Genomic DNA, 72,089 nt, shown 5'->3' with positions numbered 1-72,089 from the left:
CTCAGAAGTTCATATTCATGCAGGACACTGCCAGACTCACTGCCTCACTCCCAGCCACTCCTGAGTCCCTCACTCTAGAAGGGCACTTTCCATCGGCAATGAGAAGAGGGCCACAGAGGTCAAGAAATGTAACTAGAAATGTAAGCAAAAACAAAACAAACAAGTAGATGAAACTAATTTTATTATGTACATTATCTTCTAAATATATCCAAGTATTATTTTGACCTTCAATCAATATAATAAATTATTAAAGGAAGAGTTGATTTTTTTATCTTGTGATGAGTCTCCTGGACCTGGTGTTTCCTTTATAATTATAGCAGTTCTCAGTTCAAAATTGTGAATGAACCTGTGGGACATTTGGTGAGGCAAAATAAGCCAGAAACAACAGCAACATGGGGCCAGAGGCTTCCATATTGCAAAAGCAATATAGAGTACAGGGAGGCAAACTTTTTGGGTATAGGAGCATTTTGCAAATATTTATTGCATTTCAGGCACAGTGATCTCAGTAGTGACTGCTCAAATTGTCCAATGCAGAGGGAAAGCAACTTCAGAAAACAAATAATGGAATTGACATGAGTGCATTTCAATAAAACCTCATTTAAAAAATCAGGCAGGGGTCCGGACTTGACCATTGCATCTTATTTGCTCAATGTTGGTCTAGATTTCCATGTAACAGATTCTCTTTCCTGCCTCAATGGCCACTTTAACCCAGGTGTAGGTCCAGGAGTCCATTCTGCTGGATTCCCTCCTCTGCCTCCACTCCTCTGCTCCCCCGGTCTCCCCATCCTAGTTCTGGACCCTCTTACCTTGACCTCTCTCAGCACTGAGTCTGATCTCACACTGAGGAGACCCTCCTTGGCTTAGGGGGTGCTGTGTGGTTCCTCATGATCCTCAGAGTGGAGCAGCCCCAGGACGAGCTGAGCTCTCTCTCCCTCACACTGGCTGCCTCCCCTCCCAGCCCTCCCTGGGCTGTTTTCCCCTTAGGGGTGAAGGAGGGGAGGAGCCAGGAGTGTTAAGGGAGCCTCCTACCTGCCCCCAAGGGAATGGGACACCAGAGAGAGGACAGGCAGGATTCTAGGCTTCACAGCTACCAGGACTTGTCTGGTTTGTTACTGTCCTTTGTCCTTCTGGTTACTGAATCCAGAGCAAACCCCTCAGTGAGCTACTCAGCTGAAAATGGTCTGTTATTTCCTGCAGGGGAGGCCCCTCACTGAGCTCCTGACTTAGCTTAGGGAGGGCCTATGTTCTGTGCCCTCTGGGGCAAAGCAGCCAAGAGTTCTTGTCCCCTGAGGAAGCTCAGGCCAAACCCTGCCCAGCCCCAAGCAGACAGGACTGAGGGGAGCTCAAGGTGGGAGGCCCTCCTGGTTGGGTGATGATTTGCATGTGGGATCCTCCCTTCCCCGAGTGGATCAACTGGGTAAAAGAGATGTTGGGCAGCTCTGGTGCAGCTGTGGGACTTCGGGAACAGAGCTCTTGGGGCATCTCCGCCATGGCCTGGACCCCCTTCCTCCTCACCCTCCTCACTCTCTGCCCAGGTGACCTGCTGTCAGGGGGTCAGGAGAAGGGACAAGGAAAGGACACTCAGTAGCTGCCATATTCCTCTAGTCCTGGGGAAGTGACACAGTAATGACCTCAGACTCACCATCCCTGTGTGTTTCTTTCTTTATTCCAGGGTCCTGGGCACAGTCTGGGCTGATGCAGGAAGCCTCAGTGTCAGGGTCACTTGGAGAGACCATCACCATGACTTGCACAGGGAGCACATTTCTTGGAGTATTTGGTGCAGCCTGGTACCAACAGCTCCCGGGGGGCGCCCCCAAGGCTGTGATGCTTGGAACTTCTCAGCCCTCAGGGATCCCAGACCGGTTCTCTGGCTCCAAATCAGGCAGTGCAGCCTCCCTGACCATCTCAGGGATCCAGCCTGAGGACGAGGCTGTCTATTACTGCTCAACACTTGATGCCAGCACCAGTACACCCACAGTGCTCCAGACTCATGGGGAAGTGAGACATAAACCTCTTCTACCTCTGTCTGGCCCCTTGCTTCTTCACCCTGCATTAGTTTCCTGTAAAACTACAAATTCAATAATAAAAGATTTAAAATGAAATGCCAATTTACAGCTATTGAAATTGCTAAAATTATAAACTCTAACATGAAATATTGGTAGGATATAAATCAAGTAGAACCTTCAAGATTGCTGGTTGACCTATAAAATGTTATGGCTTCTCTGAAAACCATCTTCTGAGTTTCTTCTGAAATTAATCATGCACTTTATCTGTGACTAAGAAATTCTAACTTCATGTAAATACAGGCACATACACACATGTGAAAATTATGTGTAGTGGTTTACTTATAAGAGTCAAATGAGGAAAACAAGCATTTGGCATGTCAGCAGGAGAAAGTATAAACACATTCATGTATAGGAATGTGAAGGGCTGCTCGTGAAGCCATAACAGCCACTCAACTACTGAGCCATGTGAGCAGTATTGGTTTCACTCTCATTTCTGATCAATGTCTGCATTGGAAAAATGCTACCCCCAAACCAGGTGAAGGGTGGGGGCTTGGAGCAGCCCTGGGGTCTCCTCTCACATCTCTGCATCTTCTCTGAATCCACACCTGAATGTTTGTGCAGGGAGGAATAACAGGACAATGATATTTATTGCACATATCCTGTCCTCTCTTCTTTGAGTGGACTATGCCCCTGCAGTGGTGGTGAGTAGCTGTCCCCTTCTTATCAGCTTTCACTGACACTCACTCTGGTGTGGAGAGGGAGACCCACAGACACTGCTGATGAGAAGCTCAGGCCCAAGCAGGCTGCAGGCACTTTCAGGTTTCTCCTTAGCTGCATCTTCCAAGTGCTTCATAGTCTTTTCTGCTGGACCAATCTTTGGAAGGTCTGCAGCATCCATTCTCCTTGGCTACCTTGACTCCAATTCTGGTTGAGATACTGTGTAAAATCCACCTTTTACCTCTTAGAACAGGGAATGTGACGGATCAATCCTTTCTTCTCTCTTCTGTTCTTATTGCCATCTCATTTCTCTCTAGTTGCTATTTCCCAAATTCTCTAGCAGGGAATGTGGCATCACTAGAGCCAAACAAAATGTCCTAAAAACTTAGGAGTAATTCTATGGCAGCTGTCATTTCTTCAACTTGGGGCACACAAAGCAGTCATGTATCCCTCTACTCTTTCCCTTAGGGAGAAGGAAGTTCCTTTTCAGAGCTTTCTGCTCCCTTGGTCCCTGTTTTATGGTAAGCAGAACATAGGAGAATTATATTGAAATAACATCAGTCAAAATGCCTAATTTCTGAGCTGACTCCATGGATGTCAATTCTAAGAAAACAGAAATGAGCGTGTCATAGCCCACTTGCCACCATATAACACAAGGGCAGAAATTCTAGGAGCTAGTCTGGCTGCAAATTGCTATTCAATTCAGGCAGGCATGGGGTAGACATACAAAGTGCAAGAGAGTCTACAAAGGGCATCCCAAATGGCCTAGGTCCTGCCATCTTTGGCCTCCCTGTCCAAGGGGCACATGGGTTTTGGTAGCATAGTGGCTGCTTCCAAGAAGCCCTCTTGACTCCACCTTCTGAGATACAGACTCCTTTAGAAGTCAATCGTGCACTATGCCTGAGGGCATTTAGTGAAGGGATTGTGGCCCCTATTAAAGTTAAGAGCTCAAAGACACTGGTTTCTGTCAAGGTAGCTCCATTGCCCTCTCTGTCTCTTTCCCTCTTAGAAGTTCTTCCCAGTGCTCACTGACCACCCACTCTGAGGAAATCCAGCAGCCAGATGGGGCATCCTCCTCATGGGGGGGGATCTGAAGCTTTCTGTCATAGGATCTGTCCATGATCTCCCGAGTGGGCCCTGCAGTCCCTGCCACATCCTCAGAGGACTGCTGACCTGTACAACAACTTCACAGCAAATTAAGTGGGACCCTGAGCCAGAACCACACAGCAAAGCTGCCTCAGAATTTCTGCCCCACAAAAATGTGGTTGAGAATCAGTGGATTTTGTTTTAAATTGCAAAATTTGAGGTTAATTTGTCACTTCACAATAGGTCTTTAGTAAGTCTGTTTTTAAGATATCAGTATAGAGATCTGTAACTTCCATATATTAGCCTTCCCTTGCATGTTTTGCCTGAGGTCTTCTGCACTCAGGTTTGTCATGACACCCTCACTCCTGGAGCAAACTGAGTCTTAAACCAGAACCCACAGTAGACACAGCCCAGACCTGCAGCCCCAGGAAAGTGTCTATGGTGAAATCTCTGCAGTTACCTGAACATCCACAGGCTTCTTGTTGAGAACCACCTGTGATCACAAGGTCTTTTCAATAACATCTTAATGAGGAGTCTGCATCTTGGAGGAACTAAATTGATGTACAATTTTGATATAACCTTGAATTGAGGGTGGAATAAACAGTTCCCAGTTCTTTTGGCAATGGTGATGTCCTGCCCTCTGAAAACCAGGTGGCACTGTGGCGCTGCTCTGTGCCTCCAACACTGAGGATCAGTAGGGACCAGTGACTCAAGGAGGGCTGGGTCTGTGCTCAATGCTGTGGACTCAGCAGCTGTGTCCTCTCTGGCCTCGCAGAGTCCCCTAAGGAAGGAACTTTTGATCATCTCAGCAGTTGCTTCCTCCCAGGGCTCTATCAAGGGGCAAACCCAACATTCATATCTTCAGTCCACAGAGTGAGTTGAGCTCCAGCATCAGCATTCAGGGAGGTCCTGGGCAGGCAGTGGGTGGGTGCACATTGGCATGAACATCCCCTTCTCTGGCAGGGGGTTGGAGAGAAAAGGAGGCCTGGGGCAGTCAGCTTCACTGTGGGTTCAAGAGGGTTGTGTCCACCATGGCCTGGACTAATCACCTCCTCATACACCTCTCTCACTACACAGGAAATGACAGTCTTCAGAGACCACTAGGAAATCTTCCAGCTTTTGTCAGATTCTCTAACTCAGACCTCAAGCAGCTTTCCCAGTCCATACTCCAGCTCCCATGTGTGTCTGTGTGTGCAGGTTCCCTCTCCAGCCTATGCTGACTCAGCCACTCTCCTTCTCAGCATCTCAGGGAACAACAGTCAGACTCATCTGTACCCTGAGCATTGGTGTCAGTGTTGGTGGCTCCAGCATATACTGGCATGAGCAGAAGGCAGGGAGAACCCCTGGGTTCTTCCTGTACTACTCCTCAGACTCAGACAAGCAGCAGGGACCTGCAACCCCAGTTGAGTCTGTTTCCAAAGGTACCTCAAGCAATACTGCATAATTGCATTTCTTGAGGCTGCAGCCCAAGGACAAGACTAACTATTTCTATGTGATTGAGGGCAGCAGTGCTGCTCACAGTGGCAAAGGTAGATGGGTAATTGGAACAAAACCTTGGCCTCACAGTCTATAACCATGTCTCTCTTCTCTTATGAAAATAAATTCCATATGCAATGATTATACATGGATATAGTTTCTGGCTCCTAATGTCTTACCCCATTTTCTCATTCAATGTCTGAATTATCAGGGAAGGAAAAACAGGGCATAAAAAGCAAACATACAAACAGAAAAAAAGGTCTATTATCATGACAACTTTATGAGTTCTACCCCTGGATGGCCATATGGGTAAATAAGAGCCTGTGGAGCTGGGATATCCCTCTTGGAGGAAAGTATCTCTGCCTTTGGTCCTATTCTCCTTGGGTCAGAGGCCAGGGGATGCTCCAGTGGATGGACAGTCCTCAAGAACCTGAACACAGCACATTATGGTCAGAGCATAGATGTCCCCTACTCTTATATCACCTGGGACCAGGGCTGGCTGAGGTGTCCTGTGGCCCAGTACAAGGTATGAAGATGTGAGGTGCTGCCTGAGGATATGGGTTCTGGAAGAAGTCTATGCACAGGGCTGACCAGGCTCACTTTCTGGTGCCTATGTCTTCAGTTATAATATCAGGGAGAGGGGTTAGACATGTGAGAATTAGGGCCCTGAGACCTGCAAAGGGAATGGATGGCCCATAATTGCTGTGGAATCCTGATCCTACTGCAGGGAAGGGTGTAGTAGCTCCAACTGATGTGAATTTCCCACAGCTGATGCCTCTCAGGAGCCCTTGTGACTCATGTGTGTGGTTCATGCTGAGCCTGCAGGAATTGAGGCATGTCCTCCACTCCTTCCACACTCCTTTGGAGATTTGCCACCCTCAGGGTGTAGGGGTGGGTACATGGACCACCAGAAGCAGGAACTCCCAAATGTAGCAAAAAATAACTCCAGCCCAGGAAACTCCTGAGCAGGCCTCAGATCCTGTGGTCAGTATCTCCTGTATGCAGAAGTGTGGAAACGTTATGGGTTACCATGGTGATTGATGCCCAGGGCTCCCAGGCACAGCCCCTGCAGTAGGGACCTCCTTCAGGAGTTCTGGGCAGCCCCCTGGGTCTAGGAAGAGTGGTCATCACTGCAGGAAAGCTGAGTGCATCACCCATGCCCCAAGAGCTCCCTCCATGTGCCCATCAGTCCCATCATGCCCCATTGAATCTGCCTGGGACAAACACCACATCAGATTTTGTCTTCTACTGTCACTTGTGCAAACAAACCAAGGTGTAATGCTCTAAACTTGGTCTATCTTTATGGGGTCGATGAAACAAACCCTTTTTCTTCTTACTTTCTCAATGACCAAAGAATCATTGTGGGTCCAGAAGAAAATTGCCTCAATACATACTAGGTAGGGAATGACAAGAAGTTCAGAGGTCAAGAATCTGTGACCTGGGAGACATTAGTTATCCTGCTGCTTTGAACTCAAAATGCCCCCTGCTCCTGGCTGACATTTTAAGACCATTTCCTAAGCTCTGAAGCCTTTAGCCGGGCTTGGCTTCTTTGTTTTTCTCCTTAGATTTCAACCTTAAGAGCTGCTGAGTTCACAGGTACAGCCCAACCTTTCCACAAAGGAGATAACACTCAGTGCCCCCCACTGCTAAGATGAGGTTGGGGAGGTGGTGCTCCCCAATAAGTTGATACGGATGGCATTGTGTATTCTCTTCAACTGGGCAGGGCTGAACCATCGTCAGGAAGAGGACCATATGCTCCTCCTGTCCTTGCTGTCCTGAAGCCCATACAGGCTGTCCATCACTTCTTGAAGGCTTCCACAATGTTATCGATGTCTGAGTGTCTGAGCTGCCAATTCACACCTGGTTTGGGGCTGAGTGTGCTGTCACTGCATCAAGCATGATGATGGCCCCCACTATTGAGGTTGATCCTGTAGTAATCCTTGTGCACCCAGACACAAGGGAAATTGGCAAACTATGCTGTTCTGCACTTTTTCACATTCTTGTCACTTCAGAAGTGTGTGGGCTGGTAGCGAATCAGCTTGGTGCATGCCCACTCACCCCTCTGACCCCAGACTAAGTTTTCTTCCTTGTTCCAGACTTCCTCCACCATGCCCAAGTTCTGTGCATGAATCTCTCCTTTGTGCACAGGAACAGAAGAATTTTGGTCCATGAGGCATTTGATGAGGGCAGTGTCACGTGAGATGGAGCCCAGAAGGATGCTGGTACTGATGTATCTTAGACATATTTGTAGATTAAAGTTTTCAGCAGCAAGCCAATGGACAGAATTATGAGAAGCACCTGGAGACTGCAAGTTTTGACTGGTTTCATGTCCTTCTCTTCCAGCACAGACAGTCATTTGGCCCTGCTCTCTAGAATGGTGATGCCTACCCATCAATCAAGCCCTAGGGCACACTATATGTGGGAACCATGGGGGAGCCATCATACAAGACCAAGGATGTGCCTGTGGCCAGCACAGTCACCAGCCAATCCCACCCCATACAGCCAATTGCAGCGTACTGCAGGATGATGTCATGTAGGTCATGTTGTCATGAAGCACATGCTCCTTCAGGTACTTGAAGAGGGTGCCCTGGTTTAATGTGCCAGGCACTTGGGAACACCCATTTTGCACAATGAAATACATTCAAGAGAGAATGGTTGAGAAGCAGCTCCTCAAACTCTGGGAGGGGGACTTACTATCCTGTACTGCTTTCAAAAAAGGAAGTCAGAAAGTGATCTTTAGAATCTTGGAAATGTCTATGTTCTCTCTTTTGGTGATATAAGGTATCACTACCTCCATTTTCAAGTCCAACAATCCTTTCTTGATCTTCTACAGCTTTTCCTTGTAGTTTTGTACATTGCATTGTTTACCATGGCCTCCACAGTGATGATAAGCTTCATCTGGTTTGTGAAAACTCATCCAGAACATGGTTCTCACCAAAGCCTGGGGAGGATGAGGTCCAAATGGCAATGCTGGTGGCAGATAGCACATTCTCCACAGCATGTGCACATTTGGGCAAATAACAAACTACCCAATTTCATATCTTCATGCCCATTTTCCTCACTGTTGCAGCAAAGAAGGAGACTCATTGCCTCAACTCTTCAAGAGTCACCTTTATGATTTCCTCTTTGTCTTCCTTTGCAACATAAAAGGAGACCTGACCATTCTCCTTGTGTTGCAATAGGTTTCCAGGATAATTTAGGTGTCTGTCTTTAAAACAGTCAGGCACATCCATGATCCCTTTTGATGTGTCCACAACTTCAGCATACATGCATGAGAAGACAATGCTGCTGAATTTCTAGAACTCTGCCCAGTAGTCTGAATAGGACTCCAGTGACCAATGGCACAAGTCAGTATAATTTCTCAGTGCCTGGTTTCTGGCAGTACTGACAACTGCTAGGAAGCAGTTTTTCTGTGTATGCTTCCTGCTGCCAGGTACCCACATCACCTGGCTTCCATGACCTCCTTGTACCTGGCCCATGGTTCTTTGGACTTTGCTGTGGTGCACACAGTGTGAGCAGGGGTGGTTGAGCAGGGAGCATGGAATAAGCATGGCATGTTGCCCTGGCAGGACATTATTTGCACCCTGACCTGAGCCCCAGCTTAATATCAGTTTGATTGTAAGTAATAATTCAATATTGTAGCTTTTCTCAGATCCCAATTATTGTAGAAATAAAGATCCAATGATCTTATTATTATTATGAATATCCTTCAGCCATTTTCATGGATTTTCTGATGCCAGGGATTAATGATTATAATTTTCCATAGGAAGCCCCAAGTTCACTTCTATTCCCTTGAAGTGAAAGCATGGAACACAAGGCAGTGGGCCTGTGGGTTGGAAGCCAGCTAGGCTGACATGTTATAAACAATCCACAACCAGCCCCACAGGGTGTATTAGAGCAGGCTCCTCTATCTCTAGTGATCACACAGGTCCTGTGGGGTGGGGTTACAATGTGGATTCCAACTCAGGGGATCTGGAGTTGGACCTGAGACTCTGAATTTCTAATTAGAAACTCCATTGCCAAAATTTGTGGTTATTTTTGATAATAATAACCCATGAGAATCACATAAAAAAAGGGAAAGTTCTCAGCAGAAATGAAACAGTGTAATCCTGAACTGAGGAAACGAATGACTTAGATTAAAAAAGAAGTGCCCAGTGCAGGCAGAAAGCAAGTAAGAAAGGACTATGGCAAGAGGGCAGAAAGTGGGAGGGGCTCCTCTTTCTTTAGCAACAAGAAAACCAAAATGGCACTCATCTCTGCCTGAACTTCCTTCAGCCTCTTGTCCCATCTCCCATTGGCTTCTCCTCTACATCCTTAAACACTGACTGTCCACACCCTCTCACCATCCCAGATCTTACTGTTGATGCCCTTTTAAATCCTCAGTCCACTCTCTTTCTACCCTTCTTCTTCCCCCAGGCCTCCTCAGTTTAAGTACCATGTCTCAATATCAGGAAAGCCACAGACATTACTCCAGATCCTGCTTTGGAGGTTGACACTCACAACCACTTCCCCAAGTAGAACCTCTAATCTCTTAGCTTGTCAGGGACAGGTTGGCTGATTCTCCTTTATCACCCACACTGCAACCTTCTATTTCCTGGGTTGTCCTCATTTTTCATTGAATTTAGGGAACCATGTGATGTGCTCATTTATTCTTCTAAACCCTCCCATCTGCCCCTTCATCTGATCATGTGAGGGATAAGATAAGAAGAGGCCCCTGGCCTTGTGAGCACCCTGGAAGTGAGTTCCTGACTAGACTGTCCCAGTTCTCAGGCAATGTATGTCTCTAAGCCACATAGTGTGTGTGAGACAAGCTGTCCCCTGAGGACTCCTTCAGAAGTGGGAAGAATTTCTAATTCTTATTGAAATGGCCCAAATAGAAAAGTAGAGGTGGAGTCTGGGTAGTTGGCAGGGATGGGCAGAGGTCAGGCTCCAGAAGGGGGGCAAAAGTCTCTGTCAGGGTCACAGTCATCTGGCCCTACACAATAGAGCTGGGCCTGGGCAGTGGGGGGCACTGTGGGCCTGCTGCTGAGGGTCTGCAAGCCCTCAACTGGGACACCTGACCCATGCCTTACCTCTGTTCAGGTTTACTGGGTCCCACAGTTGGGTCCTCTATGGGCCCTGGGAACCTCAGCCAAGCCCAGCCCAGGCCCTGCACTCCTAGCAATGACACTAGCCACTGAGGTCTCCCTGAGGCCCAAGGAGGGAGAGGTAGCCAGGGGGAGAGGAGATCATTTGCCTGTAGGCCCCTGTCCCCTGGGAACTGATGGAATAAGAGAGGCATGGGCCATGTCTGCTCTATTACAGCTCTGGTGTCTTTACCATGGCCTGCATGCCACTCAGCCTCCTCACCATCCTTGTCCACTGTACAAGTCAGTACTGTCCTCAGCATCTTGATGCCAAGAGTATGGGAGATACTCACAAGTCACAAATGTCCTTCACTTCCATCCTTCCCCCAGGCCCTAATGGGTGTCTGTGTTTGCTAGGTCCCTGTCCTATCCTGTGTTGGTGCAGCTGCCCTCAGCATCTGCCTCCCTGGGGGCCTCAGTCAAGCTCACCTTCACCCTGAGCAGTGAGCACAACACCTACTATGGTGTTGTACATGGTACAAGCAGAAGCCAGAGAAGAGGCCCCAGTTCATGATGGAAATATGAAGTAGTAGGATGTCTGGATCCAATGGGGACAGGATCCCCAATCACTTCTTGGGCTCTAGCTCTGGGGCTGACCACTACTTACCCATCAAAGACTTCCATCCTGAGGACAAGGCTGCCTATTTCTGTGAGGCAGACCATGGCAGTGGGAGCAGCTATGTGTAATCCATAGTGACACAGCCAGAGGGAAAGTGAGACAAAAACCTCCCACTGATGTGCTCTGTCCCCTCCTCCCTCCCACTGGTTTGATCAACAGCTTAAAGGAAGACTCCTCACCTGCCTGCAGTCTCCACCTGCCCAGGTGTGTGGGTCATCCACTGCTTGTGTCAGAGAAGAGTCTGTGTCTGTGCTCTCTGATCATGCCTGTTTGTGACTCACAACACAAGATCCTTTGTGTTGCAGAAAATTTTCTCAGGAATTCTTGAAGCATGTGGGATTGTATGTGGACAGATGTGGTTGTCCCAACTCACTAGCCTCATGATGGATGTTTAGTTTCCAGGTTATGTAGAGCCACTCAGAGGTGCACTCAGCAGGACTGTCCATCAGATCCTGTTACTTTCATTCCTACTCAGTATTTGTGATCCATCCAGACAGAGCAGGGCTCTGGCATTTCCATGGAAATCTGAGGCCTTGACCCTGACTCCTCACTGACCCACGTGCACACTGAGCTCCTCCCATCATTCACCACACCCCAATTTCCTCAGTGTCCAAAGGGATCAGATCAACATACCCCTATGAGATGGTAAAAATAAAATGGAAACATTTTTATACTAGAGGATGGGAGTAGCAGAGATGGCTCTGTCCCTGAGGCCTTGGGAGGGCCCACCATTGTCCTCCCCAGAGTGAAGTGGCTCGTGGGCAAGAGAAAGCCATGGTGGAATCACTCCCTCCACTAATAGCCCATGTGGGCATTCAGGACAGGACAGGACCCTCTGCTCTGAATGGCCGTCATTGCTGAGACCTTGGATATTAGCCCAGGATGGCATGATAGCCCAGGAAGGAGCATAGCAAGGAGAGGTCCTCTGGGCCTGGCTCAGTCTCCACTACCCATGGGACCAGACCTTGTGGACCTCCCTCCCCATCCACAGGAGGCCACCTTGTTGTAGAGAAAAAATTCATGTTTATGCAGTGCATGGATCATTGTATGGCAATAAATCCACACACTGCTGATCCATTATTACCATTAAAATAATTGAGGGTCATGTAGAAATCCATGAGCCTTTAGAACTTCCATCTAATTTCATTTATTTGATTTTCTGTAATGACCCAGTGAGTCTGAAGGTTTTACCTAAAATCACCAAATTGGTGGTGGTTATAGAAGGACCAGATTGTCCTTCATCACAGTTCTAATTAAGGGAACATGAGAACTGTTCCCCCAGGCTCTCCAAAGTGTCACATTCTCCAGATTGTCCTGATTAACAATGACTTTGATTCAAATGCTGCAGAATCTCTACTTACCTCCATGTACCCTGAGCACCTGCTCAAGTTAAGGAGGACAGATTTCTCCTACCAAGTGGGAAAGATGTGAGATTTAAAGTAACTTTGAAGTGACATCACAATTTACAATCCCTGCTATGGGAGTCTAAATGGATGTCACAAGTTGTGGAGTGATGTCTCATTCTTGTCTTTTCTCAGTTCCTAACATGAGATTGACTTTCATTTAAAATAGTAATCACCTAGGCATTGAAATTTCACATTTTTCAGAGATTTCATGGGAAAGTTATTCATAGGAGAACATTAATGCCCACCTGATCCCAGTACTCAGCCTTCTCCAGGAGGCCCCTTGTTAACTGGTCCTGGAGGAGGAGGGCAGGGGCTGGGGATAGGAGGATTGAAGGGCTCACAGAGAAGGAGCACTGTGGCCTGAGGTTGAGAATCCCTTTCACAACAATAACCTCCTTGGACTTTTCACTAGTCCACAAGGAGGGGGATCTGAGACATGAGGCTGGGGGTGAAATGAAAGACAAGCCCAGAGACATCTAGAACTTGACCCAAAAGATTTTACTGATGTTGGCAGGTAGACAATCTAAGGCTATATTTAAGCAGAGAGTTGCCTTTTCCCCTGACTATTGAATAAAGAAGAAATAAAGTGATGGCAAAGGTTAGAGAAGACCACACCCAGGGACTCTGGGTGTCACAGGTGAGCAGTAATGGGCATCCACACTCAGGCAGGTGAAGAAGCCTGGGGAAGGTAAACAGGTGGAGGGGAGGCTGTGGATATTGTGGAGAAATTCTGCGTCAACTTCCCATGGGAGAGAAGGTACTCAACAGTCAGCAATGGACTCCAGATTCCCAGTGTGAGGAATTGTCCAGCATATGAGGCCAACTATAAAATCATTGCTCCTTGGATAGTAAATTTCCCCACTGTGGGATTCCAAATTGGAAAAAAATCTTCATGACAACAGGGATTATTTTCTGTTTCATCATCAATGTAGCTATGATGCTGAGAGTATTGCCTGACACTAAGTACAAACAATATGTATTTATTTAATGAACATATGGTCTCACCTAAATTGAAATCACAGAAAGAAATTCAGTGTGAAGCAAACATCATGGTTATTGTTTTCTGAACACTTTCAGATTATGTATTTCAATTCATTGGAGAGGAGATGCCAAGGACAAACCTCGACCCCAGCTCTGAAGGTCAGGAGATGAACATGGACTTGAGCTCTGGGTGGCTTCCTTAACAGCATATGTGAGGCAGTGGTTAGAACCCGGGACAGGTGACCCATATGATGGACTGGACTCCATGAGTTCATGTGGAGAAGGTACAGAAGGTGGAGATGGTCCCCACATCCTGAGTAAGAAATCACAGGTAATCTGTAGATGGCAGAGCAAATTCTGAGCAAAGAAGGCAAAGTCCATGAGTAAATAAACTGCTGTATATGGAGTAGTTTGTGAATGTCTGCTAAGGTTCCACTTATCTAAAATCCTATAAGATAGGTATTCATGAACAAGAACTCAAAATCCATCATGTAATAAAAATTCTGATATTCCACTCCATAAATCAAACTTCCATCTACAAAGGACACTGGTAGGAAATGCCTCAATGTAAAAATGAAGTAGTTTGAATCTCACTGTCCAAGTAAGTGATGTGTCTGCAATGGGAGAAGTGGATGAAGGGAGTCAATGAATGATTGTCTGAGAATGTATGAGCATTCTGTACTTAATTCTAAGAAACATGATCATTTTTACTGTAAATTTTAAGATCTACTTTGATTCCTTCAATTTCTAATCAGTTCGATCATTAGGTATACATTATGGAAACAAAAACACAGTAATTTATGGGACAGGAGTTGGAATCCAATGCTTTTAATGTACAAGATTTTGAGAACATAAAATATGTACATACATGCTCAATCACATATCAATTAAGTGATATGTTTAATATTTGTCTTAAAGTCCTTGAACAAAGGTTTTGTTTGTGGAAGGTGAAGAGTAAAAGATTAAACAGAAGAATCATAGTGATGATGGGTAAAATTGGACAATGGGGAAAATGATTCAGCATAGTATTTTCCATATTTTTAATTTCAAAAATATCCATAATAACAGATATTTGGAAAAAATCTCCCTCCCTATCTGTGTTGATGGACACATGCCCTATTTTAAACAGTTCATCAAGTTGCCAGAATGGATGCTTCCATCATGAGTTCACAGGGGAGCTCATCTAATCCCAACAGGCAGAGAAGGAGCTAGTGTGCTGCATTGGAAGGGAGAAGAGCTCAGTGTTGCAAAGGACAAGGTAGTAAGTGTGGTTGGAAAGTGAGAACAAGGAGAGAGTGCTGTGAGATGGGCTGTGGGAGTAGGCAGAGGCCAGAGAGTAAAGGGCATGTCAGGGACTGCTAAGGGGTTTGGATTGTTCAGGAAACAACCATAAGGAACCACCAAAGAACTTTTAACCTGTGGGCCCTGACTGACTGGAAGGAGAAAGTTCTCTCTGCCGGCTGTGGATAGGGAGTACCCCAGGGAAGATGATGAGTGTGGCCCTGGGCTATTTACTAAAAGAACTTTGCAGCCTAAGCATGGGGGCCATTTGCACAATGAAAACAAGTGTGTGGTAGAGAGAGAGGCACTGCATTTTCTGTCTATTCACTCTCTAAATCTTAGCAAGTCCTTTGGATCTTTTAGTGAATGTCATCTTTTGAACTTGCCAAGAGATATTTTCATTCCTTGAGAAATGCCAATTTTATTCTGTTCCTTTGAAGAGCCTCTACCCACTTTTCAAATCAGGCCACATGACCACACTTCTGTGCCACCTTGGCCTGTTGCCCATGAGGTTACATAGTCTTGGCAGCATGTGTGGATGTATGAACAGGTGATGTTGTAGTTCATGCACAGGTATGCAGCTCCCAGAGGCCTAAGCTCCTTCTGGAGTGAAGCACTGATTTGGAATCCAGAACAGCATCTAGAAGCACAGTATCTTGGAATAAGATACCGATGTCTGGACACTGCATGAAGTTGTGGAAATCAGTTGGTCTCTCAAGTCCTTGGGGTATGCAAATGTTTTGCTTTGCAAAAAGCATGGGATTCTTTGGGTCTGCCTAGGCATTCCTGTACTGAGGTTCAATAGGGACAATTCACTCAAAGGGGCCCTTCTCTGGGAGGCTGGGCCCTTTGCTCACTGTTTGGAATTCAGTAACTTTTTCACCCCTGTCCTGGAAAAGTCCCCCTAGCAAGTAAATTTGTGTTGTCTCCACAGTTGCTTGTTCTCAGGGCTCTCTTAAGGGGCAAGCCTTACCTTCATCCTTCTTAGTCTACAGGGGAGCTGAACTCCATCATCAGGAAATTAATTTGCATAAGAGTCCCAGCTCTGGTAGAGGGAGAGAGAGAAAAGGAGGCCTGGGGTAGTTCAGACACACTGTGCGGCTCAGTGTGCTCTGTGTACCATGGTGTGGACACCTCACCTCCTCATGCTCCTTTCTCTTTGTATAGGCATGTGTGGACAGTCCTGAGACTCAGAGCAACTGCCTATCCTGTATGGGTCCCCTCTTCCTCAGACCTCCCAGCTGGCTCACCCTGGTCCCTGACCCATCATCCATGTGTGTTCAGTGTTTGGAGGTTTCCTTTCCCAGCCTGTGCTCTCTCAGCCATCCTCCCTCTCCAAAGCTCTGAGAAAGTTTGTGGAACTCACCTGCATCCTGAGTAGTGGCTTCAGTATGGGGGGCTTCTGGTTACACTGGCACTGACTGAAGTCTGGGAGTCCACCCCCTTGTCATCTTACATTCCACGTGGACCCAAACAAGCACCAGGGATCTGTGGTCCACCACCAATTTTCTGGATCCAGTAATGCCTTAACCAATTCTGGGATTCTGCTTATTTGTGACATATCCATTGAGGACGTCTGACTATTACTGTTGTACATGGCATGGTATTTATGAATTTTACAAAGAGCTTCAGACCCACAAGGAGTTGATACTAAAACCAACCCTTGATTCCCCCAGCCTAGTGCAATCACCTTCTCTCTGAAGGGGGGTTCTGTTCACACTTCTTCAGTCAGCACTTGATTTTCCTGGTAACACTGGATGTCAAAATGTGTACTTTTCATTACATTCAACCATGTATTTGATCCATTGTTAATATTTTCTATCATGATCATGTCTAGCTTGGAAGAAAATTCCTTCTTAGCAAAAATTCCCCCCTTCAAGGGGCTAGTGAATGAAGAAAGAAACTACCCCACCCCATGCCCTGCCCCAGGCCTGAACATGACTCACACATGTGTTGACTGAGAGCTTATCATTGTCTACCCGAAATCATCATGTCCCAAGTTGTCTCTTTCCCAGATAGGCTGTCTGCCTTGTTTCCACACTTAATAACTAAATAAAGAACAGCTCTGGAAGCTGTTCTTTCCTTCCAGATGTCTCTGGGTATGTTCATCAATAATGCCTTCTTCCAGACTCATGGGTCTCTGTCCTTGACTTCCCAGCAGGCACTGGGAAACCTAGGGTCAGGCCACCTTCACCTACCTGAATTCTGTTTTTTAATCAGCTCCTCAATTAAGATTATTTCTTCTTTATCCAAAGGCACAGATTAGCCAGAGACACTGAGGGATCAAGAAGGGCTTCTGGAAATGTCCCACCAGGAGCACCTTGGCTCTTCCTCTTTCAATTCCCCTTTCATAGGGGTTGCTCTCAGTATTGCTTAACTCAATTACTTCCTAGTGTGGAGAGATCAATGTTTATGTTCTTCATTAATTCTGGAATCTTTCCTGGCTTGATAATAAGAGTCGGGCAAAATCATTTGATGGTGCCTCCAGAGTCACTCATTGTGGCTAGGCTGGAGACAGCTGGGATTGCTCTCTGCTCCTCCCTGACTGAGCACAATTTCCCTGAGTCCTACAGGTACCCTCACAATTCCACTCCTGGTCTGAGATTTCCTCTGAGCTGCTGGACACTCCCTCTTCCCAGTTCTGCCTCTCTGGATAAGTGAAACAACCTCCCTTGTGTTGGCAAGCTCCGTGTTCGGTGATATTATCACTGTGATGATGAGTCTATATAGAAACCCTGCAACACTTGTGTGGTGGGGAACATAGTTGGGCAGATCTTATCTCTGAGCTTCTCCTCCTGAATAAGAAAGTCTTCCTGAGCTCACTGCATGTTGCTATCTTCATGGCTGGAACAGCCTGGCTCTCTTGATCTGAAGCATATCATCATGCAATGTTCTCCTAAGGAGATTTTGTGGGATTATTGGGCTTATACACAACCAAGGAAGGAGATTCTCTGGCATCTAAATGCAAACTGGAGCACACCTCCAAGGAGGTTTATATTTTGAGATTCTATGTCTGTGTTGCATGCTGGTGTTAGTGACCTGTTCTTGAGGGGAAATGTCCCTCCACCTGCAGTATTAACCCTGGGCCAAGTATAGGCAGCTGGGGTGGACACAGGGTGTGTTCCCTGATGGAAGAGGGCAGTAATGCTGTTCCTCAACTGTAGTGGATCTAGACAAATGGGGGAGTTTTTCGAGGTCTCCATATTCCTAGTGCCCTGAAATGTAGTGCAGGTTTTCCTCCCAAGAATGAAACTGTCTTCCAAAAAAGTTCTACATTTTCTAATTTGGGATGATAGAATAACTTCTCTGCAGACAAGTATAATGTAATTGATATCTTACTATTATGACCTGTAAAATACAATTTTTTAAGTATCAAATTAAATTTTGAGAACATCACAAAGCTGCTGTGTAGAAGCCAAGAGTTTAAAGCAAGACCTACAGAATTTGTTGCAAGCTGCTGGCCTCGGGATGGCAGCGGTAAACTGTGGCGATTGTTATGTAGAGCAGTCTGGGAGGAAGAGAATGTTTACCCAAAACAGTTATGTTAAGTATGAAGAACACTGTGAGATAAGAATCTTGCTCCCTCAGGAAATGCCTGCATATCTATTGACATCCTGTGGTATATAACTAAGATCTGGTTGAAAATAAAGTTGTCTGAAGTCTGTCTGAAGTAAACTCAAGCTTCAGACCCCCTGAGCCCGTCTGTGTCTTTCTTTCTTTCTTCCTTTCTTTTTTTCTCATCATTCCTTAATATCCTTCGAGCTCTGTTTCAATAGGAAGCAACATTTGGCGCCCAACGTGGGGCTCGAAGAAGACTCCAAATCAATATTAAGGAACCAAGGAAAAGTCTCATTAGAGGCACATGTGTCCAGCTGATAGAAGAGGACTCAAGTCATATTGGTAAAGTAAGCATTTTCCTTGGATCATCAGGGTAATGGGTAATCATAATAGGCGGCTGGAGGAGTATGTGTGTGTGTTAAAGCTACTGGGGTGCCTGTTAAAACATCTGAATTAGTAAGCTTATTTGAGCTCATTCAAAAACATTGTTGTTGGTTTCAGCCTTAAGGCCATAATGTTTTAAATCTTAAGTAATGGAAATTCGTTATGAAGGCTTTGCAGTGAATATAAGATGGGGAAAATATTCCTGTTTCTATTTGGTTATTGTGTTCAGTCAGGCAATGAGCTACCTGGCTCATGCTTTGTCTTAAACTCTAAGTTGTGTTTCTTCTCGATCTCCCACTACCACTTCTTACCCTGTTTCGACAGTTGCTTGAGCCGGACTCGGCAATTGGAGCCTGAACAGGGATCTAATAAGGGAACTCTTAAAGCATAAAGTGAGGAGATGCTCCAGGGACATCCACTACAAATACTACAGGCGGGCCTTTTTGGGTTGAGCAGTGGCCCTTATCTGTAGAGAGGTTTGAGGCTCTGACTCGGTTGATTTGGGAACAGTTTGGAGAAGGACATTTAGAGGAGTCTCGTGGTTCTTGGAATTCTCCAATATTTATTGCAGGAGGGAGGTCAGGAAATGCCTGCATATCTATTGACATGCTGTGGTATATAACTAAGATCTGGTTGAAAATAAAGTTGTCTGAAGTCTGTCTGAAGTAAACTCAAGCTTCAGACCCCTGAGCCCGTCTGTGTCTTTCTTTCTTTCTTCCTTTCTTTTTTTTCTCATCATTCCTTAATATCCTTCGAGCTCTTTTTCTACAGAAAGCAACACTGCTGAGATAACAAGAACTCAATGAGGCCAAACTCTGGAATGTGAGATTTGGGGGGTATTTTGCTCACCTTGGTAGATTCTTATTCCATGGAGAATTCCTTGAATCAAACTTTGTACTGAAAGAGAAGCACACAGGAGGTGTGTGATATCCTTAGAATGAAGGTCCTGAGCTGGACAGCTGGTAAACCACTCTGGTAGCCCTCGTGTGGTTGGACCAATAGTTTCTTCAGTGATGTCTGATTCCCCTTCAACTTTGATGTCACTCATGACATCATGAGCTCTGTGTCTCTAAGGACACCCAACTGATTCAGATTTGATGCATTTCCTTTTTTTCTATATAGGCTTTGCTCAAATCTGGGCCAAAGTACAGAGGATGTCAATCAGACAGCACCTAGAATATATTTGCATGGATTTTGTCTGATTCCATCAATATCTTGCTATGGAATGAGATAAAGGTTGGGGATAGAGATATGAAAACAGAGGTTCTGTAGAGAGCTTTGATGTGTCTCACTACGTCCAAAAGATGTAGTAAGTTATTTTCTGAGACATATTTTCTGAGTTTAGAATAATGGTGGGAGAGTTTTTATAATTGTAAAGAAACAGTAGCATTTGAAAAATTTGCAGACAGGGAAAGAAACATTAATGGGAGAAGGATGGCGAGGATGATGACACAGCTGCTCCTTGGATGCTCTTGAGGGGAATCTTCATGAAGTTAAAGTGAGAGCAGTCCACATGGTGATGAATTCCATTTACAACTTTATTCAGTGTATTGATTCAGGTGAAGAGCAAACCATAGGTGATTTAGACAGGACAGAGTAAAATGCAGTGAGCCAGAATAAAAGACAAGAGGGAAAAGGACCAGAGTGCTTTCAGGGGACTGATGATTATATTGATGGACCAGCATCTTAAACAAACTAAGGAAATAAATGGGGACATGAGAAGGGCAAGGGAAGGAGAAAATGTTATTCCTTATATATTCACAGATATTCTTCTTTGATAATGTCCATAGATTGAGTTGCCTGGGCACACATACAGGGACTGATGTTCCTGGGCACACAGCCTTCAATATCCTGTCTGGCATCCTGTCTCCCACTTCATCCAAATATCCCCACCCTCATGCCCAGTGGCATTCTCCTGTCTTCACTGTACACCCAACCTCAATTCCAGCACGAGGAAGGGTTATTCCTGCCCAGTTTTGCCTGTACTTTTTCATTTGGACCCCAAAGAAAAAGCAAAAGAAAAAGCAATAAATGTGCTGTGAAAATAATTCTTAAAGGATATATGATGGAAGGGTTTCCCCAAGTTCCCAAGTATGGTGTTACACTCTTAGTTAAATACTGGATTCCTTAGTCCATGAATCATCTAACTTGACATTATCCATCAAGAACTTAACACTCCATCGAGAACTGTCCCTGACTTGCTGCCATTGGTTACAGGCAGCACTTACCAGCTATTGACTTATATTTACCCAAACATTTTCTTTCCCTATGATTCCCTATGTGCCTAACAAGTGACCAACTTATCAGGGTGACCAGTTGTCAGGGAGTCTGGAGAAGGGACAAAGTGAGGGCTCAGGTCTTGCCATGTTCCTCTTGTCCTGAGAATGTGATATGGCAATGACTCCAAACTTACCATCCCTGTGTGTCCCATTTCTTATTTCAGGGTCCTTGGAGAAGTCTGGGTATATTCAAGAAGGCTCCATGTCAGAGTCTCCTGGACAGACCATCACCATGACTTGCAAGGGGAGCAGCTACCTTGGAGTACTTGGTGCTGGCTGGTACCAACAGCTCCCTGAGGGGCCCCAGCCTATGATGCTGGAAAGTTCTCAGCCCTTGGGGACCCCAGCTCAGTTCTCCAGTCCCTGGTTGGGCAGCACAGCCTCCCTGAGCATCTTCAGGGTTCCATCCTGGGAACAAGACTGTCTATTACTGCCTAACAGCTGATGCCAGAATTGGGGCCCCCATAGTGCTCCCGACCAATGGGAGGTGAAACCCAAACATCCGCTGATTGTGCCTGGCCCCTTGCTACCTCCTTCTCCCTGATACCAAGACCAGATACTGAGACATTAGCTGTCTGACTCCAAAGACTGAGCTCAAACCATGCCCAGAATCCTAGGGTGAAGATGGAAACCCATCCTCACCCTCCTTTCCTCTCCCCTGAGGTTCTGAGCATCTTCCAGACTCTACTGCTGACACTGCTGCTCAGAAGTCATTCAAGTGAGTCCCTGCCCTGACAGCAGCTCAGTCTCACATCTTCGCCCTTGCAGGACCTGTGCTCAGGTCCCAGAAAACAAAGGCGGTGGAGGGCCTAGTTCCAGCCACACTCAGCTCAAGCAAAATAAATATTCAAAGACTTCACATGTTGGTGTCTCCCTGGACATGATCCTGTGAGCAGAGTAAGGCTATCAGAGAAGGTCAACATTTGTGCATGACCTCCCAGGCCTCCCCTCCTTCTGTCATGCCCTTTTCCAAATCTGATGCTGGGAGGCTACTTGCCTTATCCTCCCCTGACCCACCTCCCTCACCTGAGCTCACTCAGATCCTTCCCTTCCACTGGCAACAGCCTCCTATTCTTCATGTTTCTGGGTCCAGAATGTTCCTACATCAAGACATACCCTCACATGAGGAAGAGGAGTTTTCTCTAAGACAGCCAGGCCTGCAGGCCTTTCCCAGGACACCACATCTCCCCACCCCAGGACACTCTTCTCAGCTGTCCTCACAGCCCCTTCTGATGCCCACCCCTGGGATTCTTGCAGGAAAGCCAGTCCCCTGCCCTTTCCAGATCTCACAGCAGTAGGATGCCAAGTCAAATTCACAAATACATCAATAGAAATTGGCTCAACTGAAGCAAGTATAATATATATATATATATTATATATTGACTTATATTTACCCAAACATTTTCTTTCCCTATGATTCCCTATGTGCCTAACAAGTGACCAACTTATCAGGGTGACCAGTTGTCAGGGGGTCTGGAGAAGGGACAAAGTGAGGGCTCAGGTCTTGCCATATATATATATTCCTTTAATAAATGTAATAGCAGTATTGTAGGGGGAAGATTAATATAAAAAATAAATAAATAAATTCTCTTGTTACTGACTCCTTCATACACTATTATTGTTTAATATACTTTTTAAAATTTGTATTGTATAACATAACATATATACAAAGCAAAGAAAGAAAAAAACAATACTTTTCAAAGCACTCTTCAGCAAGTAGTTACAGGACTGATCTGTTATGGGCTACCATACCATCATCTCAGACTTTTCCTACTAGCTGCTCTAGGACATTGGATGTTAGGAGGAATATATGCTTTTTTAACATTGCTTTTTTTCTTTTTTGTGAAAAATAACATACACAAAAAAGTAATAAATTTCAAAGCACAGCACAACAATTAGTTGTAGAACAGATTTCAGATTTCAGGGTTACAATTCCACAATTTTTGATTTTTGCTTCTAGCTGTTCTAAGATACTGGAGACTAAAGGAAATGTCAATATAATGATTCAATGATCATACATATTTGCTAGACCCAACCTTCTGTATATAACCCCTCATCACCTTTGATCTTCCTCCCAATTTTCAGAGGTATTTGGGCTATGCCCATTCTAACTTTTTCATCTTGGAAAGAGCTGTCAATAATAGTGTGCAAGTAGCTGGAACTAGCTGATGTTCTGGAGAGGCTTGCATCTCTTCAGACTTATCTGGTCCAGAGACACATCTGGAGGTTGTAAGTTTCCAGGAAGTTACCTTAATGCATAGAACCTTTGTAGTATCTCATATATTGCTCTAGATATTCTTTAGGACTGGTTGGAATGGTTTAGCTTAGGGTTTGGCAAGTTATGATAGGTAGCAATGTCTAACTGAAGCTTTTATAAGACTGGACTCTAGAGCAACCTGTAGACTCTATTTGAACTCTTTCAGCCACTGATACCTTATTTGACACACTTATTTTCCCTCTTTTGGTCAAAATGGCATTGTTGAGCCCATTTTGTCAGGGCCAGACTCATCCCTGGGAGTTATCTCCCACAGCACCACGGAGACTTTCACCCCTGGATGTCATGTCCCTTGAAGGGAGGATGGGCAATGATTTCACCTGCAGCTTTGGTCATAGAGTGAGGCCACCTCTGAGAAACAAAAGAGGTCCTCAGAGGTGACTCTTAGGCATATATAGAGAGGGGGGCTGAGCTTCTCCACTACCTACATAAGCTTCACAAGACTAAGCTTCAAGATCAAGGACTTGACTTATTTATTTGGGTGTCACTAACGTTTGACATAGTATGATGTTTTCCATGGTGGTAAAGCTTAATAGTTCCACATTTTTTCTCCTATCCCTCTCCCTCAAGAAACTTGGCCAGTACTTTTTGATTATCTACTTGATATATTGTGGGATGTATCCAGGCATTCCATTGAGCTACATAGGATTAAAGGCTCCCATTCTTCTGGGCTCCCTGTGTTTCAATTCTTTAAATGAGCTATCCAGACAGGTTGAGTTAGATTATGTGCTACAGAAAATGTAGGTTCTGGACAAATAAACCTTTCTTCCTTTGGTCTCAAAGAGTAGGTGAGACTCTAAAAAAAGACAATATCTTCCTAACCTCTGTGTTGTGAATTACCTTAAATCCAACCTAATTGCCTTCATTCTTATCTCTGGATACCAGGTTATACATTTATAAAACAGCCTCACAAAATTCAGTGTAAGAATTACCACTCCAGACAAAAATGTGACTGCTGCAAGAGCTTACAATCTAGGCCACTGTTTTTTTTAATCTTTTTTTATTAATAAAAAAATTAACAAACAAAACATTAAGATATCATTCCATTCTACATATATAATCAGTAATACTTAATATCATCACATAGTTGCATATTCAGCATTTCTTAGTACATTTGCATTGATTTAGAAAAAGAAATAAAAAGACAACAGAAAAAGAAATAAAATGATAATAGAGAAAAAAAAGATTGTACATACCATACCCCTTACCCCTCGCTTTCATTTACCACTAGCATTTCAAACTGAATTTATTTTAACATTTGTTCCCCCTATTATTTATTTTTATTCCATAAGTTCTACTCTTCTATTGATATAGTAGCTAAAAGGAGCATCAGACACAAGGTTTTCACATTCACAGAGTCTCATTGTGAAAGCTATATCATTGTTCAATCATCATCAAGAAACATGACTACTGGAACACAGCTCTACATTTTCAGGCAGTTCCCTCCAGCCTCTCCACTACATCTTGAAGAACAAGGTGATATATACTTAATGCATAAGAATAACCTCCAGGATAACCTCTCGACTCTGTTTGGAATCTCTCAGCCATCGACACTTAGTCTCATTTCACTCTTCCCCCTTTGGTCGAGAAGGTTCTCTCAATCCCTTGATGTTAATTCTCAACTCCTTCTAGGGTTTTTCTCAGTCCCTTGATGCTGAGTCTCAGCTCATTCCAGGATCTCTGTCCCACGTTGCCAGGAAGGACCACACCCCTGGGAGTCATGTCTCATGCAGAGAGGGGGAGGGTGGTGAGACTGCTCGTCATGTTGGCTGGAGAGAGAGTAAACCACTGTTTTTTTTATAAACATTTTCTAAATGAGACCCTACAATAACTGCTCTTTTGTTCCTGGCTTATTTTGCCTCACCAATTGTCCCACACGTTCGTTCAGAATGTTGAGTACCTCACAACTTTGTTCCTTTTTGTAACAACATAATATTTGAGCATATATATACACCATCATTTGCCAATCGACTTCTCAGTCAGTTCACACTTCACCCATCTACATTCATTAGATATCATGTATAATGTCCAAAGTCCACAGTCCATCAACACTCTCAGTTTTAGATAATTTCATTGTTCCCAAGAGAAAGATAACCAGTAAACACACTCTCATGAAATAGGAGCTCTAAACCTCCTCTTAACTCTTGCCCCTGCAAACATTATTTATCCTTGGTGTTGCTGTAGTATTACTGATGTTTTCCTGTTAAACAATTCCTATAGCATGCAATAGAAGTTTTCCCCCTATACCCTGAACTCTTTGTACATGAATCATACCTTTGGAGAAGTTCATGCAAGAACATATTTATATTTGTAGTGTTAATCAATGGGACACATAATCTATACAACCCCTTTAAATCATGTTTACCTTCAATATGGTAATATTACTTATAGAGTCACTAAGAACCACCCTCACTTCTATCTATTTCCTTACATTTGAGTTCAACCTCATTAGATAACCATTCAGCCACCTATAGCTTCTATGTATCTCCAAATCCCCTATAATCTGTATTATAAGCCTCCAATTTTACCTTTACTATGGTTTTAAAAGTGCAGTCATACTGTATCTATGCTTTTGTCTCTGGCTTGTTTCACTCAGTATTATGTCCTCAAAGCTCATCCATCTTACCATATGCTTGAGGATATTATTTCATCTTACTACTGCATAACATTCCATCATATATATATACCACATTTTGTTAATATATAATATACCACATTTTGTTAATCCACTTGTCTGTTGATGGGCATTCGGTTTCCATCTTTTGGAAATTATGGATAATGCTGCTATGAACATCAGTGTGCATAAGTCTGTTTGTGTTGCTTAATATGCATTTAACATTTTTTTATGAAGGACACCCAATGCTTTAATGTGTACTTTTCTATCCATAGACATCAATATATTTGAACTATTATAATAATTCTCAAGAAAAAACTTTTAAAAATTGTATCAGTTACTATAAAATATGTCCTCAATGATATCTTTATTTTCTTTTTTAATATTTATTTCTTTAGATGTTATTTAATCCAAATAAGGAGAATGCTGGTAGACTATCATTATGAAGAAACAATTACAGATGCAACAGTGGATATAAAATAGTCCTGGTGATTCCTTCATGATGATGGCATCACAAAGCAAACAGTACTGAAAAGAAAAGAAAATCCCAGGATAGTGTGATTTTAAGGCTTTCCAGTAGGAGAGAAAACAGTTGTGCTTTTATTTAAATGAGATATTCCTGGTGTGTTGATAAATTAGAGGTATAGGGATCCCATGACTCTGTTTCAATCTCCTTGGAAACAATCCAGTCAAAGTTTCCCATGCTAAATAATAGGTCTGACCTCACAAGAATTGGATCTGAATTAAAATATGGCTTTTCTGGGTACATAATAATTTCAATTATCATAGTGTTGTAGAGACATAAATTTTCTATTCTTTGAGAAGGGAACTTCCTCAAATGATAAAGGGAATATATGAAAAACCCACAATCCTCAATGGGGAAAGACTGAGAGCTTTCCCCTTAAGATCAGGAACAAGACAAGGATGTCCACTGTCACCGTTGTTATTCAACATTGTGCTGAAAGTTCTAGCCAGAGCAATTAGACAAGAAAAAGAAATACAAGGCATCAAAATTGGAAAGGAAGAAGTAAAACTCTCACTGTTTGTAGATGATATGGTACTATACATCAAAAAACCCCCAAAATCCACAACAAAACTACTAGAGCTAATAAATGAGTACAACAAAGTGGCAGGTTACAAGATCAACACTCAAAAACCCATAGTGTTTCTATACAACAGTAATGAGCAATCTGAGGGTGAAATTAAGAAAAAAAATCCATTTACAATTGCAACCAAAAGAATAAAATATTTAGGAATAAATTTAACTAAGGATACAAATGACCTATACAAAGAAAACTGCAAGAAATTGCTAAAAGAAATCACAGAAGACCTAAATAAATAGAAGGGCATACGGTGTTCATGGATTGAAAGAGTAAATGTAGTTAAGATGTCAATTCTACCTAAATTGATCTTTAGAGCCAATGTAATAACAATTAAAATTCCAAAAACTTACTTTGCAGAAATAGAAAAACCAATAACCAAATTTTTCTGGAAGGGGAGGGTGCCCCCAAATAGCTAAAAATATCCTGAGATAAAAAAATGAAGTCAAAGTTCCAACAGTACCTGACTTTAAGGTGTATTACAAAGCTACAGTGGTCAAAGCAGCATGTACAGGCATAAAGACAGATATACTGACCAATGGAATTGAATAGAATGTTCAAATATAGACCCTCTCATCTATGGACAAGTGATCTTTGATAAGGCAGTCAAGCCAATTCACCTGGGACAGAACAGTCTCTTCAATACATGTGCTTGGAGAACTGGATATCCACATGCAAAAGAATGAAAGAGGCACCACATCTCACACCTTATACAAAAAAAATTAGCTCAAAATAGATAAAAGACCTAAACATTAAAGCTAAGACCATAAAACTTTTAGAAGAATATGTAGGGAAACATCTTATAAAACTTGTATTAGGAGGCAGTTTCCTAGATCTTATACCCAAAGCATGAGCATTGAAGAAAGAAATAGATAAATGGGAGCTCTTCAAAATTAAACACTTTAAGTTTTTTTTTCTCTATTATCATTTTATTTCTTTTTCCGTTGTCTTTTTATTTCTTTTTCTAAATCGATGCAAATGTACTAAGAAATGATGAATATGCAACTATGTGATGATATTAAGAATTACTGATTATATATGTAGAATGGAATGATTTCTAAATGTTTTGTTTGTTAATTTTTTTAATTAATAAAAAAAGAAAAAAATTAAAACACTTTTGTACATCAAAGAACTTTCTCAAAAAAGTAAAAAAGCAGCCTGCACAATAAGAGACAATATTTGGAAATGACATCAGATAAATGGCTAATAGCCAAAATATATAAAGAGATTGTTCAACTCAACAACGAAAAGAAAAACAACCCAATTAAAAATGGGCAAAGGACATTAACAGACACTTCTCAGAAGAGGAAATACAAATGGTTAAAAGGCACATGAAAAGATGCTCAACTTCCCTGGCTATTAGGAAAATACAAATCAACACCACCATGAGATATCATCTCACACCCACCAGAATGGCCATTATCAATAAAACGGAAAATGACAAGTACTGGAGAGAATGTGGAGAAAGAGACACACTTATCCATTGTTGGTGGGATTGTAAAATGGTACATCTGCTGTGGAAGGCAGTTTGGTGATTCCTCAGAAAGTCAAGTATAGCATTGCCATGTGATCCGCCAATACCATCGCTCAGTATCTATTCAGAGTACTGATTGTAAAAATTCAGAAATGGATAGCACAATACTACCTGATTGTGGCATAATAATGTAAGAGCACTGAATGAAGCTGAATGTGACAATGATAGAGGGAGGAGGGCTGGGGGCACATATGAAACCAGAAGGAAAGATAGATGATAAAGACTGAGATGGCATAATTAGGAATGCCTAGAGTGTACAATGGTAGTGACTAAGTGTAAAAATTAAAAAATGTTTTTGCATGAGGAAGAACAAAGAAATGTCAATATTGCAGGGTGTTGAAAACAGATGGCCAGTCATACTTTAAAACTTTAACTTCTGTGTAAAACTAAAGCAAGAAATGTTTATTTGGTACAAAATTTTTAAAAAGTTTCTACTCTTTGGTGTCAGTACTATCAGTGGGATTATACACTCATATTGGACTCTATGATTAATATGTTCAGAGTACCTTTTCAAAATTTGCTGCAACATTGTGCATACCAAACAGTGAAGATGTTGATTTCTTGTTTGTGTGTGTGTCCCCAAATTAACTCAGTTTCTAAATAAGTTGATTCATGAAGGAATTAACAGAATAGGGTTTGACAGCATCTTTCACAACAAGTCTTTGTGCTTCATTTACTGCATATTCTGGTGTCTAAGAACTCTTAAAGCTTCACCTCTGCCATGGAACATATTGCCCAGGTCTCTCAATTTCCATGTATGAGCCCCTTCCTATGGTAAAAGTAAATAATCTATGCTGATCACACCAAGGAGACATCTGGTGTCTGTGGGGCACTGTGGGGCATGGCCATGGGGTGCACAGGCAGCAGGAAGATTGGGGACTGTGTGTTTAGCCCTGTATTCTGACTCCTAAGGTTTGACAGTTCCTAACTGTGGCTCTGTGGCCACCATCTGAAAGTGTGGGCAGGCCAAAACTGGTTTGAGGGATACTCTCTGATCCTGCAACCTATTCTGAGCTTGTTGGACTGTGGTCATATAACATGAGCATGTGCAGACAACAATGACTTTTGTCCTTTAAATGACCTTTGTGACACCAGAAATGGAAATCACCACCTTCAGAACCAAGATGACAAGGATGAGGAGACCCTGGAAGCATATAAAATGTGAGGGGACCCTCACCAAGGAAGATCCCATCCACAGACAAGTCACTAGCAAATATAAACAATGCCATCAACAACCAAGCAGACTATAGCAAACTGAATCCCCATCACTGTTCCAAGCTCACTTCGTTCCCATCCCACAAAACTCCCCTAAATTCTCAGATCAGGGAGACAGGTTTGAGTTTGCTTCCTGTCTCCTTCCTCATTGACCTTGCAATAATACTCTCTTTTCTCAAAATCCTGATGTCATAGTACTGGCCTCTTGGCATGGCAGGCAGTGAGCTCTTGCTCAGTAATGTATCCCAACCTGAAGAGAAGGCAACAGAGAGGTTTTGTCTATTCCCAGGGCCTGATTTTCTAAAGGTAGAACCCTGATTAAGTGGAATTATCAACAGAAATATTCTGATTCCCAAATCATCCTCTTGGCCTGAGCTTCTTCCTGAACAAGTGGGATGACAGGGTGGACACACTGACCTTTATAATCTACATAGCCCTTGGGGGCCATAGACAGAACCAGTGCCATGGATTCAATGGAGAGACCCACCCCTCAGGGTATGTAGGCTCATAAGTGAGAGGGGGGCTAGTGGGCCTGAGCTTGGGTTCTGAGAAATGATCCAGGGAAACAAGCAGCCCTTGTCTTCACAACAAGCAAATGAAATGATGCTCAACTCCATTTTCCTTTAGGGGAATACAATCAAAAGCAAAATGAGAAACAATTCATGCTAAAACTCTAGGCCAAAAGAAGAATAAGTGTTTTTGGTTATCTGGACTTTACGTCTCCAGGCTGTGGGGGCAAAAGTCCTCAGCCATTAGTGATGGGAATGAAAAATGATGGCTGTAGAGGAGTTTATATTCCTAAAAATTTAACTATGGAGTTGCCATATATCTCAGTTACTATATGACCCAACAATTCTGTATCAAAGAATCACCTAAGGAAAACTGAAAACTTTTGACCACACAAAAGCATGCACAAAGATATCCCCAGCACACTAATATATAACAGCTGCATTGAAGTAACAATCCACATGTCCATATAACAATTAAAGGAAAGCACAACAGAAGATTATTCAGCCATAAAATCAAATGGTTTACTAATACATGCTCTGATGTGGATGAATCTTGAAAATATTATGATCATGAATAGAAGCCACATAGAAAAAGACAGAGAAAAGTTAGATAAATGGTTGCCTGTGTATACAGAAAAGAGGAACTGGGAAATAACAGCTAATGGGTCACTATGTTTTGGAGTTAGAGATGACTATACAAGAATACATATATAGTAAAACACACCAAAGTTTACAGTTTAACACTACATGAGTTATATCACAATTTAGAAAGTAATTCTGACTTGATAATGGGTCCTTGGAGAATCCAAACTTCTGACCACGGGGCCTTCACTGCCAGGTGGTTACAGTGGTGGGTCATAAGCTGGGCCCTGGGAAACCTAAATTAAGGCCCCAGGGCAGTCCAGGTGTACTCAAATGAGATGGCTGCAGTGGGATGACGAGTTAAGTACTCAAGTCCCATCTCTTCCCAGAATTCCTTCACCAGGTTTCTTACCTGGAGTATGGGAGGGCGTGAATTTGACCCTCTGAGGGAACTGCATACTGAAGGCCTGAGGAGCAGCCGAGGGAGTACAAAGAAAGACCTGACTCAGGGTGTCCCTCCATCTGTGCTGTTTCCTACGTGGACACCAGATGACACCGTGGGCCAGGCCCTGGGAAAGTGAACACAGCTGGGATGTGGTCCTGTGGGCCAATTACCACATGGCCCCTGATGGGAAACCTCACAATCAACTGTAAACTGGCAAGTTGCTGAGTCCTCCAGGGAGGGAGCTCATTTCCATGAAAGCCCCACCCTGCACACAGACTTAGGGTTATAATGAGAGCTGGGGAAGCTGACTCTGGGGTGAGCCAAGTTGGAAAGAAGAACCCTGGAGGTGTCTCCACCATGGCTTGGACCCCTCTCTTGCTCACCTTTCTAGCTCACTGCACAGGTCAGTGGGGGCTTCCTGGACTTGGGGTGGGTTCAGGGAACAACTCCATCTACTCTCCTGACCATTAGTCTCTCCTTTTTTTAGGAGTCATTTCCCAGGCTGTGGTGACTCAGGAAACTTCACTGTCCACATCCCCTGGAGGGACAGTCACACTCACCTATGGCTCCAGTGCTGGGGCTGTCACCACCAGTAACTATGCCAGCTGGGTCCAACAGAAACCCTACCAGGCTCCCCGGGGTCTGATAGGGGGCACCAGCAATAGGATCCCAGGGGTCCCTGCCTGCTTCTCAGGCTCCCTGCTTGGGGACTAAGCCACCCTCACCATCACAGGGGCCCAGCCTGAGGATGAGGCTGAGTATTACTGTGCTCTGTGGCACAGCAACCATTTCCACAGTGACACATGTCAGTGAGGAAGTGAGACGCAACCCCCCTGGCTCAGCCTCAGCCCCTTTCTCTGATATCTGATGTCTTCTTCTCTGAGAGCTTGACCCAAGCATAGCAGTTCACTTTAAATGAAACTTAGAAGAAACTTGAGAAGAATGTCACTATTTAAAAATATTTCAATAAAAATAGAGAAAAAAATCATAAAACACAGGGCTAAATTCCAAAATATAAAAAGTAAGTATTCATTTCTATGTGTATAAGACGCTTGAACTCAAGAGAATGGAGCTTCCTCCCAGCATCTTAATCCCAATTTCCAAAAACTGTCCCTACCATGTGCTTGGGGAAAATATTAGAGTCACAACAGTAGAAATGCATTTGCCCTTTGACCTCAGTGCCCTTTTTCTTAGACTGAGATGTTACTGAACCATCATGCAGGGAATTATGGCCTTTAGGTGACTGGAACCAATTCCCAGCATTGTCTTTTGTTTAATCATCATGTCCTAAAAGAATTTGTTTTCCTCAGCTGTACTCTACCCCTTAGGTTGCCCATCACATTCATGGCCCAGCTACGATGTATAGGCTGATGCATCATTTCTAAAGTGAATTCTTCAAGCTGAAAGGAAAAGACACTAGACAGTGGGTCAAGGTGGCAGAAAAAAATAAGCACCTCTAGCAAAGGTAATCATATGGGTAATTATGAAACCCAGTAGTATTGTATTACACTTTTGTTATTTACCTCCCTCTCTTCTTCTTGCATATTCTAAAATATAAAGACATATAAGTAATGATGCATGTGTGTTGCATGTCAGGGAGTGAATAAAATGTAATATTAAAATGTGTAACAAAATGGTGGGGTGGCAGGTGGTCTGGGCAAGTGTATGTGTATGCTATTGTCAGTAATAAGCCACCCTCCCCTCTGCAGCTACCTTCTCCCTGGGGCGCCTACTTACACAATACAAACCTTAAATTACTGAAAGAAAATTTGACATTAGCATCTCATATTTTATTATAGCACTGTTCAGCCACAATATAAACTAGACAACAAATCATAGCAGCCAGAGAGCAGGACTTTTAATAATAAAATACTGTGAAATCTTAATTTCATTTATCTGACTGGACAATGGAGTGAAGTTCCATATGTTCAGGCCTTTTTTCTCCTCTCATCTCTCTCTCTTTCTCTCTTTGTGTTTCTGCTCAACCTACCACATCCTCACAGCCTGTACTCCCCACACACCCAGCTCCACCCTGCCAGAGCTGAAAACCCACCCAACACCAGACACAAATCACAGTGGGGGGGGGGTTAAGGATTCTTCTACCAGAGGATCCTGCTCTTTCTCTCTCTCCTGTCTCCATTGTCCAGATGCTCACCAACCCCTATGGCCATTGTGGGCAGAACACCCACATCCTCATGGGAAAATAGTCTTCACTATCTTCGAGGGCCATGGTGGGTGGGATGCTCATGCACTTGTGGGAAAAAAATAATCCTCACCATTCCTGACTGCCATGGCAGCAGGATGCCCACTGCCTCCTGGGGAAAACCCCTTGGCTCTGGAGATAACTGGTTCTAAGCACAGTCCACCTTAATATTCCTTAGCCTCACCCATGCTGCTGAAAATACCCTTCCCCCCCCAAAACCCTCATACCTTTAAGCTGTTTCCTCCATAACTCTGTACCCAGAGGAGACATCAGACCCAAAAAGCTCATTTTCTATGAGTGGCTGCAATACAAGTTAGATAATGAAAGTTAATATCCAGAAAATGGCACTTTCAATTCTCAAGACTTAGGGAACTTCAGCCAGCACAGTGGCAGGTGGTCTGAAGTTCCTCTGTGGAAGCTTTTATTTTACCTTTGTAAACACCCCTCTTTTGGCAGTCCTGTTCCTCTTACCAACGTCTTCTCTTACATCAAAACCCTTTCAAAAACCTTCCTCTTCCTCTCTCCCCTCCTGTAAATCCTGTAAAAATTTTGACTTTGGTTCATTGGATTGTGCTTCTCCTGTACCTCCTCCTGACATTTCTCCACTGTTGTCTCTGGACTCTTCCTCCACCCCCACTTCCTCCTGCCCATGCTGGGGTACAGTTACCACCCCGCCTTTCTCCCCTCCTCACACCCCTTCATGAGGGCTCCACCCTTCCCCCTCTCATCACCACCCACCACACCTGGCCACACAAAGGCAGGTCCTAACCCCCCACTTCCTCACTCTGCCCAGACACAGGCTCCCTTCTTAGCCCTCCAAGAAGTAGTGTGAGCTGAAAGAATAAAGTACACATTCCCTTTTCACCTCTTATTTAATCAAATAGAAAACTGACTAGGGTCGTTCTCTGAAAACCCTGCCACATGCATTAAAGAATTCCCACACCTCACCCACTCCTATGAACTCACCTATCAGGCCAACCACTCCTCCAGCCCAGACTTACCAACCCGATACCCCTGACCTTACCCACGTGGCCATCTATTTAGTCTGCAAAATAGAAGCATAAAAAAGGCTGTCTTTAAGGCAGACAAATTGTGATCACAAAAACCTGATGAAAATCTGGCTGCATCCATAAATAAATTAACAGTTTCTCCTCAAATCCACTAACTTACACCCTGAATCAGTCTCTAGCCAACTGTACCTCCACATTCACTTCATCACACAATCTTATCCTGATACCAGGAAAAAGTTGCAAAACCTAGAGAATGGGGCTCAAAATCCTCAAAAAGACTTAAAACAACCTTTAAGATCTTTAACAATATAGAGGAGGAAGCCAAATTAGACAAACACAAATGAGATCAGGCCAAAGCTTCCCTCCTAGCTGCTGCCCTCAGGTTTGATTCTCAGAAACCCAACCCCTCTTCTCAGAAACCCAACCCCTCTTCTAACTCCTCTATCCTAAGCCCCCACTGGGATCTTACCTGGTGTGTCAGCATGATGGTCATTGGAAACTGGACTGTCCTGACAGACATCCTAGGCCCCCTCTGGGACTGTGCCCTGTGTGCTCCTATGAGAGTCATTGGAAGCTGAGTAATCTGGAAAACCCTGTTTCCAGGAAAATTCCTCCAACACACCCTATGGACCCAGAGCCAAGATCCTCCTTTCCAGACCTCCTTGGATTGGTGACAGAACACTGAAGGGTCCCTGGTAAAGAACGGCTCCTCATCTCCATTAGTAAGTCTGAACCAAGGTTATTATCAAGGATGGAGTTAAGCTGATCCCTTTTGTTTTTCTTCATTTCTGTTTTTTATTGTATAGTATTGCATATATAAAAAATAAGTGAAAAAAATACAAACTTTATCAACTTAGAACTTACTCTCATTCAGTGATACCATTAAGAAAATGAATAGACAAGGCACAGAGGGCAATGAAATGCTAAAGGTTTTCTATCTAGAATTTATTAACAAATCTAAAATTCAACATTATAGGACCAACCACTGCAAAACAATGAACAACAGACCTAAATAGATTTTCCATGGAGGAAAATAGATGAATAGCCAATTGACAAAGAAAAAGATGGTTGAAATCTTGACTTCTCTTGTAAATGAAGATGAAAATTAAAATGAAATTTTGAATATTATTCTGTAAACCTGCACTCCTATAATCAAAAATCATAATTATATATTAATTTACATCAATAAAATTGCTAAAGTGATAAAGTTTAACATCAAGTGTTGATAAAATATGAACCAAGTGGAACTCTCAGGTTGCAGGTTGAACTATAGAATGTTACAGCCAGTTTGAAAGCCACCCTCTGAGTTTCTTCTGAGGTCAATGCAGTCTCTTTGACCTAGAAATTCCAATTTCATGTTGAAAATTTCCACATGCATAATTATACACAGCATATTTATTTATAACAGTCAAATGAGGAAAAGAACCTATTGGAATGTCAACACGAGAAAATACAAATACATTATAGTATAGAAATGTGATCAATTTTTCTTCAAGCTGTAACAGTCAATCAATTATTGAGGCACATGACATGGATTAAAATCATGCAGCTGTAATTTTAATACCCTTGATGCTCCTTGGTGTACTTTCTTCACTGTCTTCCAGGGCATTGGCTCTTTTATTGTTGGGATGCCAGGGAGTCCAGTCTTTGCAGGTCCCAGGACTTTGCAGCAGTATTGGTTTGACTACCTCATTTCTCCTCCATTTCTGCATTGTATGAATGTAATCTTGGGACTGGGGATGGTGGCAGAGATGAGGTCCCTCTCACATCTTTGCCTCTTCTCTGAATCCATTCTTTCAATTTTGTGCAGGGAGGAGTCAGAGGAACAAAGATATTTATTACAGTTACTGAATCCTCTCTTCCTTAAGTGGGCAATGCCCCCTTGGGTGGTTGGGAGTAGCTGACACCATTCAATCACCCCTTAATGGAGCTCACTCTCCACAGACTCTGGTGGGGATGGGGGCCCACAAGCACTGCAGGTGATGAGTTCAGGCTCAAGCACCCCCAGGCATGGGTGCAGCTTCTTTTGGCTTAGCCACATTCTCCAATGGATATACAATCCTCTCTGCTGGACCAATCCCTGGAAGGTCTCCAGAATCCATTGTCATTGGTCTCCTGTTACTCCAATTCTGACTGAGATGCTGTATAAAATCCACTTTCTACCTCTTGGAACTTGGAATTTGAGAGAACAGTCCTGGCTTTCCTTGGTCTAGTCTTATTGCCATGTTATTTCTAATCAATTTTTTTCTCCATCAATTCCCTGTTTTGGTATAACTAGGAACAAAACAAAAACAAAAACAAAAAACATGCCCCAAAACATTCTGGACAATTTTACGGATGCTAACTCTACTTGAAATGGGGCAAAGAAAGTGGATGTAGACACAGTTCCTTTTTCCTCATAGAGAAATAAATTCCTCTCCAGAGCTTTCTATTTCCTCCATTCTTATCTCATGGTAACAAGGAAAATATAGGAGAAATTTAAATGGAACCAGATAGAAAGCCCAACTTCTTAGCTGACTCCTTGATGTAAGAAAGCAGAGATGAGTCTCTAGACCCCACTAGCCACCATTTTCCACAAGGACAGAAAACAGGGATCACAGAAATGGTCTGTCTGCGCACAGATGTTAATGTCAGGCAGGCCTGGGTCAGGTACACAAGGATGCAAGAGAGTCTGCAAAGGGCATCTCAGGAGACCTAGGTCCTGCCATCATGAGCCTCCCTGTCCAAGGGGCACATGGATGTAGTGTGAGTAGTGTGGTGACTGCTTCCTGGAGGTCCCCAATGACTCTGCCTCCTGGGGTTCATGCCCTTGTGAAAATGCCTCCAACACTCTCACCAAAGGCACATGGTGAAGGGATGGTGACCCCTTCTGAAGTTAGGATGTAAAAGCCACTGTAGCTTCTGTTCAGGTAGCTCTGTAGCTCTCCATCTCTTTCTCTTTTTGTAACTCATCCCATCCATTTCTGACCAACAGCTCTGAGTAAAGCCAGCAGCCATGTGGGGTTCACCCTAGGAAGAAGCCTATGTGGTGAGAACCTGAAGACTCCAGCCCATGGCCCTGTGGGTGAGCCTGGGAGTAGATGTTACAGTCCCAGTCATGCCTTCCAAGGTCTGCAGCCCTGTGACATACTGACACAATCTCAAGGGAAACCTAAGCCAGAACCACACACTGAAGCTGTCCTGAAATTCATGACCAACAGAAATGTGGGAGATACTAAATGCATTTTTATTTAATTGGCATATTTTTGGGTAATTTGTCATTTAACTGTAGATTGCTAATAGAGTTTTTACAGGCTATCTGTATAAAAATGAATAACTTCCAGATACACACCTTGACCAGAAGGATTTGCTGACAAGTCTCCTGTCATCATGTTTCTCATTAGAACCCTTCTGCTGGGGACCCTCCTCTAGAGCAACTTGGGACTTGAACAAACCAGACCCCGCTGTGGGCCCAGTGCTGACCTGGCAGCCCAGGACCCATTTGTCTATGGCAAATCTCTACAGTAACCTGGACACCCACAGGCATCTTGCTAGAATTCTGTTAGCATAAAGAACTTCCAAGAGCATCTTAGTGAGGATTCAAATCCTGGAAGAACTAAATTGAGGCCCAAATTCAGCACAGCCCTGAATTGAGGGCAGAATGAGAAGCTGAGCCTAGAGATCTTTCAGTAATGGTGATGTCCTGCCCTGTGACCAGCAAGGGGCACTGTGACACTACCTTGTGGTTCTTAAGCTGGGGCGCAGTAATGACCAGTCACCTAAGGGGCCCTGGCCTGAGGGGCTGAGCCCTGTGCTCACTGATGGGACTCAGCATCTGTGCCCCCTTTGGCCTTGTAGAGTCCCTCGAGCAAGGACCTTTGTGCCATCTCAGCTGCTACTTCATCCCAGGGCTCTCCCTAGGAGCAAACCCAACTGTCCTCATCCTCAGCTCATAGGATGAGCTGAGCTCCAGCATCAGGGTTCAGGGAGGGCCTGGGCAAGCAGTGAACGGGACATATTTGCATGAACAGCCCATTCTCTGGCAGAGGGTGGAAGAGAAACGGAGGTCTGTGACAGCCCAGCTCCACTATGGGCCACACAGGGCTGACCACCATGGCCTGGACTCCTCTCCTTTTTGTGCTCCTCTCTTACTGCATAGGTAGGGATGGGCCTTAGAGACAAGGGGAAAATCTAGTTTAGAACTCAAAGCAGCTTAACCTAGATGCCGCCCAAACACCCATGCATGTCTGTATTTGCAGGTTCCCCCTCCTAGCCTGTACTGACTCAGCTACCCCCACCCCTGCATCTTTGGGAACAATAATCAGACTCACCTGCACCCTGAGAATGATGTAAATGTTGGTGGCAAAAACATATACTGCTACCAGCAGAAAACAGGAGTGCCCCCCAGTATTTCCTGTACTACTACTCAGACTGAAGTAAGCAGCTTAGATCTGGGGTCACCAGTTGAGTGTCTGGATACAAAGGCAACAAAATACATTTGAACATCTCTGGGCAGCAGCCCAAGGATGAGACTGATTGTTACTGTGTGTTCTGGCACAGCAGTGCTGCCCTCAGTGACACAGGCAGACAGGGAAGTGGGACAAAAGATCCAGGCCCAACAGTTACTGGTCTATGACTCCTATGTTGTTGATGTTAAACTGTATTTACTCTCAATTTTACAAAATTTCCCCACTCAAACACTCAAAAATTATCTCCCAGATTTTCACAAAATCTTTATAAAGACTCAAGAAATAATTGTCAAACCAACACTCACAGTATAGCCAGATGCTCAGGGGAGCATGCTACTAGTCTCCACATGGCCCTGAGGGTCTTTGGGATCCAGGCAGCCTATGGGGACTATTTATGTCCACTCCATGAGGTGGAGCCACTTCTGACTCAGAGTCACCAAGGCAGCCCCCCAGAGGGGACACCCTGCCATCCCCACAGGACCACAGCAGGGACCCCAGCACCAGGCCCTGGACTTGCCATGGGATTCTGGGAAATGCAAAAGTAAGAATTAAAATTCAGCTGTAGTGAGGTTGTTGGGAGGCAAAAGTAGCAGAAAATAATTCATCCATGGGGCTGGAAATGGTGGGTTCTGTCATCCAGCAGCTGAGAAGGTCTAAAGGAGTTCGGGGGCTATAATGAGGTTATATCTCAATTTGAGATGAAGATTTTACCAACCAGGAAAATGTATAGGATACAAAAGCTTACACCTCTTTAAGTTCAAAATTACACAGTGCCACCTGCTACCAAACTCAACAAAGCATGTTATTTGTCAAAATGTTTGAATAAAATGTTTCATGTAATGAAGAGAAATAGGATTTCTTTTCATGATGAAAGTAGATACACATTTAGAAAGTCCTGTGGAGAATTTTAACTCAGTCACCTTAATAGTGACCTTTTGTCCAATTACTTGAATATGGTCTGTCCCTTCTCTTGGGAACAAGGATGGATGTTTCACCAATGTCCCTCCTTGCTGTCATCCTGCCCTAAATCCATCCCTGTCCTCCTCTCCATGAAGCAAGTGTGGATCAGAGCCTGGAAAATTCCACTTCCCTTTACTAGGGACATCAAAACCTGCCCAAATCCATAGAGGGTGAGGCAGTTGTCTTCAGGGTGGTGGCCAAGGCCCTGCCCTTCCCATTCCCCAGCCCTGCTGCCACCTCCACACACACACCTCCCACTCCCCCAGTCTGCCCCAGGCACTTTCGCTTGTTTGTTTTGCTTTGAATACTTCCCCAAGCATTTGCATTGTCTTTTACTCCTCTGGGAGCAGCACCTGCTGAGCCCTGCTCCAGGCCTGCCTGTCCCTTCTTCCCTGGGAGGGTCTCCTGACACTCTGCAAGGCTGAGATTCCCTTTCCCTTCTTGGGTTACCCTCCTAGAGATGCTTCCTGGACCGCAAGCTTCTGTATGGTGTCATCCCCTGTCACTGTGAACACTCCGTCCATGTTTGATCCCTCTGCCAGGACAGGGACCAGCACTCACATCATCATATTCAGGATGAGCACTGGGCATCACCCAGATCAGAACCATGTGATGGTGACTGTGGGACTTGGTGCTAAGAAAGGACAAAGCCCTGACATTTAATCCTTTGGGGACCAGGATAAGTGAACATTCTCTCCAAAAGAGAGAGGCCCAAAGGTCAGAGCATGTCCTAGAATATCCATGGAAAGGCCCTTATGAGTCTGGGCCTGTGGGAACCACTTGGAGAATCAAGTCAGCGAGGACAGTGGGGGTGGGGCGGGGCATGACAGCTGCCTTCACCTGCCCATGTGTCAGACACATCCACAGAAACATGTGACAAGAAAAGATATACTTAGATTCGTATTAAACTTAAGAAAATATTAAAGACCAGATAGAAAATTCTGAAATTTTGTCATGTGACACCCGACAAAATCCTGACATGAAAGGTACAATACAAATATGCACAAACTATAACTTCTACTTAGGGAGATAAAAGCTGATTTATAAACTAGAGGACGTGAGTACACTATTTGCTGGTAAATGTCAGGTCTAGCAGATCTGTTTGTTTCTACAAAGTCCCAAAAGTATATCAAAATCCTATTCAGAGTCTAAAAAGTTTGCATCTTTTTGAACAACTGATTAATTCCCATCTTTTTTTTTTGGAGGGGGTTCATGGTCCAGGAATTGAACCCAGGTCTCCCTATGGAAGATGAGCAATCTAACACTGTATCATCTGTGCCCCCCCCAACTGCTATCTTTTGGACAAGACAGTGAGTAAATTTTTCTTCCTGGAATCTACCCCTTCCATGCTACTTCCCTGAACAGACATCTACGGCTTCAAACCTGCCCAGTGGCCCTAGACTGAAACCTGGACTGATGGGAAATGTGCATTAGCTATCTCCAAAACCTCCTCTGGGGGTGCTAACCCCTTTGGATGTAATTTGTGCACATGCTTGGAACTCTAATAGCCTTTCTGGGAGTGAGAAACTATTTAGGAATCAAGTGTGGTATGTCAGAATCACAAAAGGAGGGATAATGTTTGGACAAAGACCTAGAGAGGAGTAAAGGAGCAGCTGGACTCCCAAGCTTCTCAGCAATGGTGATGTTCTGCCCTGTGAACAGCAGGGGGCATTGTGGGACCACCTCAGGTTTTCCTATGTTGGGGTTCAGTAAGGAACATTCATTCAAAGGGGTTGGTGACTGGGGGTCTGGGCCCTGTGCTCACTGATGGAGACTCAGGATCTGTGTTTTCTTTGGCCTGGCAGGGTCCCTTGGGGAAAGACCTTTGTGTTGTCTCAGCAGCTGCTTCCTCCCAGGGCTCTCCCAAGGGGCAAACCCAACCTTCATATCCTCAGTAAACAGGGTGAGCTGAGCTCCAGCATCAGGGGGGCCCGGGCAGGCAGTGGGTGGGAGAGGAAAGGAAATGTTTGCATAAACAGCCCCTCCTCTGGCAGAGGGTGGGAGAGGAAAGGAGGCCTGGGGTAGCCCAGCTCCACAGTGAGCCTCACAGGACTGTGTCCACCATGGCCTGGACTCCTCTGCTCCTTGTGTTCCTTCCTCATTGTGCAGGTTGGAATGGTGTGATAGTTAGATTCAGTTCTCAAATTGGCCAGGTGAAGGTGCCTAGTTCTGTTGCTGTGGACATGAGCCAATGGTACGTGAACTTCGTCTGTTGCTCATTACATCTGCAGTCAGCTAGGAGGTGTGCCTGCTGTAGTGAATGATGTTTGATTTAATTGGCAAGGCTTAAATGAGAGAGCTCAGTGTAACATAGTCCAAGCAGCTCAGCATGCCTCATCTCAGCACTCATAGCTCAGCCCAGGCCTTTGGCCATGCAGAAAGTAATCACCTCAGGGAAAGTCATTGGAACTCAGAGGCAATGCTGGGATTTTGCTCATTTCTGATCTATTAACAGAGAATGAGGCAGATTATTACTGTAGTATATGGCATAATAACCCTGAGTCTTACACAGGGCTCCATACTCTTGGGGGAGTGGGAGAAAAGTCCTCCCTCCATATCTCCCAGCCTGCATCACCTCATCACTACCTGTGGCTTAATCTCATGAAGGCAGGTACTTCTGTTGACACTTCCTAAGCCTGGGAAAACTGGATGTGAAAGTGTCTCCTCCTTTTAATTCATTCAAACAAGAAGGTATTGCTAATATCTTCTACCCTAATCATATCTACATAGGGAGAAAATTGGTCTTAGGATAAATCATCCTTTCAAGGAGATGATGGATGAGGAAGCAGCTGGATGCACCAGACCCCAAGTGAGCTGCTCCTTGGGCAAGGTCCTTTACCTCCTTCCCCCATAACTCATCATTCCAGCCTGGTTCTACAAGCTTTCTCTTCTTTTACAGGGGCCCCAGTGATGTTGAGGAAACAGTCTTCTCCTGGAAGTCATGTGACTCTCTCTTTGCCCTCCCAGAAGACATCACAACATCACAAATCAGCTTCCTTCACACAGCTGAGTCTTGCTTGGAGTGAGCTCTGCTTGATTTGAATCCAATATGATTTCTTCCCCATTCCAAGGCTTAGATCAACCTGAGCACTAATTGGTTAAAGATAGAGAGAAATGAAGAAGCTCCAACTCCACAAAAACCTTGAAGGAGAATCAGCTTAGTAAACCCTCTGACGTTCCAGGAAGCAGACTGTGGGGACACAATACCCTGGCCGGTGGTCCTCCCCTCCTCATCCTTTTCCCTTCACAAGAGACTGACTGAAGGGACTTTGGAAATGGCCCATCAGGAGCAACATAGCTGTTCCTCTTTTCCTTCCTCTCTTATGGAGAGTTCCTCAACACTGCTCAAATCAATTATTTCATGTTGTGAGAAATCAATGTTCAAGCTCTTCATTAATTCTGTAAGCCTCCTTGGATTCCCATGATCATGAGGATCCACCAAAATAATGCATTGTTGGCTCCAGAGTGCTCTTAGTGTCACCAGCACTGAGCAGCTGGAACTGCTGTCTGCTGCTCCCTGACTTAGCACAACACACCTGGGTACTCTAGGTGTCCTCCAATGGATTCCAGTCCTGGCCCTGCATCTCCCCTGAGCAGTTGAACACACCTCCTTCCCAGCTCTGCTCCTTGCAGGACCTCTCATACAATTTATTAAAGAGATGAAACATCTTGAGTTTTACTTTTTCTGAAGCACAGCCCACAATCCATCCACTCTCCATGGCCCAGCCCACCTCAGCCTCCAACCAGGCTCCTGAGAGGGTAGATGCTAGGTGACACTTGCTGCCCCATTATTGAAAAGGACCCACAAAAGACTGATTGGTGCTGAACCCACAGATCATGGTGGAGTTTGCAGATTCAATTGGTACCCAATAAGAATATTTGCCACTCCTGAATGTGGATGTTTGGTAGAACTGAGCAGGAAGCCATTCTGGGGATTTGAGACATACCCCCTTATGTTGGTGAGGTTCTTCCTTTGTGAAATTGCCACTGGCCATGGGCTGATGAGTCTATATCAAATATTACATATGCTCTGTGACCCTTGGCATGGTAGGGAATATATCTGACCAGGTTTGATCCCTTAGCTTCTCCTTCTGAATAGGGAAGACCACCTGAGCTCACTGCATGCTGCTATCTTCATGGTTTGGATGGATTGTCTCTCTTGATCTGAAACCTGCCATCAGACAATGCTCTGCTCAGGATATTTGTGGAGGGATTGAGCTCATATACCATCAAGAAAAGGACTTTTTGGCACCTAAACACCACCTGGAACACTCCACTGAGGCTGCTGTCATTACAAGATCCCCTGTCTGTGCAGCATGGGCTGTTAGGATCCTGATCAGGATGGGACATGTCCCTCCCTGTGCAATCACTCACCCTGGTTCTAGAAATGCCAGGTGGGGTGGACACAGGCTGTATCTTCTGATAGAAAAAGCCCCTAATACTGTTCCTCAGCCTAAAGGCATCAAGAGTCGTGGAGGAAAACTTTGGGGTCTCTAAATCCCTAGTCCCAGAGAGAAGTGCCCTGAAATTTGGACAAGATTTTCACACCAAGAATGAAATAGGTCTTCCAAAAAGATTTCCTGCATTTTCTATTCCTGGATGGTAGAATGATTATCTGCAGAAAATTGTGATGTCATTTGTGTTAGTTAGATTCAGTTGTCGACTTGGCCAAGTGAGCATGCCTAACCTTGTTGCTGCGGACATAAGCCAAAGGTACGTGAACCTCATCTGTTGCCAATTACATCTGCAGTCAGCTAGGAGGCGTGTCTGCTGCAATGAGTGACGTTTGACTTAACTGGCTGGTGCTTAAATGAGAGATAGCAATGTAGCACAGCTAAGCAGCTCGGCATTCCTCATCTCAGCACTAGCAGCTCAGCCCAGGCCTTTGGAGATGCAAAAAGAAGTCACCCCGAGGAAAGTTGTTGGAACCCAGGGGTCTGGAAAGAAGACTAGCAGACACCATCCTGTGCCTTCCACGTAAGAAAGAATCTCAGTGGAAAGTTAGCTGCCTTTCCTCTGAAGAACCAACAAAATAAATCCCCTTTTATTAAAAGCCAATCCATCTCTGGTGTGTTGCATTCCGGCAGCTAGCAAACTAGAACATCATTCATATATTATAAATTATGATTTGTAAATTACAATTTGTACAGTACTGAAGAATTTTTTTAAGAACATCACAAATCTGCTGAGATAACAATTACTCAATGAGCTAGCATCTGTAATGGGAGCTTTTGGGGTTATTGTGCTCAGTTTTGCAGATTTTTATCCAATGGAGGAATTCCTTGAATTAAAACTTTGCACAGGAAGAGTGCCACTGTGCTCTTCACGGGCATGTAGGATACCCTGAGATTATAGGTGTTAAACCAGACAGCTAGTAAACCATTCCAGTTGTTTGCAAGGAGTTGGGCCAACAGTTTCTTCACTGATGTTTGACTTCCCTCCTACTTGGATGCCTCTCATATCATCATGAACTGCTTGGTCCCACCATCACACAGCTGATTCAGAGTTAGAGCATTTCCTTTTTCTCTAGGAAGGCTTTGCCCACATCTGAACAGAAGAAGAGGATGATAGTCAGCAAAGAGCTAGAATGTACTTGCATGCATTGAGTCTGATCCCCCAGAATTTGTGGCAGGGAATGACATGGAGCTTGGGGACAGAGTTCTCAAAATTTAGGCTCACTTGAGAGCCCTCATTTCCTGGAGACATTCTATCCAGTAATTTTCAAAGGCAGCCTTTGCAGGGGTTTATTAGAAGGAGACTAGTTTCATAGAACTTACCCTTCCCCTCTGTTTTTTAGGGAGCAGATATGCTGTGACACCAGAATCACCCATTTCTATTTCCCTGTCCCTATTTGTAATGTCTTGTACTGAGTCTGGAGTTATACAATTACCATCAGGGTCTGGTGCTCTTGTTCAGAACGTCACCATCTTCTGTACTGGAAGCCTCAGCTGGGTGGGTTGTATTGGTGCTGCCTGGCACCAACAGCTCCCACCTAGAAGTCCCATGAGTGTGGTGATTGATGGTCCCTGGATGGCAGCCTGTGCAAGAGGTTATTATTCCATACCCAGAGGAGCAAACTCAGAGCTGACACTGTGTCTTAGTGCCTAGGCAACTGCAATGAACCTATCTTCTGCTCCTCTTTCCCAGCCTGCTGGTCCTGTCCCACCACCTGAGGTCAACAGCAGCTCAATGGGAGATTTCTGCTGACACTCTGCCACCAGATATGAGGAGCTGAGGCCATTCTATACATTCAGGTTTTTAAGAATAACTTCTCCTCTCTTCTCTTCCAATCTTAGACAAAGCCAATGATTTCTCCTCTTTAATTGCTTTACCTAATGCTTGCAGAACAATGTTGAGTTATAAAGGACATATTGGACATCTTTGTCTTTTCCTGATTTTAGTGAAAATCATTCACATTTTATAACATACTAGTTTTAGCAATGAGTATATGTGAATGTGAATTTATATCACCATATGTAAAAAAATTACAATGTATTTTTATTTTCTTAAGAGAATTAATTTAAAAAGTGGTTATAAATTTGGTCAATGATTATTTCATAACCTGTTGAGTTCATAATAGGATTTTTTCCTTTCTATCTGTTAATGTGGTGTATTATATTAAAGGGTTTTCCAATAATGAAACCACCTTGCTTTCCTGGAATAAACCCCACTTTGTTCATTTTGTATCAATTTCTCAATGAGCTGTAAGTTTCTATTTACTAATAATTTATTATAAGCTTAGCATCAAGCTGAGGATATTGTTCTGTCATTTTCCTCAGGTTGTAATCTTTTTGTCAGGTATAAATTTCAATGTTACACTTCCTTGGTAAAGGAACAAGGAAAACTTGCATCTTTTTCAATGCTTTAAAATACACTGTGAAGCAAAGAAATTGGAGCCATGTCATCTTCAAAGTTTGGTGGAAAACTCTTCTGATAATGTTTTTTAATAGGAATTGATACTATTTTAGGTTTTATCTTAATAAGGCCAATATTAGTCAATGGTGTTTTCATAATTAAGTGTGCATTTCATGTAGGTTTCTTTTTTCTGTTTTTCTTTGACATGCAACATTGTCTCAATGAAAGGATTCTTTTTACACTTATAATTTTAGAATGAATATGTAGAATCTCCTCTTCTTATTTTGTCTACTTTTGCTGCCTCCCTTTGTGTTAAATAAGTCAGTGGGTGGTTGTTCTTCATTTTTTTAATGATGCATTGATTATAGATTAGGTCTGCTATTCTTTGTTTTATAGTTCATTAATTTTTCTTTTATTGTGATGGAATTATATTAATAGATATTTTCTTTCCAGTATGCAGTGATTTTTCTTTCTTCTCCCTCACAGATCTCTAAATTCATTTTTTATCCTACTTTTTCTCTTCACCATATGGTTTCCAAAGGGGTCCCCTATCTTCCTTTTATTTCACTTCTCCTTTCAAAGATGTTCTCTTCGTGCCTCAAATGATCATTAATGTTCTATCCTTGTAGTTCAAGGCCCTCTTTCATCTGAACACTGTAAAGTGTCTTCATACTTAGGGTGTTTTCTATTTCTGGTCATGACTTCAGATGAGTAATAAGTTTGCTATGAGCTTTCTTCTATGTCTTCCTCCAACTTTTCCTTAAATGCTCTTGCTTCCTGCTAAGGCTTCTGACAGGAACATGGAAGATAGTTTTCTGGGATTGAGAAGTCTGATTTGTTTTTATCACCAATAGATAACTAGAAGTTTGAAAATTATCTGTTGTATATTTACTGAGAGTTGTTGCAATTATCCTTTGCTTTCTTGTGTGTATGTTTATAAAAGTGGCATTGTAGATGTTTTGAATTTCTTTGGAGGACATTAACTCAGAATATTACACAGCACATTGTGAAAAAAATGAAAAGAAAACTTAGGAACAAAGGATACTTCCTTAAATCTTAATGAACTATTTACCATTTAATTGATAACTAACATTGCTTTAAATGGTGAAAAATATCAGAAAGAGACAATTCCTGTGATAAGTATTAAGGGTTTTTTTCTGGAATTTCTTATCAATGAAAAATATATGTAACCAAAATGAGAGTTATTAAGACAAAAAGGGAAGATATATTTGTCTGTCTAATCAGAAAGTGACATATATCACTAACGAGACTCAAGGGAATTTATTTAGTTAAAAAAACTGACAGTATAAATAAATATATAAAACAATATGCATATACATATTATTTCAATAATAATGTTAATACTACTAATAATTATTTTTCTTTCCATATAGTAAAATAATAAAAATGGTCTAATCATATTAACAAAATATTAAACTGCAAGAATTCATATTCCAAGACTTTTGTGGTATATATATATCTACATATAAACAACTGCAACATGCCATAAAATCAAATGAAGTTTATATAATTGGAGAATTTTTTTCTTCTTGAATAAGACAACTACTTATAAAGGTGTTCACAGTTGGTAGATGATCTTAGTAAGTTATTTTTTGAGTGATTATATTTTCTCATTGTAGATTAAGAATGGAGGAGTTTTTATAATCACAAGGAAATGGGAGTGAATGTGAACTATTTGCAGACTGGGAAGGACACACTAAGGAAAGAGAGAAGGTAGAGATGAGGCCATTGCTACAGCCTGGGTGCCCTTGTGGGGAATCTTCATAAATGTAAAAAAGGAGCAGTCCACATGGTGACCTGTTTATTTCCAACTTCACTCAGATGGGCTGGTCTGGGTGGAGAGTAAACAGTAGGTGATTTACACAGGACAGGGTGAGATGCAGTGAATAGGAATGAATGACAAGAGGGGAAAGACCAGAGCAATAAATATACTGTGAAAATAATTCTTAAATGGATAAACCATAGAAGGGTTTTGTCAACCTGCCAAGTAGGATGCTATGCTCCTTACTTGTCCCTTAAATATTGGGTTCCTCAGTCCATGACTCTTCTGATGTGACATTGTCCCCACCAGTGACTGCACTTTTCATGTGGCAACCCATCAAAAACTGTCCTTGGCTTGCTGCCATTGGTCACAGACCATATTTGCTTGCTATTGAACTATATTGACCCTAATGTTACCTTTCCCCATGATTCCCTGTGTGCCCCACATGTTTTGAAAAAGGGACAAACAAATTATCTAATAACCTATGAGACTAAGATCATCCCTTAGTTATCTAAACCATGAGCATTAAATTCATAATTGCATTTACCTCTTTCTCCCACCACTCGATTTTGTTGGTCAATGATTCTAAATCTTCTCAATAGTAACATTTTAAAATTAACTCCCTCTCCTGGTCTCCCATTCTTTCATTTTCCTTTACACTGTACAGGGATCCCTCATGCTCTCTGAGGCCTGCAATGCTCTCCCACATACCTCCCTACTCTTTCCTGCAATGCCCTCTCCCTACAAGGACCTCCATGTTACAGAACTTGCTGTGTGAAGAACTGTACCAACAGCAGCACCAGACACTGCGTACTGAGCACTGGCCCAGGGGCCACATGATCAGGGCCATTGGCACCTCCTTGACTGGCTCCCCAGGTTCCCTGTCCCTGGCAGAGAAGACGGGAGTTCTTGGTTTGGTAGCCTGCCCCCAACCCTGTGCCCCCCAAGGTCTGAGTGCTGGAGAAGGGCACTGGGCTGGCCTTGCCCGGAACCTCCCAGACTTTCTGTCATGAGCTGGGTGGGGGCAGGGTGGAGACACCTTTCAGCCAAGGATCCCATGGTACTTTCCAAGTCTGTGTTCTTCTTTCCACTTTATGGATGAGAAAACTGAGTCCTAGAGAGGTGAAAGTGTGAGGTAAAGGTCAAATGACCCCTCAGTCCTTTCACCTCACTCCAGACAGGTGAAGTCCACTCAAGGACCTTGGCTGGAAAGTGGCTATTGTTAGGAAATGGTGCAATGCAGTGAGACCCGATACTGGAAAAGGGCTTCCTGAGCTCACGGTAGCCATCCTTGCACAGCAGGAGGAGAAAAGGAAAGGATAACAGTTATTTCAGGCTTATGAAGCTGTCTTCCACCCCCTACCCCCATTCCCTTCTCTCTTTGTGATTGGTCATTTTCCACCTGGGAAATGCTTTCACCCTCTTCTCTGCAAACTATACTTTTTTTTTTTTTAATGTGAATGTGCATTTTGGGGATCACCTTCTCAATGTAGGCCTAAGAGGTGCTTTGTTTGGACTCAGGCCCCAGGAGAAAGACTATTCCATCTCCCCTGACCCCTCCCCAGTAAATGCTGCCCCTCCCTGCCCAGTGTCAACCAAGGAAAGAGAAGGTGTATGGAGCAGTGCTACCAGCTCAGTGTCATTAGCTCAAGTGTTACTAGCTCAAGTTAGTTTTTTGGACCCTCATGCAGTATGGCAGAAGTTCTTTTATTTCTTTCTCATGAGAAAGGGCACTCACAAGAACAAGCAGTAAACAACTGCAAAGCTTGGGAGTGCACAGGCTCTTTTTGTCTTAGTCCCTAATGCAAAGGATTCCTTTCCCTGTCTCATGGTTAGGTTCATGTGTCAGCTTGGCCAAGTGGTGGTACCTGTTTGTCTGGTTGGGCAAGTGCTGGCCTATCTGTTGTGATGAGGACATTTCATAGAATTAAATCATGTCAACTACATCCACAGCTGATTACATTTATAATCAGCCAAAGGGGAGTGTCTTCTGCAATGAGTAATGCTTAATCTGATCACTGGAAGCCTTTTAAGAAGAATTCAGAAGAGACAGGCTCTTCCTACTCGGGTGGCGAGCCTCTCCTATGGAGTTCATCCAGACCCACCATCGGAATCATTGGCTTCACAGCCTGCCCTGCAGATTTTGGACTGTGTTCCTGCAGTCACATGAGACAGTTTTATAAATTTTATATTTGTGAGTGTTCCCTGTTGATTCTGTTTCTCTAGAGAACCCTAACTAATACATCTTGGTACCAGGAGTGGTTCTTAAGAAACAGAATCTTAAAATAGGGTTTTTACGAATGGTTTTCTACTCTGACTGGACTCAAAGATACTAAGGACTCTGATTCCCATAATCAGAATGACACTCCCACTCCATGGAGTGAGTTGGCAAAAGAGATAGTCAAAATATCATCATTTGATTCTCCTAATGCTTCGCTTGTACAAAGCCAGGCTCTGGGGGATAATGTTTTTGACACCTTTACAGAGTTTTGTAGAAATAAGAGGTATAGAGATGTTGGTTGGTTGCTTTTAGATACACTGGCTACATTAAGGGGTGAAAGGAATGGGCTTAAGGCTTCAAAAGAGAAACTTAAGCATCATCTGAAAGACGTAGATGTTTCTATGAGTATCATGAAGGAAAAATCTTATTTCCTGAAGCCATAGACTTGAGATCTCTGAAAATCAGACTCAGAATCTTATTGTTAGAGTAGAAACTTTACAACGTAAACTGAAATCTCAATCTTGCACGGTGTCTGCCGTTAAAGTGAGGGCACTGATTGGAAAGGAGTGGGACCCTGAAAAATGGGATGCTGACATATGGATTGATAATGATGTCGGGTGAGGTTGAAACCCTAGGTTATGCTGAGGCTTCTCTAGATAATCCTGTAATAGTTTGCCCTGAGGACATAACCAACCCACCTCTGGCCTGCCTTGAGGAGTTGGCCATCCAACCTCCTCTTGAAGTGATTAGCCCTGGAGTGAGTAAAAGTTAAAAAATCATTTGCTTCAGGGCCTTCATTTGCAGTTTCGTTGAAATGCCAGAACTGCCCTGGTATAGTGTAGATAAGGGGATCCAGAGGCTTAGAGAGATTGGAATGTTAGAGTGGATTTATAATGCAAAGCCTGCTCTTATGCCCCAGGAATGTCCAGACAATGCACCTTTTACCAGAACAGTGAGAAATAAATTTGTGAAACTAGCACCATCATCCCTAAAGAGCTCTGTGGTTGCACATCTCTGTAGGTCAGATATTAGTGTAGGAACTGCTGTCACCAAGCTGGAATTCTTATTCACAATGGGGATGACAGGATCCTGAGTTGGCAGAAGCCAGGTGGCAGCACTTAATCGCTAAAGACAGGGTAGATGTGGCTATTATAACAGACAGCAAACTCAAAGCAGGAGTCAAAATTATATGGCACACAGAGATTTGTGGCATTGGCTAGTAAATCATGGGGTACCTAGAAATACAATAGAAGGGCAGTCTACTAAATTCTTGTTTGAGCTGTATAAACAAAAGAGTTCTAGATCAAGTGAACAGAAGTCTAACCTGAATTACAAAAACACAGAGTCACGACCCCTTAATCAACTTCCAGACTTGAAACAGTTTACAGACCCAGAGTCCCTTGAATGAAGGGGAATCCAAGTCCCTTTGGGGCAGAACCCTGTTACACTGCCTCGAATTTATGCTGTTAATCTTCCTCCAAGCCTTCCCCAAGGAGACCAATGGCATTTTACCAGGGTAACTGTGCATTGGGCAAAAGGAAATGATCAGATATTTGGGGGATTATTAAATACTGGTTCAGAAGTAACATTAATTCCAGGAGAGCCAAAATGCCCCTGGTCCACTAGTCAGAGTGGGGGCTTATGGAGGCCAGGTGATCAATGGAGTTTTAGTTCAGGTCCATCTCACAGTGGGTCCAGTGGGCCCCCAGACCCATTCTATAGTTATTTCCCCCATTCCAGAATATATAATTGGTATAGACATACTGAGCAACTGGTAGAATCCCCACATTGGCTCTCTAACTCATGCAGTGAGAGCTATTATGGTGGGAAAGGCCAAGTGGAAACTACTAGAACTGCCCCTACTGAGCAAAATAGTAAATCAGAAGCAATACCAGATTCCTGGAGGGAATGCAGAGATTACTGCCACTCTTATGGACTTTAGGGATGAAGGGGTGGTGATTCCCACCACATCCCCATTCAACTCTCCTATTTGGCCTGTGCAGAAAACAGATGGGTCTTAGAGGATGACAGTGGATTATCATAAGCTCAACCAGGTGGTAACTCCAATTGCAGCTGCTGTTCCAGATATGGTATCATTGCTTGAGCAAAGAAAGAAAGAGGAGGGGAGAGAGAGAGAGAGAGAGAGAGAGAGAGAGAGAGAGAGAAAGGAGGGAGGGAGGAAAGGAAGGAAGGAAGGAAGGAAGGAAAGAAGGAGGAAAGAAGGAAGGAAGGAAGGAGGGGAGAAGAAAGAAAGAAGGAAGGAAGGATAGAAAGGAAGGAAGGAAGGAAGGAAGAGAGAGAGAAGAAAGAAAGAAAGGAAGGAAGGAAGGAAGGAAGGAAGGAAGGAAGGAAGGAAAGAAAGAAAGAAAGAGAAAGAGACCTGCTACCCCTTCTAACTGTACCCATCACTGTGAGGGCAGGAAAACGTTCTGGGATGCTAGGACTGGGGGGTTGTGTAGCAAAGTGTTCCACTTTTCCATCAAGGCCAAGGTCCCTAAAGCCTGATGGAACTGAATGCACCATTGATTGGCAGCCAGGATCCTGCATTCACAGGTAAACATGTAAACATGTAAGTCAGGACTTGGGATTTCCTCCTTAAGTAGCCAGCACACCAGAATTTTTCTGTTTTGTTCTTATTCATCTTAGGCAGTGTCCCTTCCCCTTAAAAAAAAAAAAACAGAAGCAACTACCATAATGAAAAAACAATATTACCAAGATGAATTGTATAATGATGAATAAGACACTCATCTTGTGATATAATCAAGACAAGATTCTGAAACTCAAAAAGATGAACTTTTAGTTTCCCACCAACTTTCTGGAAGATAAAAGCCAGGGCCTCTTTGTGGCAGACAAATATGTGCTTGTTTGTCTGACTGCATCATGAAGGGAAATCTCAGATTTTCTCTGGATTTCTAAATGCATGAATTGGCAAAAGATGTGGTGGAAACCATTTGTGGTTGGGAGTTTACATGGAGCCCTGGAAGGGAGTAGAGATTGAAGAAATATTTCAAATGGACACCTCTGCAGACAGAACTGCTGCCAAAGCCTCTGGGGACCTGCCTTCACCGTGTCCTGGGATGTGTGCCTGTAACTGCCACAAAACCACTTTTTAAGAGGCTGAAAACAGGGGTGGGTCATGGTGGCTCAGCAAGCAGAATTCTTGTCTGCCATGCCAGAGACCTGGGTTCAATTCCCAGTGCCTGCCCATGCAAAAAAAAAAAAAAAAACCAGAAGCTGAAAGCAGGATATTTTTAGAATACAGGTTGTTTTGAAATGAAATCTCTAATAACCCTGAGAGAGGCTTGTGACTTTCTTAGGTGGCAAACATTTCTCTTTCCACTAATATCTCCTTGTAACCTCCTATCTCCATTTTTAAATTATGTGTAACATATATTACATTTAATTTTCCATTTTAATTATTTTTAAATGCACAGCTCAGTGGTATTAATTACATTTATGATATTGTGTTGTCATCTCCACTAGCCATGACCAAGGCTTTTTCATCACTCCAAACAGAAACTCTGGTCCCTTTAAGTAACCCATTCTCCCCCATTCCCTCCCCAGTCCATGATCACCTCTTATCTACCTTCTGTCTCTCTGAATTTGCTTATTCTAGATATTTGCTATAAGTGGTATCATACAACTCCAGTCTCTTTCTACCCTCAGTCTTGTGGTTGAGTGAGGCTACCTGGGTTTGTAATCTGGCTGTGCTGCTTTCTAGCTGGGCAAACTGTCGGCCCTCATTTTGCCTGTTTCTTATTCTGTGAAATAGGGAGAATCATAGAACCTACACCTGCAAGAGTGATGAGGATTAAATGAGATCATCCAAATAAAGCATCAAGTGCAGGACTTGACACTGGAAACATGAGACTGCTAATATCAGCAGTGCTCTCAGGGCCTTGTAAGCATCACAAGGACAGGGCTATAGCTCTGCTCACTGCTGTGTCTGCAGGTCATAGAACAGTGCCTGCCTAGCATCTGAAAATTCTCAGAAGTGTTTGTTGAGTGAATAAATGATGTACTTTTTCTTTCTGAACAGTAAAAAAATGCTGTGCCCTTCCACATCTTTGTCTATCAGTACATATTCTTTCTTCATCTAGGACACCCCTTCGCATGCATTTCTCTCTCAAGAACAACATTTACATCATCTTCAAGAGTCAGGTTAAAGAATGCCTCTTTTAAGGTGCCTTCCCTAAATTCACCACTTGAAGGTTTTCTCAGATAACACATTATTCTTATAGTAACTTTCATATTTGCTTTTTATTTATTTAAATTTCTCCATTAAACTAGAAGGGTCACCAACATGCGGAGCATATTAGCATTGGTTACATTAGAACTGGTCACAATGCTGGCCACACAAGTTTTCCAATAATTACCTGTTCCATGGTGGTGAGGTCAAATGACGGAAATACATAGGACCACTGAGGAGACTAAAGATTGAGGCCAGCAGGGGGTGCTATGGGACTGCACTCTGGGACCTGCATGAAACATTCCCTTGGTTGGGTGTTTCCCTACTGTCAGCAAGCCTGGGGCTGAATGCTGTGTTCCCAAGGGGGACCCAATGCAGGGTCCTCACAGCTTATCCTAGGCTCCTGTGCACAGGCCTCTTTGTCCCAGAAGCTGCTTCTTCCTGGGGCTCCCTGGAGATGCCCACAGTGTAGGTCTGCCCATCAGCCTCCTGTAACTACAAGACCTTCACTCAGCTCAGGGAAAAGGTTGGAAGCTAGAAAGTGGGACCCAATTTGCATGATCAGCCCCTCCTTTGGTGAGGCCAATAGGGAGGGAATAAGAGTAGCCCAGGTGCACTGGTAGACTCAGGGGCCATGTCCACCATGGCCTGGACTCCTTTCCTCCTTGTGCTTCTCTTCTACTGCACAGGAAGGGACAGGCCTCAGAGACACAGGGCAGATCTCCCAATCTGGGCCAGCCCAACTGATTCAGACCTCCCAGAAGCTTAGACCTAGTCCTTGCCCCAGATCCCACATTTGTCTATGTTTGCAGGTTTGCTCTCCCAGCCTGTGCTGATTCAGTCACTCTCCCTCTCTGCATCCCCAGGAACTCCTGTGAGTCTCACCTACACCCTCAACAGCAGTTTCAGTGTTGGTGGCTGATACAGGGCTCATGACAATGGCCAGTTCCCTGAAGACAGCCTTGATAAGGGTGGCCCAGGTAGTTGTGATCTGAGTCCTAATTATTTCCAAACATTTCCAGTCTCCCAGAAGCTAACTGCTCAGGCTCAGTCTAAACATCTGGTCTCTCCTTTGTTGCCACCCCCAAGGATTGGGTTCCTTCAAGGGGCATGATGTGGGGAGTTTCTCTCCCTTCTCTTCTCCCTTCTTAAGATGAGTCTCTCCAAGCATCTCTGGTCCAGTTATCTTTAGGATAGAAAGTCCCCCACAAGTTGAATGTCCCAAGGGACCATTATCCACTCTGAAGAAAATGCAATCACTCAATTCAACAGAAATCTGTTGGGTCCAGCTCAACCAGAGAAATTTCTATGAATAAGTCATTCTGTTTGTCTCCCCTGATACAGATTTTCCAGAACAGGTCCCCAGAAAGGATCCCACTAACATGACCCCGTATTCCTCATACTCCTGTCTGCTTCTCTGTGGCTCAACTTACACATCTCTGATTTCCCTGGAGATCTATGGAGAGGAGGGTCACATCCAGGGTGTGATTTTACCTTCAGGTCCAGAAGACAGAGGGATAGCATGCACTCAGGGGCACAGACCTCCCTTCTCACTGCCCACATTCTCCTTCCATCTACAGGACTGTTCTGAGCTTATGGGCACCCTGGTGGGGTGATATTTTCAGGCCCATAATTATCCATGTGAATGCTGGCTCCTTTCTCCTTCACTCTCTTTCCTTTCATTTATATACACCCATTCATGTAACAAAGGAAGCAAAATAAAGAGATTTTACATTAATTAATACAACTGAGGGCAACCAGGAAGATGGCCAACTAGAGTAGTTTGAGATTAGACCTGCTCCATGGAAAAGTTAGAGCAGAGACAGGAGGGTGACTGGGGTGGTGATTCAGGAGTGCAGCTGACCTGGGAGAGCCTTCTGCACCACATGCAGCAGCCCTGGTTTCAGAGGCCAAGGAACTGAGAGGTAAAAAGCTGGAGCCTGGCATGGAGGCATGGAGTTGCAGAGCCTGTGGGAGTGCACAGAGAGGACCATAGGACTAGGAAGTCAGCCAGGCCACATTCCTTGGGTGTGCTACCCTCATCAGCACAACCCCATGACCAGTGATTTACCCCAAACCCCACACACCTGAACAGTATCATGAAAGGATAGAAACTAATTCTGCTTTTATGACAAGCATAAAGGTACAATAAGAAGCTCATAATATGGAATATAGGGTACTTAGAGACACATAGAAGCTAGAGATGGGTGAACCATTAACTAATGAGGTTGAACTCCAATGTAAGGAATTAGATAAGAGTGAAGGTGATTTTCTAGTGGGTCCAGAAGCTTTCTTACCATATTGAAGATGAACAAGATTGAAAAGGGTTGTAAAGACCCATATGTCCCACTGATACACACTAGAAATGTGGATGAGTTCTTCTAAGAATTACTTCAAAGATATAATTCTTGTATGAAGAGAGTTGAAGTCCAGGGCACAGGGGGAAAACTGCTATTGCATGCTATGTGCTATGTTCAAAAGGAAAACATTAGCATTACCACAGCAATAACAGAGGTAGATAATGGGGTGAGGGACAAGAGTTAAGAGGAGGTTTAGATTTCCTATTTGGTGAGGTTGTGTTCATTGGTTTTCTGTCTCTTGGGAACAATGAAATTATCTAAAATTGAGAATGGACTGTGCACTGTGGGCCCTCTACATGATGCCCAATGAATGCAGATGGCTGGAGGATGCACTGACAGAGAAGTAGATTGGTGAACTATGGTGTATACTTATGAATGGAGGTTGTACTGCTACAAAAAAAACAATGCCATGAGGCATGCAACCATGTGAATGAACATGTGGGGCATTTGGTGAGACAAAATAAGTTAGAAACAAAAACAACAATGGTATGGTTACCTTTAGAAAATGCTTATAAGAAAACAGGGGCCTAGATTATAAGCTTTTAGAGCAAACACATTAAGTCCAGAGTGGTCATTATTATTTCTGGATTTTGAGAGGCTGTTTTATATATACAACCTGGTATTTAGAGATAAGAACAAAGCTGAAAAGGCTGGGGTGAAAGTAATTCAGAACATAGGGGTAAGGAAGACAGTGTCTATATTTTAGAAGCTCACATACTCTTTGAGACCAATGATAGAAAGGTTTATTCTATCTGGAACTGAAGTTTTCTGTAATGCATAATCTAATTCAACCTATCTGTATAGCTCATTTGAACAATTGCAACACAGGAAGCACAGAATAAGAAAGAGGTCTTTTAATCCTGTATAGGTTATTATAATGTCTGGAAACATCCTTGAGTATATCAACCAGATAATCAAAAAGTATTGGCAAAGTCCCCTGAGGGAGGGGAGAAAGACTATGGAACTATTAAAACTTACCACCAGGGAATCTGCGATACTGTGTCAAACTTTAGGGATACCCAAATCAAAAGGCCACGCCCTCGATCATGAGACTTACTCTTGTGAAGCTTATGTAAGTAGCAGAGAAGCTTAGAGCACTTATAGGCATGCCTAAGAGTTACTTCTGGAGGACTCTTGCTGCTCAGATGTGCCCTCAGTATCTCTAAGCTCAACTCTGCAAGTGAAATCAATGCCCTCCCCCTATGTGGGACATGTCATCCAGGGAGAAAGTCTCCCTGGCAATATGGCAGATGACTCCCAGGGATGAATCCAGATCTGGCACCATGGGATCAACAATTACATCCTGACTAAAAGGGGGAAAGAAGTGTAATTAATAAAGTACCAGTGGCAGAGAGGGTTCAAACAAAGTCAAGATGTTAGTCTGGAGGTTGCTCTTACACAAGCTTCTGGTAGACCTTTCTACCTATCATAACCTGCCAACCTCCAACCAGGGCCATTCCAGCCAATCCTAAAGAGCACCTAGGGCAATATATAAGATTCCACAAGGGTTCCATGCACTAAAATAACTTGCCAGAAACTTAAAGATGGGTCACTAGCTCAGATAAGTCCTGAAACAGCCCACTCTCTCCAGAACACCAAATAGTTCCATCTCCCTAAACCATATTAGTGACAGACACTTTCAATATCAAAAATTCAGAATTTCCATTGCCCAAACAACCCTAATGAGAGGTATAGAAAGATCAAAGGTGATGGTGGAATTATACATAGAAGATATGACTTAACAAATGAATATGAATGCTGAATCATTAAATTGATACCTCTATCTCCAGTATTTTAGAGCAGCTAGAGATAAAAACCTAAAATTGTGAAACTATAACCCATGTCAAAGTCTGAAATATGTTCTACAATTAATTGTGGTGTGCTTTGAAAGTCATAGCTTTTTTGTATATATGTTATTTTTCACAAGAAAAAAGAAGGAAAAAAGTAGATTGTAATGATAAAAAAGTCTTTAAGCCCTCTAGCCTCCTATATTCTGGAGCAGCTAGAAGGAAAAATATGAGGAGATCATATGACAAACTCTACAACCTGTCCTGCAACCACTTGTTGAAGAGTGCTTTGAAAACTATTGCTTTTTTATTTCTTTGCTTTGTATATGTGTTATACTATACAATAAAAAAGTTAAAAAAGAGAAAAAAATCAGAATAATTTTTGTTTAAATCATTAGACCTTTTTCATTCACTGTCTCCATCCACTCTTAAGTCCATTCAGAATTTTGTTTTTAATTTTGTATATATGTTATTTTTAGCTCTAGAGCTTCTATGTATCTCTTTTACACACACAGTTTCCACTTTTCTTAAATTCTCTATCTGTTCATGCATATATATGGGTTCTATCAACATCCTCTCAACTAATTCCAACAGTTGAGGAAATATGTCATCATTTTCTCTTTCCTAGAACCCATGTCTGTTTGTGTTTGCAGGTCCCTTCTCCCAGCCTATGCTGGCTCAGTCCATGACCCTCTCTGAATCTTCAGAAACCACGGTTGGACTCAAATGCACCTGCAGCAGAGACTTCAGAGTTGGTGACTCCAACATTTCCTGGTATCAGCAGAAGCCATGAAGCTCTCCTGGGCTGCTCCTGTAACAGTTCACAGACCAGATGAGCAGATGGGAGCTGGGGCCCCACCAGGTTTCTGCATTCAATGAGGCCTCTCATTCAATACTGCATTTTTCATTCTCTCCAGTCCCCACCTGGAGAATGAGGCTGACCATCACTGGCAGATGGGGCATAGCATGGGTTCCCACATGGGGATTTTGGAAAACAAAGCCAGGCCCACAGGTGCTGCCCTATAAGTCTCATTTGTTAAGGCTAGCATAATTCAATGTTATTATTATAAAAATTCAGGATAAATGATTCTTCCTCAATATTGTACCACATAATGACAAAAGATTAATTCTCAAACTAGTGCAATAATCTCTGGCCAGAATTTGAGAGAAACTTTTGCTACTGCCCCTCACATGGACCTCAAGTTTCAGTTGGCTCTGGTTGGCATTTTCTTCACATTTCTAATAATTTCTAATTGCTCACTGGATATTGTGGGGGCTAGGTTTTAAACACACTAGATTCTATTATTGTCTTCTGAAAAGTTTTAAAATCTATTCTCTCCTGTACTATACTTGACTGTTCAGGAACCCTAAGCTCTTTCTTCCCTGTGGCTAGCATAGCAGAAGTCACTTCTTCCTTTTAACTTCCCACTGAGTTGGTAGCTGGGCCTCCTAGAATCTTCCCCACACAGGTATAGCGCAGGGACAAGGTAGGATTTCTTCTCAGTTTCTATGCAGAATTTGATCCCCTACATTCAGTGACTTGCCCTGTTCTGCAGGTTTACCCACTATTTTCCAAACTCTCTGCTAGCCCCACTTTCATCCTTTGGTTCCTCAAGAGAGTGAGTCTGTGGAAAAGGTGGCTGGCTCCCTGAAGCTCATTAGTCTGCCCCCTTTATATCTTTCAGAATCTTGGGCTCAGTCTGGACTATGCACCCTCTGACAGTTTAGGGGGCTCAGGGGCAGGATTATCTGCAGCAGGAAAAGCAGCAACATGGGAAAAAATGATGTGGCCTGGCAGCCAAGGCTCCCAGGCATGGCTCCAGGCATGTGACACCTGGGAGCTCTTACCCCACAGACATCCAAGACACAAGCTCTGGCTTCAGTTATGGCAAGGAATTGCTCCAGGTAATTACCTGAATGCTTTCCCAAGATGCATCTGACCATTATGACCAAACAAAAGGCAAGTTTGGCATGTCACACATCTGTAAGATCTGGACACATTTTTTTCCTTGGCAGTGTTGTATTTTCATGGCATAGGAGTGGAGCCACAAGGCTGCGGATTTCATTTGCGTTGTAGTTAAGCCATCTGCCATACTATACATTGGGTTTGTTTTTCAGAAATAACAACACTGTGGTTATAGGAGATAAATCATTATTTTAGGGTAGCCATAGATGGTGTCTGGTATCAATGAAAATGAGAAATAATCATCTTATTCTGCATTCTCTAGCAGACTAAAATTCAACAATCTACTTATTTTACTTATTTTTGTCCCTAAAATGTCCCATGGCAGCAACCACATGGACATTTCTAGGCTTTCCTCCCATAGACATTTGATTATAAACTCTACAGGGAGTAATTTCAGTGACACCAGCAAAAGGATCATTAATGCATTAAATCTAATAAGTTCCTTTCCACAGACATAAGATCCTTCTCCCCTGGTGGCTCTCTCTTCACTAACTATTTTATCAGTTTTGAATCAGTCATGTAAGCAAGAAACTTATAAACACTTGGCATGGAGGGACTTCCTGTAGGAATTAGACCTCACAGAAATAGAAGGAGCTGGTAAACCAGATCCACTTTGGCAATTTGGAAGATAACAACTGTTAACCATTTCTATGTGCATCCTGGTTTAGGTGGACAAGTTAGAGCTTCCAGTAACATGCACTTTCCAGAAACTGAGAGCTGGACCTAGTGAGGTAGCTGTGAAAGACTGGGGGCCTAATGAATCTACCAAAGGCCTGGGGATCCCATATCATTGTTTTGCAAGTGGAAATCCAGTTTCCCCTGCACCATTAAAGAGACTGTTCCTTCCCCATTGAGTGGTATTGGCACGCTTTTCAACAATCATTTGACCCGAGGCTAATGGATGAAATTATGGACTCTCAATTCCATCCTTTTGATTGTATTTCCACCCATATGACAATGCAAAGCTTTTCTGATTATTGTTGCTTTGTAATATATTTTAAATCAGGACACTGAGTTATGCAAATGTATTTAACTTACTACCATGGTTTTGGATAGCCAGGGTATGTTGCAATCCTATATGGAATTCTGGAGTGCAATGTCACCTTCATGGTTCAGTTGGTCTTTGGAATCACCATATGACTTTGTGGCATAAGCATCATCACATCCTATGTTTTCCCATCTTGGTTCCTCTCTCAGAGAAGCTATTTGTCCATCCAAACCCTGATTAAAGACACCTCTGTGAAAAAGCTGCCTAAATGCCCCTGGTAGTGACATAATCTCATTCTTTTATATGTTTGATATGTCTTCTAGAGATTTCCATATTCACAGGATTGTCTACTTCTTGATAACTATCTTCCCGTATTTCAAATCTTTAGAAGCTACAGAGAATGAATATATACTCATTAAATTGTCGCTGAGCACTTTGCTTCATAAAAAGACACGTTCTCCATTGAAGGATAGATACAATTTTCTGGAGGAAGAAAGCTCTAAGATCTCTGGGGACATTGAAGATGGGCATGTGATCAGCCGGGGTTGCAAAGAATGAACCTTAACGTAAACTATGGACTTCAGCCAATAATATAATCCTAATAATGTTACCTCAGCAATTGTGATACCATTGTCACACTAATTCAAAGTTTTAATAATAGGGACAAATCATGTGTGTTAGGGGGATGGTGTTATATAGGAACTCTGTACTTTGTCAATAATTTTTCTGTAAATTTAAAAGTGCTCTGAAAATAAAGGTTATTAAAGAATGAAAAATATTTTCATTTCAGATATTGTCTCCCAGATTTTCTCCAAATGTGTACAAAAACTTAAGAAACAGTCCTAAAACCAACAGTTACCCTGTAGTAAAAATCTCACAGGAATTTGCTATTGGTCTACATATGGTGGGGCCAGAGTCAGAGACTCCAAGGCAGCCCCCAGGGATGACACCCAGCCATCCCCACATCCCCATGGCAGGGACCCCAGAGCCATACCCTTGTCTCACCATGGTGTTCTGGTAAGTGTAAAACTAAAATTAAAATTCATATGTAGTAATGTTAAAATAAATTTAGTATATTGAAATGCTAGTGATCAGTGAAAGAGAGGGGTAAGGGTTTTGTACAAATTTTTTTGTTTTCTTTTTCTGAATTGATGCAAATGTTCTAGGAAATGATCATGATGATGAACATACAACTATGTGATGACATTGTGAATTATTGATTATATATCAAGAATGGAATGATCATATGGTAAGAATGTTTGTGTTTGTATGTTGCTATGTTGAGTAAAACATTAATTAATTAATTAATTAAAAAATTCAGATGTAGTGATTGGGGTTTGGAACCAAACATAACCAAAAAATGCAGCTGTGGGGCTGGAAATGGTGGTTTCTGTCATCCACTTTCTGAGAGGATCTAATGGAGTTCAGGGGCTATAACAGGTTACATCTCAATTTGAGATGAAGACTTTACAACTAGTAAAGCTTATATGACACAAAAGCTTACACCTCTTTAAGTTCAAAATTACACAGTGCCACCTGCTACCAAACTCAAAGAAGCATGCTATTTGTTGGATTAAGAATAAAATATATCATGTGATGATGAGAAATAAGGTTTCTTTACATGATAAAATACATTAAATATTAAAGAAGTCCCTGTAGAGAATTTTAGCAGCTGCAGCACCTTTATAGTGAGCTTTTATTCAACTACCTGAGGATGGTTTGAAACAGCAGGAGGCTGTTCACATCAAATTCATTCAACCCATGATTTTAAGCATAGAAAGGGATGAAGATACTGCTGCATGAAATTGTCATTCTAAAATGCCCAGAATCTCAATTTGCTCCCCATTCTCAATTGCACTCGGTTCTGAATTGGTCATGAAGCTGGGAGCTGGAGAGTGAAACCCTCCACATGTGTTTGATCTGCACTTTCTCTCAGACCTCTGCTGTCCCTAGTTGTGGAACATCCTATCTAGACCCATCCCCTGTCCTCCCCTCCTTGAAGCAAGTGTGGGTCAGAGCCTGACAATTCTACTTCTCCTAAATGAAACTATCAATACCTGCCAAAATCCATAGAGAGTGAGGCACCTGCTCTCAGGGTGGTGACCAAGGCCATCCTGCCTCTTCCATCCCCCCAGCCCTGGTGCTGCCCTCCATACCCCTCCCCTCCCACTCTTCCTCAAGCAATTGTCATTGTCCTTTTACTCCTCTGAGAGCACCTGCTGAGCCCATCTCCAGGCCTGCCTGTCTCTTCTTCCCTTGAAAGTGAAACTTGCTTTCTCCTTCTTGGGTGACCCCAGAGAAGATGCTTCCTGGATCATAAGCTTCTCTATGGTGTCATCCCCTTTCACTGTGCATATTTGTTTCATGTCTGATCACTCTGCCAAGACAGGGGCCAGCACTCACCTCATCACATTTAGGACAGCATAGGGTGTCACCCCCAGAGCAGAACTAGATAATGATGCTTGTGAGATTTGGTACTAAGAATGGACAAATCTCCAACATTTAGGACTTTGAGACCCAGGCTAAATGAATGTTCTTCCTAAACACCATAAGGGAAAGGACCAGAGCTCAGAGTGTGTCACAAAATATCTGTGGAAAGGTCTATGTGAACCATTTGGACAGTGAGGACAGTGGGTGGGGGTAGGGGTGATGACAACTACCTTCTCCTGCCCAGGTGTCAAGCACATCCCCAGAATCAGTGTGACATTAAAACATATACTTAGATTCCTATTAAACTTAAAACAACCATTTGAAAGTCCAAATGGGAAAAATGTTTTAGCAATAAGATCAAATTATGTGACACCTAGGAGAAAATCCTGACAAAAATATGTCCAGGCTCTCATGCATGTCTGTGTGTACAGGTTTCCTCCCCCAGCCAGTGCTGACTCAGCCACCCTCCTCCTCTGCATCTCAGGGAACAGTCAGACTCACCTGAACCCTGGGCAGTGATGTCAGTGTTGGTGACTGCAGCATATACTGGCATGAGCAGAAGCCTGGTTGTAAGTCCCTGGTCCTTCCTGGAATACAACTTAGGCTCAGACAAGCAGCAGGGTCCTGGGGCCCCTAGTTGAGTCTCTGGATCCAAAGATACATTGAGCAAAGCAGTGTATTTGCATATCCTGGGGCTGCAGCCTGAGAACAAGGCTGACTATTCCTATGTGATTGTGGACAGCAGTGCTCCTCACAGTGACTTAGGCAGACAGCATATTGGGACAAAACCTTGGCCTTCTCTCTGATTATGTCCTTTTTCTCTTATTAAAATAGCTTCCATTTGCACTGACTATACATGGATAGAGTTTCTAGCTCCCAATGTCTTACCCTATCTTCTCATCCAATGTTTCTGAATAATCAGGGAAGGAAAAGCAAAGCTTAAACAGCAAAACACTAACATAAAATATTCTATTATCATGGCAACTACAAGTTCTGCCCCTTGATGCCTATATGGGATAAATAAAGCCCTGTGGAACTGGATTTTCCCTCTTGGAGGAAAGCACCTCTGCCTTTGGTAGGATTCTCCTGGGGTCAGAGGTTTGGGGAGGCTGCAAGAGATGGACAGTTCCTAAGAACACAAACACTGCATGTTAAGGTCAGAGGATAGATGTCTCCTACTCTCACATCACCTGTGCCTAGGGCTGGCTGAGGTGCCCTGTTCCCCAGGACAAGGCATGAAGGTGTGAAGTGTTGCCAGAGGAAGCAGGTCCTGGGAGAGGTTTAAGCACAGGGCTGACCTGGCTCACTTGCTGGTGCCTGCCTCTTCAGTTGTAATATTAGGGAGGAGGTCAGACATGCAAGAATTAGGGCCTTGCAACAAGCAGAGAGGATGGATGACCCACAATTGCTGTGGAACCCTGAGCCTGCTCCAGGAAAGGGGGAGATAGTTCCAACTGATGTGACTTTCCCACAGTTGATGCTTCTCAGGACCCCTGTGAACCCCTGTACGTGGTTCATGCTGGGCCCACAGGAACTGAGGTGTGTCCTCTCCTCCTACACCCCCTCAGAGCTTTGCCAAACTGAGGGTGTAGGATGTGGGCACACAGACAACCAGAAGTAGGAAGTCCCAAAATTAGCAAAAAGTAACTCCAGCCCAGGAAGCTCCTGACCAGGCTCCAGATCCTGTGATCAGTATCTCCTGTATGCAGAGTTTGGAAATGTTATGGGTTATCATGGTGGTTGGTACCCAGGGCTCCCAGACACAGCCCTTACAGTAAGGACCTTCTTCAGGAGTTCTAGCCAGCCCCCTGGGCCTAGCAAGAGTAGCTATCACTGCAGGAAAGCTGAGTGCATCACCCATGTCCCCAAGAGCTCCAATCTCTGAGAAGAATAGCAACTGCCCTCCTTGCCTCTATCTGACCCATCATTCCACCACTATTTCTTCCTGGGACCAACACACATCAGCTGTTGTCTTCTACTGTCACTTGTGCAACTAAACACAGAAGGTCTGATGCTCTAAACTTGCTCTATCTTCATGGGTCAGTGAAATGAGCCCCTTTTCTTATTGCTTTCTCAATGACCAAAGAATCATTGCATGTCCAGAAGCAAAAGTAGTCCCAGCCCATGCTTGGTGGGGAATGACAAGAAGGATAGATGTCATGAGTGTGTGACCAGGAGACACAGTTATCCTGCTGCTTTGAACTCAAAATGCCCCCTGCTCCTGGTTGGGCCTTTAAGGATCGTTCTCAGAGCTCTGAAATCTTAGCAGAGCTTGGCTTCTATCTTTCACCTAAGGTTTCACTCTCAGGAGCTCCTGAGTTCCCAGGTGTAGCACAACCTCTCCATCAAGGAGATGACACTCACTCTCATCCTCTTCTGGGAAGTGGTTGGGGAGGTGGTGCATCACCAAGCCAATGTGGATGATTTCACAAATATTCTTCACCTGTACAGGGCTGAACATGTACCCAGCAGCAACCTTCAGGAAGAGGACTATGTGCCCCTCCTGTCCTAACTTCACTGTAGACCACACAGGCTGTCCATCACCTCCTTGAAGGTTTCCACAATGTTATATATTTCCAAGCTGTTAAATCACACTTGGTTGGGGTTTAGTGTGTGCTGCCCTTGCAGCCAAATATGATGGCCCTGGGTCTTGGGGTTAGTCCTGTAGTAATCACTGTGCACCCAGACACAAGGGAAATTGGTGAAGTATGCTGCTCCATACTTTTTCAAATTCTTGCCATGCCAGAAGTGTGTGGGCTGGCAGTGAACAGCTTGGTGCACACCCATTTACTCCTGTGTCCCCAGAGTACCTTTTCTTCCTTATTCCAGGCTTCTACCACCATGCCCTCACTCCATGCCTGAATCTCTCCTTTGTACTCAGAAACAGAAGAATTCTGACTCATGAAGTGTGAGATGAGTTCAGTGCCACCTGAGATGGAGTCCAGGAAAATGCTGCTCTTGATCTATCTTAGATGTATGTGCTCATTTGAAAGGACGCATGTCTCCTAGAAAAGCCATGTTTTAATCAGAATCCCATTCCCTATTCAATACTGTATGTTTGAAACTAATCAGATCATCTCTCTGGAGATGTGATTTAATCAAGAGTGGTTGTTAAGATGGATTAGGTGACAACATGTCTCCACCCATTTGGGTGGGTCTTGATAAGTTTCTGGAGTCTTATAAAAGAGGAAACATTTGGGAGAATGGAGGCGATTTGGAGAGAGCAGAGAATGCTGCAACACCACAAAGCACAGAGTCCATCAGCCAATGCTTTGGAGATGAATAAAAATGCCTCCTGGGGAGCTTCATGAAATAAGAAGCCAGGAGAGAAAGCTGGCAGATGATGCTCTACTCACCATGTGCCTTTCCAGGGGAGGGAGAAACCACAACTGCATTCACCATGTGCCTTCTTGGATGAGAGAGAAACCCTGAACTTCATTGGCCTTCTTGAACCAAGGTATCTTTCCTTGGATGCCTTTGATTGGACATTTCTATAGACTTGTTTTAATTGGGACATTTTCTTGGCCTTAGAACTGTAAACTAGCAACTCATTAAATTTCCCTTTTTAAAAGCCATTCTGCTTCTGGTATATTACATTCCAGCACCTAGCAAACTAAAACAATGTGCTTGTAGATTTGGGTTTTCTATGGGAAGCCAATGAACAGAATCATGAGAAGTGACTGGAGACTGTTGGTTTCCACTGGTTTCATGTAATTCTCTTCCAGCATGAACAGCCATGTGGCCCTACTCCCCCAATTGGTGATGCCTTTCCATCAAACAAGTCCCAGAGCACATTGGTTGTGGGGGGTGATGGAGGGGCCATCATACAAGAATAAGAACATACCTGTTGCCAGGGCAGTCACTAGCCAATTCCACCACATACAACCAATTGTAGTGTAGTGCAGAATGATTTTGCTGCAGGTCATGTTGTCATGAAACACATGCTCCTTCAGGTGCTGGAGGATGTTGGCACAGCTGAATGCACCAGGCAACTGGGAGCACCCATTTTGCCCAAAGAAATATAATCAAGAGAGGATAGTTGAAAAGCAGATGCTCAAACTCCAGGTTGGGGGCTTGGTGTCATGCCCCTTTTTCAAAAGAAAATCATACAGAAAGTGATCTTTGGAATCTTAGAAATCTCTGTTTTCCCTGGTGGCAACGTCAGGTGTGACTACCACCTTTTCAAGTCCAGCAGTCCCTTCTCTACCTGCTGCAGCTTCCATATGGCTGTGTACTTTGTATTTTTCACCACAATCTCAACAGTGATGATGAGCTTCAGCTGGTTTTGGGAAAACTGGTCCAGAAGAGGGTTCACAGCAAAGTCTGGGGAGGTGGAGCTCCAAAAGGTGTCAATCCTGGGGAAGTTGGCATGTCCTCCACAGCATGTGCACATTTGGACAAATAACCAACTACCCAATTTCATATCTTTATGCCCATTTTCCTCATTGCTGTAGCAAACAAGTACTCATTGCCTCAACTCTTCAAGGGTCACCCTTATGATTTCCTCTTTGTCTTCCATTCTCCTTGTGTTGCAGTAGGTTTTCAGCATAATTTAGGTGGCTGCCTTTAAACTAATTGGTCATATCTGTAATCCCTTTTGATGTGTCCACAACCTCATCATAGATGCTTGAGAAGACAATGCTGCTGAATTTCCAGGGCTCCACCCAGAAGTCTGAATAGCACTCCAGTGACCAATGACATAAGTCAGTATAATTTTCCAGTGCCAGGCCAAAGGCAGCTCTGACAATGCTGGGAAGTGGTGTCTCTGTGTGTGCTTCCTGCTGCAAGGCTCCCACATCACCTGGGCTCTGTGATCTCCTTCTGACTGGCCCATGGCTCCTTGGACTTGTCTGTGGTGGGCATTGTAAAAGCAGGGGCACTGGGCAGGGAGCATGGACTGATTATGGCTTGGGGATATTCCATGCACCCTGTCCTGAGCCCCAGATTAATGTCATTTTGATTGTAAGTATTGATTCAATGTAGTTTTTGGCTGATGCCAAGTATTGTAGAAATAAGAATTCAATTATCTTATTTTTATTATGAACACCTTAGCCATTTCCAGGGATTTTATGATGTCAGGGGAAATGACTGCCATTTTCCATGGGAAGCCCCAAGTTCACTTCTACTTCCTTGAAGTAGAAGAATAGAATTCAAAGCAGGAAGTTCCTGGGCCTATGGGTTGGAAGACAACTAGACTGAGGTATTATAAACAGTCCACAACCAGGGCCCATGGGCCATGTTAGAGCAGGCTCCTCCATGTAATGATCACACAGGTTCTGTGGGTTGGGTTACAATGTGGATTCCCACACTGGGGATCTGGAGTTGGACCTGAGATTCTGCATTTTCAGTCAGAACCTCTACTGACAAAATCTATGGTCATTTTTAATAATAATAATCCATGAGAATAACATAAAACAAAAATGGGAGTTCTCAGCAGAAACAAAACAGTATAATCCTGAACTAACAAAATGGATGACTAGGATTAAAGAATAAATCCACAGTGCATACAGAAAGCAGATAAGAAAGGACTGGGACAAGAGGTCAGTAAATTGGAGAGGCTCCTTTTCTTTAGCAGCTCCAACAAAACCAAAATTACACTCATCTCTTTCTGAACTCCTCTCAGCCTCTTGCCCCACCTCCCATTGACTTATCCTCCACAGTCTTAAGCATTGACTGTTCACACTCCACAACCACCCCAGATCTGAATCTTGATGCCCTGTTAAATCCTCAGTCCTCTCTTTCTACCTTCTTCTTCCTCCAGGCCTCTTTAGTTAGTACTATGTCTTAATATCAGGAAAGTTGCAGACCTTTCTGCAGATCTTTCCTTGGAGGTTGGCACTCACATCCCCTTCCCTGCACAGAACCTCTAATCCCTTAGTTCCTCAGGGACAGCCTGGCTGATTCTCCTTTTTCATTCCCACTACAATCTTCTTCTACTTCCTGGGTAGTCCTCATTTTTCATTGAATTTAGTGAATCATGTGACATGGCCATTTATTCCCCTAAACCTTTCCCTCTACCTCTTCATCAGATCATGTGAGGAATGGGTTAGGAAGAGGCCCCTGGCTTTGTGAGCAGCCTGGAAGTGAGGTCATGGTTAGACTATCCCAGATCTCTATGAACAGTCATGAACGTTTCTAAACCATGAAGTTTGTGTGAGAAATGCTGTCCCCTGAGGACTCCTTATGAAGTGGGAAGAATTTCTAATTCCTACTGAAATGGCCCATTTAGAAGAGTAGAGGTGGAAGCTGGGTAGTTGGCAGGGGTGGGCAGGGATCAGGTCCTGGAGGGGAAGGCAGAAGCCTCTGCCAGGGCTGCTGTCATCCAGAGAAGATGGAGAAGGGCCTGGGCAGCAGGAGGCACTGTGGGTATGTGATGCAGGTCTGCTGAGTCCTGAGACCCCAAGCCCAGGCCCCACCCTCCCAGCAATGACACCAGCCATTGAGGCCACACTGGGAGCCCAGGGAAGGAGGAGCAGCCAGAAGAGAAGGAACCCATCTGCATGCAAGCCCCTGTCCCCTGAGGACTGAGGGGATGAGAGCGGCATGGGCTATGTCTGCCCCAGCAGAGCTCTGGAGTGTGCACCATGGCCTGGATGCCAGTCAGCCTCCTCACTCTCCTTGTCCACTGCACAGGTCACAACCATCCTCAGTGTCCTAGTGCCAAGAGTGCTGGGAGGATCCAACCCCTTGTCACAAATGTCCTTACCTCTGTCCTTCCCACAGGTCCTAATGGGTGTCTGTGTTTGCAGAGTCCCTCTCCAAGCCTGTGCTGACACAGCTGCCTTCTGTATCTGCCTCCCTGGGGACCTCAGTCAAGCTCAGCTGCACCCTGAGCAGTGAGCACAGCACCTACTACATTGCAAGGCACCAGCAGAGGCCAGGGATGGGCCTATGTGATATACGTGATGTACATGAAGAATGATGGAAGCCATGGCAAAGGCAATGGTATCCCTGATCACTACTCAGGCTCCAGCTCTGGGACTGACTGCTATTTATCCATCAGCAACCTCCACCCTGAGGATGAGGCTGCCTATTTCTCTGTAGTCTATTGGTGTGGGAGAAGCCATATGTAACCCACAGTGACAAAGACAGAGGGGAAGTGAGAAAAAAACTTCTGCTGGATGTGCTCTGTCCCCTCCTCTCTCCCAGTGGCTTGATAAGCAGTTTGATGGAAGCCTCCACACCTCCTGCAGTCTCCACCTGCCCAGGTGTGTGGGTCACTCATCACCTATATCTGAGAAGAGTCTGTCTCTGTGCTGTCTGTCCATGTCTGGTTGTGATCCACAGCAGATGTTCCTCTATGTTGCAAGATATTTTTCAGGAGTTCTTGTACCATGTGGATTTGTATGTGGACAAGTATAGTTGCCCCACTCACCTGCACCCTGAAGGATTTTTACTTTCCAGGGTGTAGAGCCGTCCACAGGTGTACGTAGGCACTACCACCCCATGAGCTTCTGTTACCGTCATCCTCAGTATCTGTGATCTGTCCACACAGATCAGGGCTCTGAATTTTTCCATGAAAATTCAGAACTTTGACCCTGACTCTCCAGGGTCCCATGTGCTTCCAGGAGCTTCATCTATCCTTCATCACATCTCAATATCCTCAAAGTGCCCATTGGGCTCAATGTGAACATTCCTCTATGAGCTTGCAAAAATGAAATGGAAAACAACATTTTCATGCAGGAGGATGGGAGGG

At 43.7% G+C, this 72,089-nt stretch overlaps 1 long non-coding RNA gene and 1 pseudogene across 1 annotated transcript; both read right to left on the bottom strand.

The window, feature by feature from the left end:
- Positions 1–24,387: 24,387 nt before the first annotated feature.
- On the bottom strand, positions 24,388–33,986 carry LOC143651229 (uncharacterized). Its single transcript, XR_013159922.1, has 3 exons — positions 33,827–33,986; positions 33,624–33,697; positions 24,388–24,963 (listed from the first exon to the last, which is right to left on the bottom strand). It is a non-coding gene; the product is annotated as an uncharacterized LOC143651229 (long non-coding RNA).
- A 32,697-nt stretch (positions 33,987–66,683) lies between these two features.
- Positions 66,684–69,227, bottom strand: LOC143651322 (acetoacetyl-CoA synthetase pseudogene; annotated as a pseudogene).
- Positions 69,228–72,089: the final 2,862 nt, after the last annotated feature.

Source organism: Tamandua tetradactyla, chromosome 12, assembly GCF_023851605.1.
Source record: "Tamandua tetradactyla isolate mTamTet1 chromosome 12, mTamTet1.pri, whole genome shotgun sequence".
Classification (NCBI taxonomy): Eukaryota; Metazoa; Chordata; class Mammalia; order Pilosa; family Myrmecophagidae; genus Tamandua; species Tamandua tetradactyla.
This window is presented reverse-complemented; position numbering and strand designations above follow the sequence as displayed.